This window comes from Ascaphus truei, chromosome 3 (genome assembly GCF_040206685.1).
Source record: "Ascaphus truei isolate aAscTru1 chromosome 3, aAscTru1.hap1, whole genome shotgun sequence".
NCBI lineage: Eukaryota > Metazoa > Chordata > Amphibia > Anura > Ascaphidae > Ascaphus > Ascaphus truei.
The window spans coordinates 213,919,555-213,991,643 of record NC_134485.1 but is presented as its reverse complement, the minus strand read 5'-3'; the positions used below and the strand labels follow the sequence as shown (position 1 = coordinate 213,991,643).

The window sequence follows — 72,089 nt, the reverse complement described above, 5'->3', positions numbered from 1 at the left end:
ACACACATCCACGCATACATACACACATACATACAAACACACATCCACGCATACATACACACATACATACTCATACATACATTTGAGCGCCGGTAGCGCCGCGAAAATATGATTCTCCCCATCTTCGCCGCTGTCTGTCGGCTCCCCTCTCCCTGCCATGCGCGCGGCGCTTGTGTAGAAGGGCTGACTCACGTCAGCCAACTAAAATTCCGCACGCACGGCGTAGTTCACGCCCGGCACTATAGAACGTTCCTAAGATTTTACACAGCCAATATAGACTGACTTAAATACTCTAAGAAAATCACATGACAATACAAATTAAGGGAGGGGTTGTACCTAATCAACTCAGACATATATACCACAGAGATGTTAATGTGATAATTCTGTTGCAGTTGGGGTTAAATTGATAGAAGGAAATTCAACTCAGACAGTCATACCTGTGTGAAGAATGAATCAGAATGTAAATTCAGATATTCAGTATGCATCCATGTTTAAAGATATAAAAACCATCCAGAGATGAGAACTCCATTTAACTCCACAGACACTTCATGTGTGACACTTATGATGTTACACTTAGATTGTAAGCTCTACAGGGCGGGAACGCCTTTTCCTATTGTTTTGTCTGAAGAACTTATTCTCATTGTGTTATAATATTATGTCACATGTATAGTAAAGCGCTATGTACCTGGGAGGTGCTATATAAATAAAGATATACATACAATGGCATTTACATTGAACAAAAAAACTCACTGTGATCTCTAAAGCCTAATGATGGTTCCGTAGTATATATATTTTTTGTTATACTCACGAGCAGCATCAAATATATTCATATATATTGTTGATGCAAGTAATTTCTTGTGGTCTTAAAAATCTTATATACAACTATTGCAGTCTGTGATTAACTTTTATGTTGATTTCACAAGAAGTATCAAAACCTGAAAGAAATCTAACACAGGTTTGAACTTTGTAGATTTGTTTTCAGCAGGTCTCATCAAGCACAGACTTTGTGTGCTGTCACTTATAGGTGCAGATCACACTACTAAACAAAATACATTTTGGGAAAGGACTGGTGACAGTTTTATCTGTGATAAACCCACCCTATCAAAATGTTTTAAATAACTTTGCAAGCTCTTTATCTTTAATAAAGAATGACTTCATGTTGATATCAATAGCACAAACACGCTGTATGCATACACTCAACTAACATAACTCTGTTTAAATAGTTTTTAATACTTTATACTCATGTACCCATATTTCTCTTTTAATCGTTATCTCCTACACATTAACCACTAATGTTTACAGTTCCACCAAACAATGCTCCGAGATGCATCTCAGGGTTTCTTATTGTTTCCCCTTTTAAACTAAACAAATATATTCATTCCTTAAAAATATCATGATTTACAACTTTTCTGGCTTTAACACAAGAACATTTAGAGCTATAATCATGAAATACATTAAGGTTAATAATGATCTAAACATAATATGTTGTGTTACAAAAATAATTAAGCTTGTGTTCATTGATAATCATGTTGAGCACTAAGGCTGAGATCCTCTTAACATTATTGCATGCTTGCTTATTCTATTGTGATGCCTACAATTTATGTGTATAGGAAGTAGGGTGCTCCAATGAATAGGAGATATAAACAATCTTGTTTCAATAGTCCTTAAGGTTGAGACTCTGGAATTAGACTCTATTATGGAGTGGGTGTGTGAGTGATAAGCCAGTAAGGCAAAGGCCCCGCTCCCTCAGTCAGCGCGCCCGCACTGCGGACAGGCGGGTCGCTGACAGACACAGACCGCGATATGCGGTCTGTAGGGAGCCGGGAGGGGGGCGGGAGTGGGAGGGATCTGATCTGGTTCCGTCCACCCCCCCACACACATACACACACACACACACACACACATATACACATACATACACACACACACTTTAACCTGCAGCTCCTTCCCTGCTCCCCACCCAAGGTGCTTCCCATCTAGCTCCTTCCCTCCCCTCTTCCCAATTGGCTGACTCGCGTACCATGTGACGCGTCGCCGCACATGAACACAATTCTCTGGTATCCCCTGCTTGCTGATGCGTCACAGTACGTAGTCAGTTGGCAGTGAGGAGGGACTGGGACCGGATCGTGAGGCTAAACAGCAATAGTGAGTTGCGCTCACGCGGCCGCCCGCACCATCGGGCGCAGCGGGTCCCAGCCCTAATGTAACCGCATAAAGTCTCCTGAAGATAACAGACAGGGTGATTAAAATCAGCCTGAAGTAAATCTCATTGGAGAAAAGCTAACTTTGTACTGAAGTATAATGCACTAGTAAATGCACTAGTAAAATAAATCATACCCACTCCTGAGTGTCCACGAGTCTGTAATGGCGTGTCCAGCCGCAAACGTAGAGAACCAGTAACGAGAGAAAAGAGAAAAGCAGCGCACTGCCAGGGAACCAGGTGGTAAAAATGCAAAATTCTTTATTCAAAAATAAACATCACCCCAGGGGGTAGTGCCACCTTCTTTGTGTCCGAAACGCGTAGGAAGTGATGCTACCCCCTGGGGTGATGTTTATTTTTGAATAAAGAATTTTGCATTTTTACCACCTGGTTCCCTGGCAGTGCGCTGCTTTTCTCTTTTTTCTGGTTACTGTATATGTGAAAGGAAAACTTTCATGCACACTACCTTGATAAACTCCATTGAATAATGTATTAGGTTATAGCAACAGGTTATTTTATTGTGCCAAAACAGAAAAAGCAAGCAATAACACAATGAAAATAGCGGTAATTTAAGTAACATTGCCCTGGGAATAGGGCATTAAATGGACATTAATGGCCTGGGTGGAGTTGAAGGCCTAATGAGTACAGTAGTTAGTCATTTAGCCCAGCTAGGACATTAATGGCCATTAAATGCCCTCTTCTAAGGGGATTTTACTGTTATGGGCTAAATTTAATTCCTGAGCATTAATACTCAGAATTGTAACCAATCAGAAAGCTTGTTTTTTAAGTTCTAACCCTGATAGATTAAATAGAAATATCTGTGCTAGTCCAGTTGCGAGTAAATGAGTTCTTGAGTATTCAGTGATATCTTTTTTTATTTAGACTAACAATTGATACTATAAGACAAGTTCTCCTCTCTTCCTCTGGGCAGCAATACTGATTTACAAAATATTCAATGAGTTTAACACAGATGTAGAAACCAAGATAACAATCTAAGGCAGATGAGGTAGAGAAGGTCTGGCAAAGGTAGTAGTAAATACACAGACAGGGCAATAAATGGATGAAAGGGACAGTGATAAATGTAGAGCACATGTATGACCATACATCCATCAGAAGTGTGAAGGGAGTTGGGGGTGCCATTATGTACAGTTTACCACACTCATAGAATACATCCTCACACACAACTACTTCAGCTTCAACAAGGAAACTTTCTTCATGAGTCTTAAGCTTCTTGTTCTGCCCTGTTTTTATCAAATTGACTGGTCAAGTTGCCCAATTTTATCCTCTCTTTAACGACTTTTCACATTTTAGCTACTGCCTCTATATCTAGAATATTCAAAGAAATAACATGCTCTGATGTCATGCCATCTCTTGGCTGCACGAGGAGTCGGTCGATAGAAGCGCCTGCCCCTGTGTGCGTGTGTACACATGCATGTCTCACAGCTTTGCGCATCAGCAAGGTACCATGCTCGAGCCAGTGTACCAAGATGAGGTGCCGTTCTCTGAATTGCCAAGTCCGGCAGTAGGAAATGCTGCATGTGGGCCTGATGGTGGGTCCTGTGACAAGGGAACACAGAGGACTACCATCAGTGGCTTCAGGAGGAGTAGAGGCTCAGAGACTACCCATGGACACAACAACTTCTGTGAAGGAGAAAATCAGGTAAGCTCCTAGATAACCCACTGTACTCTACAGCCAGTAGCACTGAAAAAAATTAACTGCAGGTAGAGGGAGGATCCTTATATACTGTAGATGGAGCTACCTACAAGAAGATTTTTTTTTCTGTCGCACATATCTGGGAGGTGTGGACGACTAACCTTTCCATGACCTCCGACTATGATGGATCAGAAAATCAGATGATCAACATTGATAACAAATCGGTTAACATCAATTTACGCACAACAACACAAAAGGTCAGTACAAATGCACTTATTATTTGTAGTACCCATTCTTAAAGTTTACTATGTTAATTTCCCCACAAAATATACCTATGTTATAGTTGATATTAAATATGTAATTGAAGAGCCTTTGTACTAGCCACACACTGCTGCAGTCGTTCTTGAGTGTGAATGTGCAAGTTAATAGCCGTACAGTCACTAGAAACGGTTTACTCTAAGATTACAATAAAAATTACCAAAATAATTTGGAAATATGTACTAGAGCTGGGGTGTACAAAACTTTTTTGTCTGCACCTCCCCTGCCTGGTCTCCCCGCCCTCCCCTTTTACCTGGCGCAATCGGAGGTCACAGCATCATGTGGCGTTGCGTTGCCATTTGACCCCGCGGCGTCATTTGACTCGGTGTCGCCAGAAGCCGCCGGAGACAAGGTAAGGGATATACATAGGCCTCCCGCGCTCCCCCGGCATTTAATGTAAATGTTGTGGGAAAGAGCGCAAGGCCCCAGTTTGCGCACCCCTGTGCTAGACATTGCTATTAATATTGGCAATAATGCCATTTCTAATCTTTGTTATGGTACTACATAACACCCCACAGTTGACACAAACAATGCGATAACCTTGCAAGTAATATTCTTCTAGTGGTTTTCTCAGCATGCTTGAAACATTTACCACACTCTTGAGCAACCACTTCTATAAGATAACCTATTCTTTATTGGCATCTTCAGACTGAAAGAAATATTGTATCCTGCAGTTCATATGTGGACGAGATAAAGACAAATGACGAGGTATAGTGTGGTAGGATGTTAAATAGAAGAATTTGCAGAAATTCTGAAAAAGATTTGAAAAACAAAAACTAAAATAATGTAAACTGTTCTTTCTAAGAACAGCTATTCTTACACTGACATACATATGAAGGATAATGCTATGTTTCTTTAGCATACAAACAATAAGGTGAAACACTTAGGCGCTCCTACACATACAAATAATGACGTGACGTATTCAAGTGACAATATTAATAAATTGTGAATATATTAATAATAAGTGACTTTATATAATAAATTGAGTGATAAGTGCACAGTGAAAATAAATATAATTGCTACTCCCTGCTCAAACCCACTGGTAAAGACTGTCCTTGAAGGTCCCTGCATATTCAAGATTGCTTCAAAAATCCAGGGGGAGCATTGGAGAAATGCAAATGACAAGAAAGAAGAAAAAACACAACTAAGTGTAGATGTTTTTCTAATAAGTGACTAGATATTCGTATATTGGCTCCTGTGTAATTCCTACTCACAATATAGTAATATAATTAGGGCATATCAAAAACGTGGCAGTCTTCGGAGTATCAGGAAGTTGGTACTGTACCTCAGTAAATAGGGAGAACAGGGACCTTTGTGCAGATCGAATGAAAGTATTTTTATAAATTAAAGCAGATAAGCAATGCACTTACTGTACATGGTGTGCATAATATAAAAGCGTGTCGCACAATGTGTATAAAATGCTTGGTGTAACGATAATCTCACCGTCACTACTCCTTCGTGGGTTGCCAATACCGGCGCTGGGTCTCCAGCTGTGCCGCTCGTTCTCCCCAGGGTCCCCAGCGTCTCTATAGGCGTCTCCTCCGTGCCACTCCAACTTGCCTAGCTGGTAGTAAATGTACATGCTGGTAGTAAATGTACTGCAGGTTCCTTTCTTTCAATTTTTTTGAATGCGGGCACAGTGAAGGTAAAATGATTTCCTGATGTGTGAAAGATGACACATTTAGCTGAAACTAAGGTATTGTCCTCAGCACTACTTTATCTTCACGAATTGCTATATAAGGCTCCTTTATTGAAAGGGCCGGTATCTCACTGACTCGTCTAGCAGACATCACTGCGATTAAGAACGCCATCTTTAAAGACAAGTTACTCATGTCTGCTTCCTGTAAGGGCTCAAACGGTGTGTCACAGAACTTTTAGTACCAGATCCAAATCCCATGCTGGAATTGGATCTCTAATTCTAGGTCTAATTTTCTGAATGGCTCGGACGAATCTCTTTTTCAGAGGACTATGTGCAATTGGTTGCATCTGGATTGCTCCTATCGCTGAGATCTGAGCCTTTAATGTGTTAGGTGTAAAACGGTTCTGGAAACCCTCCTGTAAATTTTTTAGGAACATGTTAATGGAGCACTGTTTCTTATCTGCTGCCTTTTGTCCTGCACCATTTACTCAACTTTTTCCAAACGTGTGTACATTTTGGAGGTCACCTTCATACGAGATTGTAACAAAGTCTCTATCACAGGTGAAGATAATCCTTGTTGCTTCATTATCCGCCTTTCAGCTTCCAGGCTGTATTGTATTGTATGTCTTTATTTATATAGCGCCATTAATGTACATAGCGCTTCACAGTAGTAATACATGTGGTAATCAAATAAATAACAGAGCATGGGAATAAGTGCTTTAGACATAAAAGTAACATTAAGGAAAAGGAGTCCCTGCCCCGAGGAGCTTACAGTCTAATTGGTAGGTAGGGAGAACATACAGAGACAGTAGGAGGGAGTTCTGGTAAGTGCGTCTGCAGGGGGCCAAGCTTTATGTATCATGTGTTCAGAATATCCACAGTGCTATTCATATGCTTCTTTAAGCAAGTGTGTCTTAAGGTGGGTCTTAAAGGTGGATAGAGAGGGTGCTAGTCGGGTACTGAGGTGTGGGGCAGTCAATGAAAAGGGTTTAAGGTGGGAGAGGGCTTTAGATACAAAGGGGGTAGAAAGAAGACATCCTTGAGAAGAACGGAAGAGCCTGGATGGTGCATAACGAGAAATTAGGGCTGAGATGTAAGGAGGGGCAGAAGAGTGTAAAGCTTTAAAAGTGAGAAGAATAATGGAGTGTGAGATGCGGGATTTGATCGGAAGCCAGGAGAGGGATTTCATGAGGGGAGATGCTGAGACAGATCTAGGAAAGAGTAGAGTGATTCTGGCAGCAGCGTTTAGGATAGATTGTAGGGGAGACAGGTGAGAGGCAGGAAGGCCAGACAGTAGGAGGTTACAGTAATCAAGACGGGAGAATGAGGGCCCTGAGTCAGAGTTTTAGCAGTCGAGCAACATAGGAAAGGGCGTATCTTTGGGATATTGCGGAGGAAAAAGCGACAGGTTTTATAAATGTTTTGAATGTGAGGGGCGAATGTGAGAGAGGAGTCGAGTGTGACCCCAAGGCAGCGTGCTTGGGCCACTGGGTGAATGATCGTAGTTCCAACAGTAATGTGGAAGGAGCTAGTAGGGCCAGGTTTGGGAGGAAGTATGAGGAGCTCTGTTTTAGCCATTTTGAGTTTAAGGCGGCGGAGGGCCATCCAGGATGATATAGCAGAGACACTCAGAAACTTTGGTTTGTACAGCAGGTGTAAGGTCCGGTGTTAAAGTATATTTGTGTGTCGTCAGCATAGAGGTGATAATTAAACCCAAAAGATGTTATTAGGTCACCTAGAGAGAGTGTGTACAGAGAAAAGAGAAGAGGTCCCAGGACAGAGCCCTGGGGTACCCCCACAGAGAGATCAATAGAGGAGGTGTTAGCAGAAGAGATACTGAAAGTACGATGGGAGAGATAGGATGAGATCCAGGATAGAGCTTTGTTCCGAATACCAAGAGTATGGAGAATGTGAAGGAGAAGAGGGTGGTCCACGGTGTCAAATGCTGCAGAGAGGTCGAGTAATATGACCAGAGTGTAATGACCTCTGTCTTTGGCAGCATGGAGGTCATCAGTTATTTTAGTGAGGGATGTTTCCGTGGAGTGAGCAGTGCGGAAGCCAGATTGTAGAGGGTCTAGGAGAGAATAGGTGTTGAGAAAATGGAGCAAGCGAGAGAATACAAGACGTTCAAGGAGTTTAGAGGCAAAAGGCAGGAGGGAGACAGGTCGATAGTTAGAAAGACAGGTAGGGTCAAGCTTGCTGTTTTTGAGTAATGGTATGACTGTTGCATGTTTGAAGGATGATGGAAAGGTTCCAGAGCAGAGGGAGGAGTTAAAAATGTGTGTGAGCGTAGGGATTATAGTAGGAGCAAGAGGTTTTAGGAGACGGGAGGCAATGGGGTCAAGAGGGCAAGTGGTAGAGAGAGAGGGAGAAGAGGCGATCAACAGCGACACATCCTTCTCTGAGATGGTGGAAAGAGAGTCAAGGAAGGCAGGAGGAGAGTTAGGAAGAGGTGTAGGATTGGAGGAAGAAACAGAGGGGATGTCCTGACGTATGGATTCCACCTTTTCCTTAAAATAGTCAGCAAAGTCCAGAGCGGAGATGGAGGAAGGAGAGGCAGCTGTGGTTTGAGTAGAGTATCAAAGACAGAGAACAGTCGGCGTGGGTTAGACTTGTGCATGTTGATTAGTGAAGAAAAGTAGGCTTGTTTAGCTTGCGAGAGGGCAGAGTTGAAAAAGGATAGCATAAATTTGTAGTGAAGGAAGTCTGCGAGAGTATGAGATTTCCTCCAGAGGCGTTCAGAGGAATGAGTGGAGGAACGCAGCATGCGCGTGTGGGAATTTAGCCAGTGTCTAGGGTTAGAAGGGCGAGGGCGGCAGAGAGAAAGTGGGGCATGTAGATCAAGAGGAGGACAAGGCAGAGTTGTAGATCCTGACCATGTTGTCAGGGTCTGTAGCAGAGCTGAGAGAGGAGAGGGAGGAGCGTAAAGTGGACTCAAAGTCAGGTAAGTGAATAGAGCGCAGGTTTCTGCAGAACCGGGGGGTAGATGGAGGTGGAGAAGGGGAGAAGCGAGATAGAGAGAATGAGATGAGGTGATGGTCAGAGAGAGGAAAAGGGGAAATGGAGAAATCGGAGAGAAGTTTTTAGTGAAAACCAGGTCTAAGTAGTGGCCATCCTTGTGGGTGCTGGCTGCAGTCCACTGTTGAAGGCCAAAAGAAGAGGTTAGAGAAAGAAAGCGGGAAGCCCAAAGGAGAGAGGGGTCATCAATGTGGCAATTGAAGTCCCCAATGAGAAGAACAGGGGAGTCTGAGGAGAATAAGAAAGAGAGCCAGGATTCAAAGTGAGAAAGGCAGAAGGGGGATGAGTAGAGGTAGGTGGGCAATAGATGACCGCCACATGGACAGGGAGAGGAGAGAAGATCTGGACAGTGTGAGCCTCAAAGGAGGGAAAAGCAAGAGATGGAGGAATAGGAAGGGTTCGGTAACGGCAGAGAGAGGAGAGCAGGAGCCCCACGCCTCCACCCCTGCCATCAGGGCGCGGAGTGTGGGAGAAGGAAAGGCCACCATAGGAGAAGGCAGCTTCCAGAGCAGAGTCAGACTGAGTGAGCCAGGTCTCAGTTATAGCAAATAGGAGCAGAGAGTGAGAGAGAAAAAAGTAATGTACAGAGAGGAACTTGTTAGAAAGGGAGCGAGCATTCCAAAGGGCACAGGAGAAAGGGAGAGAGGAGGGAGGGTGGCAAGTGATGGGTATGAGGTTGGAGGGGTTGACACCAGAAGGAGTAGAGGTCGTAATTGGCAGGCGAGGACGAGCGCATGTATGAATAAGGCAGGGACCAGGATTGGGAGAGATATCCCCAGAAGCAAGGAGGATAAGCATGGATAGAAAGAAAATGTGTGAGGATGATTTGTAGGGATGTGCTTTATTGCTGGGGATATAGTTGTGTGGCGTCAGAAGGCGCAGGAAAGAAAGGAGTTCATGTAAACTGAGAAGTGGTGAAGGAAGGAGAGATGGAGATATATAAATAGAGTTAGAGACATAATGAGGCTGGTAAAAAGAAGTGCATAATTTGAGAAGTGAAGTCACAGCAAATATAAATGGTAAAGGCAGTATCACAGCAGTAATGATGCAGTCTGGTATTGATGATATCCTCCTTTCCAGCGTAGTTCAAATGCAGGAATCAGGGCCAGATGGGGGTGTCCACTTCCTCACTTCTTTTGAACTTCCTTTTAAACTTCAGTTGTTCAGTAGTCCTGCCACTTATAATGGGCCACTTGGACATGGGCTGTAGGCAGCATTAGGCTGTTCTATCTGGGTTTATATGGGCCTAAGATTGTTTCAGTTGCATATACTAACATACACACAGCAAAGAGTTGAAGCAGACAGGATTCAGATATGGGATATTACCTGAGGAGAGAAGATTATTTTGTTATGGTAAGGTGTCCTTCCTTTTAAACTTCAGTTGTTCAGTAGTCCTGCCACTTATAATGGGCCACATGGACATGGGCTGTCAATCTCAAGTTTTTCTATGCTGGGGTAGCGTATTGGGCCATGAGACAGAAGGTCCTCCCAGTTTGGTAGTATCCAGCATGGCTCTACTGATAGATCTAACAGGTCTAACAAGTCTTTCTAGGCCAATATGGAATGATCGCCATCACCACATCCCGTATGTGCACTGTCCCTCTCAGACTTTGTTCCAGCTTTTTGAGCCTCATTGCCTTCCCGGGTGCTCTCCCTGCTCCCGCGCAGTGGTGTGACATCACCGGCACACCGCGCAACCTGGCGGTCTGTGTGTATGGTGCCGGTGATCTCTCCAACAGCGTGTAGCTCCGGTCCTCCCCTGTGGTACTCCCCACTCACTCCAAAGGTGTGTGTGATGCAGCAGTGGCCGTTCCGGCAGCGTGGATCCCTGGAGGTTAGTGTTTCTAATCCTTGCGTGGGCTCCGGTCTGACTTCAAAGACAGTTGTTCTACGGGCTTATACCATTCAGCATTGCTGTAAGTAGGATTCTAATTTTACTCCTACTGGATGTTACAGCCTTATTAGTGTCTCTAGCCCAACTTACATGTGTATGTCATTTTATTTATTTTACATTTGCATTAAATTTGTAATCATTTTCTTGCCAATCTTATCCGTGTTTTTGTTTGTATTTGAGTTGCACTATGATCTTTTTTCTTTTTGGCTTACACGTTTGTTTGTCCCTATATGAGACTCCATTGAAGATTCCTCCCAGGACTCATCTCCATTCATTACCAAGATACACCCTTTCCTCCGTTGCTTGACTGCAAAAACTCTGACAGACCCTCATTCTCTCCCGTCTCGACTACTGTAACCTGCTCTTTGATAAAGTCCTTCCGTCAGGACGAAACGCGTCAAGAGTTTGCTCACTCCTTGCTGATGTTAATTTTTGATTAAATACATTTTTTTCTATTTTTATCTACTTGCGCTTGGCTGATTATGGAGAGCTGTGACCGCCGAGATATCTTTTTTTCTTCTCCGTACTAATTACTGGCAGGAGCACGCAGATACAACAAGCAGCTTGGAACAACGCTGCCTTCCTATCAGCGTCACCCGGCAGTCTATCCATCATAATGTGAGTACTTGCCAGCTGATTTATTCATCGTGGGACACGGGTGTTGGTGAGGTTAGCAGTTACTGGATGTTGTGATTTACTCCTTGGCATGTCTTCTGATGTGCCTTCTTGTACTTTTACCAGTACGCCTGCTTCATAGACCGACCCCACCCCCCACCCTGAGTTAGTTAGTTCGGTTACGCGTGGAGGATTTACAGCTTATCAAGTTATTGTATCCTATGATGATGTTTTTACCTCTGTGTTCTATGGACTAAAAAGATTTGCCCTGGTTGCAGCATCAGGCTTTGGGTTTTATTCCCCGTTTTTCACATACTGTAACCTCTTGTCTGGCCTTCCTGCTTCTCACCTGTGTCCCCTGCAATCTATCCTAAATGCTGCTGCCACAATCACTCAACTATGTACAAAATAAGTCTCAGTGTCCCCCCTGCTGAAATCCCTCTCCTGGCTTCCTATCAAATCCTGTATCACACACTCAATTCTCCTCCTCACTTTTAAAGCTTCTGTTCCTCCTTACATCTCTGCTCTAATTTCTTGCTATGCACCATCCCAACTCTTGCGTTCTGTTCAAGGATGTCTTCTCTCTACCCGTTTGTATCTAAACCCTTCTCACTTACTGCCCCACACCTCTGGAATGCCCTTCCCCCCTCAATATCCTACTAGCACCCTCTCTATCCACATTTAATACCCACCTCAAAGCACACCTGCTTAAGGAAGCAAATGAGTAGTCCCATAGCGGATACTATACCTTATACAATAATCTTGCAGACGCACTTACCAGAACGCCCTACTACTGTCTCTGTACATTCTTCCTACCAACAAATTAGATTGTAAGCTCTTCGGAGCAGAGACTCCTTTTCCTAAATGTAACTTTTATGTCTGAAGCACTTCTACCCTTTATGTATTATTTATATGATTGTCACATATTACTGCTGTGAAGCGCTATGTACATTAATGGCGCTATATAACGACAGACAGACATACTGTACTGAAAAAAACAAACCCCCAAAAAAACGAAATAATGTGTAACCACTGATAGCTGTGTCCACGCTGCCGCTGAGCACTCTTGGCGCGTTTAATGCTGTGAATGTAAATCTGCACGGCCACGCTCATGCGGCGCGCACTCGTGCACGAACGCTCTCCCAAGCTCGGCGCTTGGGGAGACAATTAAAATTGATTTTGAAGCGCGCTCAGCACCAGTTAATGCACACAGCCACACACACTACACACACAGAAATAGCCCCGATACACCCATTAACACGCGCCCATTCCACACACGCACACCCCTACCCCCGCTTGCAAAATTATGCAGGACAGCCTGCGCACGCTTGGACAGTTGGTGACGTCAACACTCTCAAGCATGAGCGCACTGAGCGGCAGCATAGCCGCAGCCTAAAGATGCAGACTGATAGCTTGCAAAGATAATGGCTCGTCAGTTGTTAGAGTGGAGATTGCAGAGTCTCCACCCAAATCAATAGGACATATATAAGAGGATATTTTGAAATTGAACAAAAGTGCTCTTGACTATTTAAATACCCTATTTCCTCGATTCTAAAACGCCATCGATTCTAAGACGCACCCTTGATTTAATAAAACAAATTGGGGGAAAAAACCCCACTATATTAAATGTGCAGAATTTTTTTTCGGGGGGGAGAGAGAGGGGGGGGGGGGAGAGAAAGAGAGAGGGTGAGTTGGGGGGAAGAGAGAGAGAGGGAAGAGAGAGGGAGAGGGGGGAAGAGAGAGAGAGGGGTGGGGGGAGAGAGAGAGTGGGAGAGTTGGGGGGAAGAGAGGGAAGAGAGAGAGAGGGGGGGAGAGAGAGAGAGAGGGGGGAAGAGAGAGAGGGGGGGAAGAGAGAGAGAGGGGGGGAGTGAGAGAGAGGGGGAAGGGAGAGAGAGAGGGAGAGTTGGGGGGAAGAGAGAGGAGAGGGAGGGGGGAAGAGAGCGAGAGATGGGGGGAAGAGAGAGAGAGGGGCAGAGGGGAGGGAGAGAGAGGGGAGAGGGGGAGAGAGAGGAGGAGAGAGAGAGGGGGGAGAGAGGAGAGAGGGGGGAGAGAGAGGGGAGAGGGGGAGAGAGAGAGGGGGGAGAGAAAGAGAGGGGGGAGAGAGAGAGAGGGGGGAGAGAGAGAGAGGGGGAGAAAGAGGAGAGAGAGGGGGGAGAGGGGGAAAGGAGGGAGAGATGGGGAAAGTGGAGAGAGGGGAATGGGGGAGAGAAGGGAATGGGGGAGAGAAGGGGGAGGGGAGAGAATGGAGAAAGGAGAGAAGGGGGAGAGAGATTGGAGGGAAGGGGAGAGAATGAAAGGGCACACACATACAGAGACAGACACACATAGAGACAGACACATACACACACAGAGAGACAGACACACACACACAGAGAGACACATACACACACAGAGAGACACACACATACACAAAGAGAGAAAAACACACAGAGACAGAGACAGACACGGGTGGGGGTGGCTTGTGGTGCCGGCTGCACAGCTGTGAATAGCAGAGGCAGACAGGGGTGGCTTGTGGGGCATGCAGCAGCCACACACTGCTGAATGAATCTCTCATATGTGGGGGCGGCACTTCCAACAAGCAGAGCAGGGGAGGAGGGGGGCTTGTGGTGCATGCAGCGGCCGAACACACACTGCTCCTTTGGGGACCAGCACATGGAGCAAGGGGGAGGGGGGGCTTATGGTGCCGGCAGCACAGCTGTGAGTAGCAGAGGCAGACAGAGGGCTTTTGGGGCATGCAGCCACACACTGCCAAATCAATCTCTCCTGTGTGGGGGCGGTAATTCCAGCAAGGGGGTGGGGGACGCACGGGGCATGCAGCCGAACATACACTGCTCCTTTGGGGACCGGCACTTGGAGCAAGCTAGGGGGGAGCGCGGGGCATGCAGCCGAACATGCACTGCTCCTTTGGGGACCGGCACTTGGAGAGGGGGGGGGGGGGGGGTTTGGTGGCAGAGTCGCGGGGCATGAAGCGGGACACACTGCTCCTTTTGTGTGGGGGCGGGGCTGGCAGAAACACAGGGCAAACGCTGAAAGCTGCTGTGGCTTCTTCTGCAGCGCCCCCTGGCTGTTTTTTTTGTGTGTTTTTTTCAATACATCGATTCTAGGACGCAGTCCCTATTTCAGCCACGTGAAAAAGGGGAAAAAAAGTGCGTCTTAGAATCGAGGAAATACGGTAATACATTAAAAATGTCAGTTATTGTTTAAAAAAAATGCTTCAAATATTTTCTCATAGTACAGAACTGAGATATAGATATATAGATATATATATCCCGGGGGGAGCAAATGTATAGGTTTGTCGAACACTGTGTGTATATATATATATATATATATTTTGCTCCCCCCGGGCGAGTAAATATTGGCCCAAGCAGCACACGTTTGGTACTAGGTGGCGAGTAGATTTTTTGGTGATTTGTCAACCACTGTATATATATATGTATATATCCCGCATTAACGTACGCAATGGGACCGGAGCATGTATGTAAAGCGAAAATGTACTTAAAGTGAAGCACTACCTTTTTCCACTTATCGATGCATGTACTATACTGCAAAAGTCATACATAACTGATGTAAATAACACATGTGTAACAGGCTCTATAATCTCCCCGCTTGCGCACAGCTTCGGTACAGGTGGGGAGCCGGTATTGCTGTTCAGGACGTGCTGACAGGCGCATGCGCGAGCTGCCGTTTGCCTATTGGGCGATTCTGTCCTTACTCGTGAGTGTACTTAAAGTGAGTGTCCTTAAACCGGGGTATGCCTGTATATAATATATATGATATACTGTAGGATATTACCTGGTCTGCAGCTTTAAATAAATACATTCTACAGAAATAGTATACTTGTTATTTTAATGGTGCCAAAAATATATACAAAGCAAAAGAAAAAATGGCCACCGTCCTGGTAAATTTTCATGAAGGAGTTACTTGGAAACGTTTCCATGTGGATTTAAAAGGCTATATTCTCAGACAATATTTATATATGATAAATACACAAATGCATCTGTGTGCGCTATTACAGTACTCACACGTCCAGTTTATAAAATGCATTACTTTAGCACTATACACAAGACTGAATTAACGGGCCATTAATTTGATTTTCTCTCCTGTAAAGTAGAAACCATGAGCATGTACTGAAGCAGTTTAACAGTTTATGTCAAGTAGTATACAAAGATCCAAAAGGCTAGTGATAGCAGTTTATTTGCAAAGTGAACCGCATTAAACTACACAAACATAAGTAAATACATTAGGAATATTAGGAGCTAAAATTAATACTGCTAAAATTTAATTACAGTACTTTTTTTCTTCTAAAAAGTGCATCCAAAAGTTTAGTAAAGAAGGAGAGAATGTAAAAAGCTGGACATTTGTATTAATGATAAATCTCTTACTTTAAGAAGAATTTAGCATAATTTCAGAGTAATTCATATTAAGCTGAAAAATAAATTGTACACTATAAAAGTAATAACCATAAAGTTTGTTTATTCCACCCCTTGTATGCCACATTTATATTTTTTATTACTGCCTACAAACCTTTTCATCCCTCCCAACCCCATAATATGGTATGTTTGGAGATACTTTTTTTGTGGATAACAGCAAAGACACTATAGCAAAAAAGAATTCATTGTGGGCTTTTAAAAAAGTAAAAATTTGCTCTGTACATTAGTATCTCATTAAAAACACTCATCTATCATTGTCATGTGGCTCAGTTGTACACAAGCAGATGACAATAGCCTGACCAGGAAGTTTGCATCAAGAAAGCATACATTTCTACAGACTAAGGTTCACATTAGCTGTGTTCTGTTTACCACCACTCAAGCTGTGTATCATGGCAATCATGTGGGAGTGTTTGTTTAGTTCTTCCTGTTGGGATTTGACAACAGCTTCTTTTTCTTCCAAACGCGTTTCTAGTTGAGTCTTTTGAACTTCCAAGGAGGATGCCTGTGGGCACACAAATACAGATATTAATTTGCAATGTGTGTGTATGCGCGCGCGAGTGTACATATGTATGCGTATGCATCTACATCTTATAAAAACATCATACAAAAGTTGTCCACAATAGCGGTCATGAAGACAGGCTTCAAATACACATCGTGTTAATGGAATTTAAGTATTTAAAAAACAAACAAACTGATAGTTAAAGGGATACTGAAATCCAAACTCCTTCAGGGGAAGAATCATGAATAGCTGGGATGCAACTGCAGGAAAGTCATGTAGCAAGAGGACAAGCACTTTCTGAAAGGTCGGATACTCCACGGTGATAAAGGAGGGAGCATCAAACTGCTTACTTAAAACATATTTTTAAAGCTTTAAATGTCCTACCCGAATACTCAATTCCTTCCTCGCTTGTTCAGTTTTGCTCAATTCCTTACGAAGAATGTCAACAGTTTCTTCCATATTTTCTTTATCTTTCTGTCTTGATTTTAGCTTTTCTTCTAGCACCTTTATTTTCTGCTGAAAATCTGTTAAAAAAAAAAAAAAAAAAGAAGAATTCAGTTACATAATAATAAAAACATTAGCCCTCTAGATTTTTCTGTTTAAAAAAAAAATTGTGCTATAAGCACCCAATAAATTTATCATTAGCAGAAGTGCAAGACCGTGTGTGCTGTATGATTCCCATTGTTGGAACTAGGCTTCCAGGCACAGCTCTGTATTCAACGGTAACTGCTCGAGTAAAGATGCAGTTAAAAGACATGGTGCAGATTACAGGCATACCCCGCATTAACTTACGCAATGGGACCGGAGCATGTATGTAAAGCGAAAATGTACTTAAAGTGAAGCACTGCCTTTTTCCCACTTATTGATGCATGTACTGTACTGCAAACGTCATATACGTGCATAACTGATGTAGATAGCACATTTGTAACAGGCTCTATAGTCTGCCCGCTTGCGCACAGCTTCGGTACAGGTAGGGAGCCGGTATTGCTGTTCAGGATGTGCTGACAGGCGCATGCGTGAGCTTCCATTTGCATATCGGGTGATATGTCCTTACTTGTACTTAAAGTGAGTGTCCTTAAACCGGAATATGCCTGTACTACAAAGCTATTTTGAGTATTTAAAATGTGTGAATAATATATATTTACAGAAGAATATTTTCCAGACTTTCAGAGTCACGGATACATGAAAAATAAGAAAATGTAGGGTGCCTGCAACCAGCTAACTAACGTTACCATTACGCACACAGTAAAACATTTACAACAGTAAAAAGTTTTGGCATATCATAAGTTTAAAAAGGTAGCCAGTTTTACTATTGGATAGCATATCCCAAGGTTTTGGTACTACGCGGTACATGTATCAAGCATTGCACTCAGAGATAAATACCAGCGTCACATTGCAACGCCAGTATAACCATCCTCACACTGATAAGACCCAAAAGGTCAAAATAGCTGTCCGAGTAAGTTTACTGGCTATTCACTTCTTTGACCCAGACTGTGCTGAAAAGCTGTGTAATATGGCCGGCATAAGCTTATAGGGGTCAATGTTAAAATGGGCAAGAAGTAAAAAGTGACGCACTACGCTCATTTGCATGCCGTCATTACCCAGAATCGCTGGCTGCAGTATAAGCACTGTATGCCAAGAGATGATGGTGAAAAGCAGGGTTGCAGACCTGTTTAAGACAAAAAAAAAATATTTTCTGTACAAAACGGGATATCAATACCTAAAAAAGAGATGTGTAAACGCTGATGGAACCTAACACTTTCGGTACGTAGTTCCTTTTTTAAGCATTAGCCCAATATTGATTGGTTGGTATTCACCTCTAAGTAGAATATAGCCAGTCATTTCCTTAAAACATAAAATTCTAATACACTGGCCAAATTTACTATAAATTCTCGAAATGTTGACGCCATCTAAAAATAAACCCACGATTGCTTATAAAACGGGGTAAAAGTTTGAGTATACCCTGGTGAAGGTTAATCAATCTGATAAATAGGAGATTATACATTTTTTGAGTCAGAAAAAAATTGGGTGCTTTAAGTGCAGTGGATGTTCTGCGTGCACTGCCTTTATTGTTGTTTAATTTGGTTATTTGGATGGGAAAACCAATTACCAACAGCTCAGATGTGAAACCATCAATTTTACTTGTGCATGTTGTCTTTTTTGTGGGTAAGACCTCTCGTCAACTCAAAACATGCTTTAGTGAACATTGGAATCACATAATAAATTATTGAAAATAATCGCCATTTATTAAGACATTGCCATGAATTGCCAAGATTAGGATTATGGGACTGTCCCCGTCTGGAAGTGGGGTGAGGGAGTGATGTTAATTGTTTGTTACTACAACTTGAATGTTATTGGATATTGACCTTGAATACTATAAAATCTCAGAGTCTTAATGACAAGTTAGGTTATGCTTGTTTTCTGGATTATGCCAATTGGACTCCCTTTAGACATAGACATCTGATTTTTGATTCTGGTTTAATATTTGTGTGTGTCTGATTATTATTCTGTATTGTTTCCAATTCACTGGAGATTGTAAATGCTGCCGTTTCGCTGTTCTGGTGACAAGTCTCACCGTGTCGGTGGTGTCATGAAGGCTTGCATGTGTGCCATTTCCGAACGGAGACGTGAACCGGAAGTTATGTATTCCATCTACACATTACAAGGTCTGATATTTTAGGCATTTATATAGCGACATTTGCATTTATCTCTGTATGCAATCCTTGACAAAAAAGTATAAAAAAAAGTTGGTTCTTCGCTACGCAACTTTAAAGCTTTTTGGGTGTGCTTAGTCTTTTATACTCTTAGAACATATATATACAACATAATGATAAGCAAGGGAATGCAGGATTATTTTTTGTTCCCAGAAAACCTGACCAGTTGTACATTAAAAGTATGTACATTTTTTGAAGAAGAAGGAAAAATTAAATTGAAAAATAAACATTTTTTTTTAATGTAAATGTACCAGCTGTAAAGAAACCCTTACACAACAGCAGGGTCTGTATCTAGTATATATCTGTTTAGGGTTATGGTAACAGTGGATGTAAACTACAGGCAGTGAGCAGCTGATATGACATGATGGTTGCATGTTAAAGAGCAATCTACACAGAGGAGCCCTTTGTTTAAAATCTGGGCCATAAAGAATTGTAGCTTGGCAAATATTGCGGTTTTAAGTTTGGAAAATATGTTTGAAGGTCACATTCTTTCAGAGAAAACACAGACAAAAAATAAAAATAAAACTATTTCCAAGTTAAAACCACAGAAATGTTTTACTTCACAGAAACGACATCACTTACTCAGTATTTTACTGTCTCTATCCTGCAGCTGCTTGGCCAACTCTTTACGTTGGTTTTCAATTTCTTCTAGCTGTGCCACAGTTCTGAAACAGGACAACAAAAAGCATGTTAAATTGGTATTTTTCCTACTGAAGTCCTACTTTGTAGTAGCTTAGGAGGCTTCAGGGAAATTCACAAAGCCAAGTAGTGATTCCGCATTAACTGCCACTTCAAGTTACTTTCAAATACTCATATCCGGAGCTTAATGACTCTTGGCATTGGTGAACAAAAGACAAGTTTATTTTTTAGCAGGTTGATTTTCATGTTATCAGACGAAGAAACATGAAGTTGCTACAAGTCTTTGTTTTTGAAGCGTATGTAGAACACCTTTGGTTGCAATATAGATGCATCACACAGTCAATGGTACATTACATCATTTATAAACCTACAGACTCGTTTATAAAAGACTTTCTCTTTTCACTCATCACGACAATAGCCAAAATGCAAGTTGTCCCATGCTTGTTTCTGTAAGTAACATGTTCCATCGATCCTGTTCCAAAATCACTGGTTACTTTGGTATGTAAAGGTTGAACTGAAGTGCAGATTTGATAAACAAACAAGCACAAAATAAAGACAGATTTTACAATTAGTTAAGTGATATTCAGGGCATTCATTTTCTTAAGATCAATATTGCCATATATTTAACCAATAAGTACCTGGAAATTAAACTTACTTTTCGTTCTGCAATTTAAGTGAATCATTCAGCTTTTTCATTGTTTCAGCCTGTTTATTTAACACATTATATGATGTTTGTAATTCCTTGTATTGCTTTTCAGAGAGTTCATACCTGCAATGAAAGAATACATGAATAGTCTACAGCAATTATTGCACTAGCACTCACATGCACAACAAAGGCTTGAAGTTCAAAGGGATTTGGATGCCTGATGGGTGGGTATGACACGGGGCACACAAGAAGGGCATGGTTGGGATCAATAGCTTTATGGATGAATAAAATGAGATGGGTCAAGACATAACTGGCCAATTGAGGGTACTTGTATTTTAGACTGGTATCCCTCCAGATTAAATTTCTTTTTTTTCCAGCATTAAAATGTTTTGTTTTTTTGCTATGAAAGTCTTGCAGTACTAGAACGAGCTAGCAAAATATATAGGATCAAATAAATAAAAAAAATGTCCTTACTTCATAATATGGTCAGCATAGGACATTTTTAGTGCCTCATGTTCTTCAGCAACAACTTGTAGCTTCTTGCTGTGCTGAAACAGCTGTTCTATGTCACTCTTTGCTCGCTCCGACTCGACCTGTTGGGACCTCAGAAGTAAATTCAGCTCCTCGTTTTTTCTTTCTGCATCCTTCAGCATTGCAGCAAGCTTTCTAGCCTGAAATATAATAAATAGAAATCACAAATATATATATTTTCTACATGATTTAAAAAAACATAAATCTTATCAGTAGCAATGCTCAGTTTCCTTACGTCATATATACTAGAACAGGGCATGCTGTAATGTCTACACTATCAGATGTGGAAAAGCAGAAGTAAGGGTGCCAGGATTTTGTCTTCTTGTTTGCTAGAATTTCACTAGCAACAATTGTGAAGCTTTGTCTTCTCCTCCAAAAGGTCATTCTTCAATCAGCTCCTGTGTTTTGTTCTTTCATAGAGGTTTTCTGGGAAAAACTAATGCTACCTCCAGCACCAATGTGCAAATAGTGTCGCAAATGTTACCAAGGCTTGTTGAAGGGGGTTTAACCCAATCCAAAATTTATTATTTGCATTTGTTTCCATGCCATCATGCACAGGAGTTCAATTCAGTTTTCAAGAACATAATTTACTTGATATACCACAGACGTAAAGCTTTCCTTAAGAGTTGGACCAGTGATCCATTATAGGAATGTATTTGCGCTATAATAAAAAGCAGCTCTAGACTACAAACTTGGACCGTATGCACTTAGCAGCTACTCTCACAAACCCACAAGGCAGAGCAGAATTGCAATTTTATTATGATCCCTGATCCAGTCAGTGCCCAAAAGAAGAACCGTAACCCAATCCAGTGCTTATCCCTCTGACAAAGTAATCCGTTAAATGAGCACATTCATAGATTTAAAAAGGGTGTAAATTCAGTATCAGACTTGGACGAGCACTTTTGGGCCTATATTACGCTTACCTCTGCTTCAGCCTGGGCTCTCTGACAACGGTACTGAGCAATCAGCCTATCCGCCTGAGCAAGGGCCAATGCCTTCGCTTCCAAAAGATCCTGCAGGCGACTTTCTTTAGACTGCAAAGACACAGAACCATATACCCAGATCTCTTCAAAACATTCACTTTTTATTTAAAAATGGTAGATCGGTACAGCTAGGTACTCACAGCTAGTGCAGTTAATTTTTGCTCATAAACATCCATTATATCTGAAATCCTCATGTCATTCCCTTGTTCTTTCAGCTGCATAAAGACACACATGTGTTATTTATTCTGCCAGTCATTAACACCACACATTACATGGCAATATTCATAATACATATCGAATTTCTCTCAATAGAACTCAAAGTGCTTTACAAGTACAAATGTCGTGCATGGTACGCAGGGCTGTGCATGGTACGCAGGGCTGTGCATGGTACGCAGGGCTGTGCATGGTACGCAGGGCTGTGCATGGTACGCAGGGCTGTGCATGGTACGCAGGGCTGTGCATGGTGCGCAGGGCTGTGCATGGAATTTCACAAGCACAAGTTTTACCACGACGAGCTTACAATTTCTTTTTGGTGCAATTGCTCAATAGTTCCTGACCACATATCCCTAGAACAGGGAAACAAGATTACGTTACCTCCATCCCAGTCTGCAGCTTTAATATAAGGTCCTGAATGTTTGAGGATGAAATATCTATTACGTTCTGCACGTGTGAGGTCGGTGGTGTTCTACAGCTTTTTGGAAGATCTTGCACAGCAAATCTTTTTGATGCATGTTCTGCCTCTTGCTGCATGTACGCATTATTAGCAGCAATGCTCTCTCCGAGCCTGAAAGTAAACCACACGAACCAAAATTACATGCATACAATAAAAACAGGGCCATAGCCCTTACAGAAAATTAAATCGAAGAGGGTGGCATCACAAACCATGAACGTAATATTGTTTTGCATAAAGTTGATGCGGGTCCCTCCAGTCAAGTCCTGAAGCAGTAAATTGGCTGTGTTTTTTTGGATAAAACATGGTTTAAATACTTATTAACATTTCAGAGGATGAAAACTTAACGAAAAATACTTTGTAAAGGAAACTTGGGATAGCAAGGTATGTTAAAGGGAAAGTCATAAACCAAATCCCTTCTTCCTTTGCGTTGTTTTAAAAACTAACATTCCGGCAACATCACCGATTATGACAGAGACACATTCCAAAGGCAATAGATTTCCTGAGAATGCGTCACAAGCAGTTTCATGGAAACCAATACGTACACCAACAAAAACTGCCTCAGACGTCAGGGAACAGGCCAAAACAAAGATGCGCTATGGTTCCAGCAAAAACACCTTTGGAGGTAAAGAAATATGCACACATTTCACCTTATATTCAATATATAACTAACTAGCTGAGAGACCCGGCGTTGCCCGGGATGTGAACCGTGAATAAGTATGTGTAAATGTTGTATGATAATGTGTATAGCAAAGTTTTAATGTCATGTGAATGTTATGTAATATTTGTGAAAAGTGTGTTTCTAAACCAACAACAGTATGTGTCAAGTTGTATTTTTCAACTGATTCTGAAATAGGCTTATATATTTATTAACAGAAGATATTTTATTTTAACTTTGTTGTTTTTACGGTTGTGTGTTAAAGGTGTAATTGAAGACTAATTAGGCAAAACAGTAAGACACAGGTGACCGATTACCTTCGTACACTGTAAATGCAACAGAAATCTTAATTTTTTCAATTAGAATGACAAGTCATGTGACATGCCTGTGATGCTTTAAAATGTTAAGGGAGTCGTGATTATCCAACACCAATGCATACAAATGATGTTTTCCTTCTTCGTTTTGGAAAGCTTACTATTTAAGATAAGAGACAGCATTAGAAATACTTTTCAAGTTGTCTGTAACAGGCATTATTCACTTACACAACAGCTGGAAAGTCTGGCAAGGGTGAAGCTTCAAATAGTATTCTAAGTCCAGTTTGCACTCGCTCTCTGTGATCAGATGTTAATGCAAATGACAATGGTGTGATCAAGCGATGATCCTACAAATAGAAAATAAAAATCAATGCATGTAAAAAGCGTAAAAAACAATGAATGGCAGCGTTAATAGGAAAGTCTATATTAAAAGCCTTAAACCAAAATGTGATTTAGTTGTACACATCAGACATTTTAAAGATGCCTTTAGGGAAAAGGAAAGTGGAGATTCAAGCTCCTTAAACCATACTATATTTTTAACATCAGACGACAGAGAAGCCCAATGCTACATCCAACATGACAGAAATACACAGTAAAATACTTATATATTCTCTTGAAGTAGGGTCATTTAGTTTAACCCTACTGGCCAAAGGGTTAAACTAAATGACCCTACTTCAAGAGAATATATAAGTATTTACTGTGTATTTCTGTCATGTTGGATGTAGCATTGGGCTTCTCTGTCGTCTGTTGTATACATATGCCACGCTCAATAGCACTCCATTTTGACACATATACATATATATATTTTGTGGGGGCTCAGGGGTTCCCAAAAAGAGCTTGCTGGGGTTCTGTGTTATATTTTTAACATGCAAGAGAAAAATGTAGAAGTGTGTGTTCCTGAAGTTTCAGATGGTGGTAACATTTTTGCAGGTATAGGGTGGAGAGGTGTCCTTGCGGTGCAAAATGGGAATCATCGTGAAATAATACATTTCTGGATCAAAAACTGGATTTGAAGAACTAAATGAATTCAAAGCTCTGGGGTAGAAGCTGACAAAATTGTGCTTATTTCAGAACAAATATCCATTACACCTTCATAAATACTTAAAACAGCCCCCTAATTAACCTCCCTTCCGAAGCGTGCTTTTTTTCAGCTCTGGGGATCGATTCTCCTGGTTTACGACATACTGGTGAAGTTACCGATAGAAGTTTTTCAAAGAAGATTTAAATGGCCGTGCACCAGGAAGTCGCAACACGGTGATGGTGCGGGTTTTAATTGCCAAGAGATTTGGAGGTCAATATTTGTTTCCCCTGGAGGGAAATTTAAACCTGGTAATTCCACCGGTAAATATCTCGGAAACTGGTGAGTCCCTGTTGCAGAAAATGGTGTAGTTCAGCTCCGGGGGAAAGCCGTGGTCCTATCCTGTATTTACATTTTAATTTTTTTTTTTTTTTTTTTTTTTTTTTTTTTTTTAAATGGAGGTTTTAAAACTGAATTTCTACCGTAGGTTCCCCAATTTGGCAGACGTGGGCAAATCTGTTTGCCATGTGATGCTAATATTATTTAATTGTATATATGGCAATACATTTTTAATTACTGTACATCTTATATAATTTTTCTTGCTCATTTGGAATGGATTGTACATCGATTAACATTTTTTTTTTAAACATCACTTTGTAAAAAAAAAAAAACACCTTTCTATAGTAGGAATTCAGGGTAAAATAACTTTTTTTTTGACATTTGAAATACATAAAATAAGATGGAATATACTTCGTAAGTGTGAAGACACAGTAATCAAGTATAGGTGTTGAGACACACAGAACAGGATGTGAATAAACCATACAGTACCTGAAGAATTTTGTAGAAAGCGGCTTCCATATTTGTTACGTGCTGCTTTATTCTACTCATGAGATCCAGTGTTTTCAAAATGACATCTGCAGCAACTTTGCTTAAAACAACACCAATATTATTAGATCAACTGCACCACCACCTACAGTATGCCAAACTATTCTAGAAAATAAAGACAGTTTGATTTTAACAATCATGGTGAATGTACAGTGTATATAGCTTTGTTTATAACCCCATATTTCCGTCAGGGGGTAGTGTAAAATCTGCAAAGGACCTAGGCCTCCAGTGCAAAGATCTACGTCAACACTTTCCCACCCTAAAACTGCAAAAAATAGTAATCACGCTAAATTAAGCAGGCCTCTGAAAGTAACGGTTAACTGAAGTGGACTGTTGCACAGAATTTTCAGAAGGAGTCTGCTTTCCAACTATTAATCCAATATCTAGAAAGTTACTCAAAGACCAGTGAATGTTAATATGAAAGCTAGGCGTGAAAATGAGCACCATTCTTTACCTGGTGTAAATCGGCATTACAATTATAAAAACTGCAATCTAGAATGTTACACGAAACCACAATTAATGGGGACAGGGCAAAGGCAGTTTACATTTCAATGCTAACTGCACATTTCCCTTTCACTTAATACATTTGTATGAAGTTTGTAGGGCTGGTGAACACTATTTCCTATGTGTTAATAGCCACCGTACGACACAAAAGTTAGGTTCAACAAACCCAAGACTAACATCCCATAGTCGGAAAATAAAAAAATAAAACCCAGATTAAAATTACTAGTTACAAATATACTTACAAGTGTTCTGAATCTACCATTTTTGTTCTAAAGCCAGCATCACCACCACTGCACGTGAACTGATAATCTACTAGAGAAACACATCTGCAGACAGCGAGCTTTCTAGCAACGTGGGACTTTAATGCATCATCACCACAAAGCAGTGGACATGGTTAAGAAAAGTAACAGCAAGAATTTAAACCGCTAATATACATTACATGTACATTATATTACACACTTTGGACTCAGAAGTTTTATACACGTTTGGCATATCCGCTTAACTGGAAGGAACAAAAATGCCCCCTCCCACCAAAAAAAAGGAACAGCCCGAGGTAAATCACGTGAACTCTAAAAATCCCAACACTCAAAAACACTGATAAATTATATATATATATTAAATATTTTATGGGAAAAAAAATACTTAACCCATAAATTGATTTATAAAAGCCACAGCAGTGCCGATCTATAGTTCATACCACATTTTACATATCAATTTATAAATGTTGCATTACAGTATAAAGCATCCTCCACAGGAGGATGCACAATACCCACGTCGCTTACAGTATGTCATAATTGGTTCTGGTATTGTCTCTCCAGTTCCTACTTTCTCGCACCGGATGGTCCTTAGCGCGTGTAACTTCTCTGTGGGTACACCTAAGATCGATTAGTCTCTGCCTCCAATCAACTGGAAAAAAGCACACTGTCCTCTCAAAGTATGGCATGTTTTCTTCACTTGATTGGAGGTCGAACTTTTTCGATCATAGGTGTAGGAAGGAAAAGAAACATGTTGCGGGCCATCAGGTGAAGAAAAAGTAGGACCTGAAATACGATACCGGTACTATTTGAGCCACATGAAATGGCAAAGCCCAGCGCCTTGGATATAGCTTATGACTTAGAGTGTATTTTTTGGAATCGCCTAGTTTATTTTACATCTATGCTCAGTCTGTGTGCGCTTACATAAGGAACTTAAAAACTGATAAAAGGCAGCTAATTAGGCCTGTCCATAAAATGCTTGAGAGTGACTCCTCAATAGAAGTGTAAGTCCGTTACGGACGCTTCTAACCCTGGACATGTATGCTAGTATATGGCACATGCATTTTAAAAATAATATTGACGAATTAATGTGTATGGTTGTATGAAATAATTACCCTTGGCATTGCTGTGGTGTTCTATAAAACAACCTAAGTGTAAAGTCTTTTTAAATTCAATTATTTTTCAATAAATATAAGTTTATAGTTAATCAGTATTTGTTGATTTTGGGAGTTTTAGACTGGTCATGAAATACTTCTGGCTACATTTTTTCAGATGTGTTGCACCACCCAATTTGGTTTATCTTCACAAAAGATATAATCTTGGGGAAAATATATATATAATATATATATTTTATTATTATTTTTACATGGTAACTGGAAGGAACACAGTTTGCTCATATTAGACACCCACACAATATGAAACCCCACATTCCTAAGGCCTCAGATATAGTACATGCGCCCGCACGACAGAGCACATGACGTCACGTGCGCCTGTATGAGAAGCCATCCATGGCCTGTAGGACTGCACGACTGGAGGCATTGAGATAGCATGTCGTAGGTGTGCCCGTGACGTCACGTGAGCGGTTCGCCCTCATTGGCTGAACCGCACTTGTGACCCAGTCGTCAGGCGTCAAAATAAAAAAAATTGTCTCTCGCAAAAAAAAAAAAACGGCCTCCCCTACAGAGGTGCGGCTTTTAGTTTGCGGCGCGACATCGCTCGCACCATGATCACGGCCTTTTACCCAAATGACAAGCTTTTAGTAACTTACACCTGGCTGAGAAAAAAACAAAAACATAATTAATCCAGTCTAGCAATCCCATTTAGGTTCTATTTAGAATACACTTGGAGCAAAACCCCTTGCTTTATTGCAATGTTACAGAAAATCCCCAAGCGCAGTTCAACCCTGTCGCTGTTACAGCGGCTTGCAACATATTCCAGGGCAATGCATTGCAGGTCCGCAGGCAGCAAAAGGGCCAAGCAGTGAATGATGTAACCATTTGAGTAGCAGAGGTGCCTGAAATGCATAGCTTCGCCACTCTGGCCCTCAAAGGGTTAATATTTCTGACCGATTATATTGATATTTCACAAAATATTACCATTCACCATTTAAAACGTAAAAACATATTTGAAGGATATTTATTAGGACATCAATAGCTTTTGCTATTCTTTCACATCTCTTCTTCACCAATATTTCATCCAGCGTTTGATCTGGAATCTGTAGTTGTTCAAGTATAACGGGCAACAGTAGATTCACGAAGCGCTCTGCTGACTGACTGCTAGCTGTGTCAATGACATCCTGAGTCAAAAGAAATGTTTAATTTTTTTTTATAAACAATTAGCAAATTAACCACAAAGGTCTCTGTTCACTGTTCAACCCCGAATGTAACCTATTGGAGGAATAATATCAGACTGCCCTAGGAACCCTCGAGTGCAACGAATTACCATATCCCTAGCTCATACCAATTACTACTTTATATTTTGTTTTATTCTCCCTCTTGGCTCTGTTGAGCTTATATTTTTATTTACTTATTTCTATCCATTTTGCACCCTGGAATGCTATATATTAATTTGTCTTAACTTGTATAAGTTAACATACTTTCAAAACCAATGTAATGAATGTTCATTCGTTGCCAAAAGCAAAAACATGAGTAATTTGGACATGAAAATATTGTTATGAATTTGATCAAAATCAGCCACAGTTCTCAAACTATGGATATACCTCAAAGATTTCTTTAAAGAGCTCAAGGGCCAACACCGGACAGTTTTGCGGTGCTTCCAGTGGCTGACTTGACCAATGAACAAGTGCCACAGCTGGTTCTGAAGATTTTGTGCGGGGTCCCCGTCTCCCGTTTCCGGACACTGGAATGCCAGACTGGTCTAATATGGTTTGACGTAGGATACGACGTAAGTTTGTTACCGAACAGAAAGCAAGCAACAATTCTAAAACCTGAAAGATACAAAAGATACTAAGTAGATGCGTCTTTCCCATGGCACAAAACGCAAACTAACCAATTGCTAAAATGATTTAGGGTTTAAACAGCTCAATAAAGAATACATGCAGCTACAGTAATGAGATGTAAAATGCCTCAAGCAAATGGACCGCCCAGTTTTACTTTATACATTAATCATACATGTTCAAGATGATAGTGACCTTTCGCTGTAACAAAACATATAAAATAGAGAATTACAAAATAAAAATGGGTTACGTGAATATTCATCAACATTTTCCCACTTGGAGGGTTTCTTAACTATTTTACACACTGTACTGCACGGTTTCTCAAAGAATATGACCTGAAGTGAAATGCACAAAAAAGGAAAATAATTTGTTTAAAAAGGTAACAAAAACAAAAGAAAAAAAACCACTGAAGAGAAATACCTTGCAGGCGGAATCAGGATCTTTGCCATGGAGAAGGCCCAGCACTTGATTAAGACAAGAATTAAAATGTTCATATCTACAAAAGATAACATTTGTTTTTTAGGGTTGATGTGTAATATTCTGTAGGCTACAATTCAGCAATTCTGTTTTTGTCTTGAATTAATTATGATTGATAATTTACTCAAATACATGCAAACGATAAAGAACTATGGGGCTTATGCAGAGAGGTACGGAGCAGAAAGGCTTAAATTCGCCGCAGGTTTGGCATTTAATTGTGTCCTATGCAGGATACTCCGGTAGCGCGGTGTGCATGAAATTACTAATTAGGGGAGTTTCACTTGGCGTGAAACTCGCCATTCTGAGGCGCGCGGTATCTGGCCACAATACAGCCAACTTTTGTTGGCGGGCAAAATTTCCCCTGAACGCGCCATTTAGTAGCTCCAATTGGCGCGTTCATGCGCATCGGAGCTACTGGAATCGTGCGTGTTTCCGCATTGGCGAAATCACGCTTCTCGCCACACGTCTGGCGAATTTGAATTGGCCCGCCAAGTTCTCGCCAGTAACTGCCTACATGAGGAAATTTTTGCCTCTAACCTGGCAAAATTTAACTTTTTGTTCCTCTCTGCATAAGCCCCTATGAGTGATAAAAGGAGAAGACTATGCTCGAGATCTGTGAATGAATAGCATCTGCCACACTACGTACTCAGAGGAGAATAAACATGTAAATGCATTTCCCTTTGTGATTGAGGAACCATTTTCAGTTACAGACACTGGTTGTAATTATTTGGTAGCACGACTCAAAGCTTCGATTAGAAATAAATGAAGAAATAATACCATGAAAGCATTTCCACCCTCAGACTATTTTTTTTTTCCCAATTGGTTTTGAAATTCAGAATCTGTAATAATTTCCTAAACATAGGTTTTAAAGGCTCTCTCTCAAAAGAAATACATTGACATTATCAGGGAACATACATTCAACATGAATTTCATTATACTGTACTGCGCACACAGCAGATTCTGATCGCAGACCATTGCTCAGTTGACCGTTTACCAATATATTTGACATCAGCTTTCTTTTATATTACTCATTTCCAATATAGACTGACCAGGCAAAACAAATAAATATACGTAGGTATACATTTCTTACTGGTATTTATCTATCTTTCTCCGAGTCCTTCCATGACAGTACGTACACACAATGGGGTACATGCCCCTCTTCCTGCGTGGCAGGACAGCCTTTGCTAAAGCAGTTTGAAAGGGCTCCTCCCACCTAAGATCCTCAGTCATAAAGACTTTAATCAAACTGTATTACATTATGGAGCACGAATACGCTCTCCAAAAAAATAACTCTTTAGGACTGCAAAACCCCCCCCCCCCCCCAGAAAACTGTGCACTGTCATGGAAGGACTCAGAGAAAGATAACTAATGGTAAGAAATGTATACCTTTCACTATCGTCCCCCATGACAGTACACACAATGGGGATGTACCAAAACAGTCCAAATGAAGGGTGGGAAGAGTTTGTAATGATGGCTAACAAAACCTTTTCTGCCAAATCTAGCCTCAGAGGCCAACACATCGAACCTATAACGTCTAATGAACGTATTCTGTGAAGACCATGTAGCAGCCTTACATGTGTCTACTGAGGAGGCAAGGGCCTTATTGGCCCAGGATGTAGCTGTGGACCTTGTAGAATGGGCCTTAATTACTAATGGACAATCCAGGTAACCAAGTTTATAGACCTCATAGATGCATAACTTGATCCATCTACTGACAGAAGAGATCGAGACAGGTCAGTCTCTTCTGTTTCCAGAGAATTGTACAAATCGGTCTGATCTCCTATAAATCTGAGATTTAAGAATGTTGTGAGAAGGTTCTAACCACATCCAAGTAATGCATCTGCTCTTTTTTACCCCTGGCATCTGGAAAGAATGAAGGGACAACTACAGTATATCCCAGTTCATTTGGAAGGCTGAGACTACCCTAGGGCGGAACCAAGATACAGGTCGCATTACCATTTTATCCTGGTGAACCCTGGGAAAAGTGCTTTATAAGATAAGGCCTGCAATTTCCCAATTCTTCAAGCTGAAGTAATAGCTGTAAGGAATACTGCTTTGAGGGCAAGCCATCTATCCAAAATGTTTCGAAAGGAGAGCAAGATAATGCTTCCAAGACAATGTTTAGGTCCCAAGCCAAAACTAGGGTATGAAGCCGAAGCCTGAGTTTTTTGACTGCCTTGAGGAAACGAAAAGTGTCATCATTAGCTAAATCAGTATTGAAGAAAATCTAGAAGGTTGTAACTAGAACTTTAAAAGAAGTAAGGCAAAGGCCTTTGGCATATCCACTCTGCAAACAATCTAGTGCATGAGACTTGGCTTTTGCAGGATCTAAGCCGTGTGAGGCCCACCAGTTGGAAAAAAACATTCCATACTCTATGGTATGTTTTGGATGTAGATTGCTTTCTAGCGCAGAGCACAGTCTGGACTACTGTCGGAGAAGCCCTTGTTCTTTAAAGCTGCAGTTCAGTCTTTTTTATTTTTTATTTTTTTAATTCAATAGTTGGCAATCTCTAATTACCTAAAGAACTGTATAGCTGCCAGTCAATTCGTTCTCCATTTATTGATCGGCAAAATTTGGCGACATCTTTAGATATGGGATATGTTTTTCATCTGCTTCTGTCAGTCAGTGGAAGCTCATGAATATTCATGAGCACTCCTGCACTGACTTGTGGAAGAGGGAGGGCAGGGCTGACAAAGGGGTGTGCCAGGGCTTGTGACAGGACATGAAGGGGCAGTGCCTTAGCAAATGGCTGTTAAAATAGAATACAAGAAAATTGGTCTTTGAAAGTTGTTTTTTTTAAAATAGAAAATAGTAAAAGTATTTTTTCTTACTACAGAACTGATTTATTAAAAAAACCCACACATGCAGGATATTGACTGAACTGCAGCTTTAAATACTTCCTCTCAAATCGCCATGACGTCAAGGCAAGGAATGCTGAATTTGGATGCTTTATTGGGCCGTATGGGTAGGTAACATCCATGGAGCTTCAATGGACAACTTTATTAGGTCTGCATTAACTCTAGCCTTCTTGTCTAGAATGGGGCTATAATGACAGCCTCTATCTTCTCTTTCCCGATTTGTCAGAATCCTCTGAATCATGGGCAGATGTTAAATGTATACTAGTGGGAAGTTTCAATGCATCGACATTGATTTAGTGAAGGTTGTTTCTTGATCTAGAGTTCGAGAACAAAAGACTTTTAGATTAGCATTTTCTCCTGTAGCCATAAGGTCTATTGTCAGGATCCCTCAACTAGAGGTAACTTGATTGAACACCTCTGGCTTCAGAGACCACTCCGCTGGATGGATTGTGTGACTACTTAAGAAATCTGCATAGATTTTTCATTTAACAAAAAACAAAAATGCTCAAAGCTACTTCCAATATGACAAAAATACACAGTGTAATACCTATATATCTCTTGTAAAAGGGTCATTTAGTTTAACCCATTGGCCAAAGTGTCTTAAGCCTGCTGCCACTTACAAGGCATGACCATAGCAGGTCCTAACACTCACCTGGGTTAAGATTCTTATTTACCTGTATAATTACAGGAAGAATGATCGCATTGGATCTGTCGTAACCAGGCAAAATGAAACTGACCTGCCAACTTGGAAAGTGGAGTGGGGCAAGCTTAAACCTTGGGGGGAGGGGCCACTACCCTCCCATAAGCAGCTGAGACCAGCTGCACACAGTTAACAAAATACACAGATTCCCAACAAGCTCTGAAAAACCCCAACCATTACCACATAATATATACAAGTGTCAAAAGGAGTGCTAGTGGGCGAGGCTAAATGTACACAACAAAAAACAAAAATGCCCAAAGCTACTTCCAATGACAAAAACACCCAGTGCAATACATACATACATACATACATACCTCTTGTAAAAAGGGTCTTTTAGTTTAACCCTTTGGCCAAAGCGTCTTAAGCCCGCTTGTTGTATACATTTAGATACGCCCACTAGCTCTCCTTTTGACACTTATATGCATATATATATTATGTGGTAATGGTTGGGGTTTCTCAGAGCTTGTTGGGAATCTGTGTATTTAGATATTTAATTTCCCTGATTTATGCAGTGCCCTTATGTTTTGTACAATTTTCAGCCCAGGACAGAATCTTTGAAACTTATTTCACTCCCTGTGAACTCCTTGTGCTTCCCTGTATATGGTCAGGAAAGCCGTTGCAGTGGCATTGTCTATAATGACTCAGAGCCATGCCTTGGAGTGGAAAATTGCTCCAATCACGACATGGGGACTAAGCTCTCTACTGCCGACCATGTTCATTGGGAAACGGTGCTTCCCAGCAAGGCACCCAACCTCTTGAACTGGCATCGGTAGAGGGTATGCCAATGTGACGTAAGGGGTTTGCCAGCCTGCATTAATAAAGGTCACGCCTGGCTGGCTGCCCCTAGAAACCGTATGTCAAAGGCTGAAGTGTCACCTCTTGGGTCTAGCTGTGCACCCTAATGTATTCTCCTGTAATTCTGTTCCCATTTTATGGTCCCCTGCAGGAAAGTAAGCTAGGGATGCCAGGTATAGTTAGGATCCCGGTTAAGAAATAGCTGCAGGACAGGGACTTTGGGAGCAGGAGATTATGGGTGAATATTAGGGAGCAACTTGGGTTAAAAAGTGTATTAAGTGTTAACCTGGGTATCCGGTAGTACTGTTATGTTACCTGCAAATAGTGTAGGATTTGCGGGTACCCGTCTGTACATAAGGACGGGAAGGGTTAAGGAAGTCCCATGTAAAGTATAGCAAAAACCTGACGTGTTTCTGGGATTTACCTGTTCTCCTTGTCCCAGAATCATGAAACGTCGGGAGTTTTAGTTTCAGGTGGGAAATTTGGGTCAAAATTTATTCCTTTTGTTTAGAGGAGATCGGGGGACAAAGTTACCGGAGGTCCCATAATTCTCCCCGAAGTACAGACATGATAATTACGTGTTCGGGAGGTGAATTACACCGGGGCTCTTCGGTGTCACCCAGAATCCTGGTTTGAGCCCAGGTACCCCAGACCCATTTCTCTCACAGTTATAAGGTTCCCCAAGGTCTATACTTTATTAAAGTATGTATTATAATGTTTTATACTGTATGTATAATTGTCTATGCAGTCAGCCTGGGCATTTACATAGGTGCCAGGATGTCTGCATAGACCAGTGGTTTTCAACCTATTTTGGTTAGGGAATCCCAGAATTCGATTGTGAAATTCTGGGGGACCCCAACCCTCGGCCCCTGTCTCTTTCCCCCCCCCCAGTCTCTCACCCCCCTCACACGCATACACACCCCCCCACTTACACACACACACACACAGTCCGGACCCGTTCAGGAGTGAAGCACTTGGAGAGCGCACACTGACCAGAGCAGGCAGAGAGAAGAATAGCAATGAGCTGCCGGCTGCTGCTAAGCTCAGGAGTCGCCGGGTCACTGCTGCTTGGGGTGCCGCCGATCCTGGGACAGCTGGGACGCCAGCTCTCCCCCTCTGGCGACCGCGGAACCCCTGAGGGGTGCTTGCGGAACCGCGGTTGAAAACCACTGGCATATACATTGACGTTCAAAGGAGGTCCAGAGAACAGGGGGCACCCCACTGGGGGGGGAGGGGGTGTGAATCTCTCTCCTGTGTCTCACATGAGGCTTTCTACACAGCTCTCATTAGTCCAGGTGGGGACTAGTTAATTGAGTGACTGCAATCAACTCTCTCTCTCTTCTGGATTCTCAGAGCTCTGAGGCTGCTTTATTTAAACAGGGATAAGTCCCTGTTACAGGCACAATAAAAAGCTTGGAATAGATTTGCTTCCCGGTCCCGGGGAAGTATCTGAATAACTCCTTGCTGGCACATCGTGTGGAACGTTGCCATTAAGGCTAGTTGTTTATCCTGCTGTTTGGGAAATGTTGAGATAAGAAAACTGTGCTTTTGTGAAACCTTGTTGAATTGTAAGGCATAGTGTTTTTCACGATATATAATATCCATGAATCCGTTGTGATATAGGACCACTGATCCCTGAAGAGCAAGTGTCTTTCCCCTACTGGAGAAGATGTCAGGGACGGGACCTGCTGATTTTCAGAAAGTGGGGTTCTTCGGAAAGGACCAGCTGGTGCCGGGCTTGTTCCTTCCCCAACTATGAGATGATTATGCAGGATGAAAACTAGCCTGGGGTATGTTCTTCCAGGTCTGTAAGCTCTGGAGTCATGAAAGAAGCATCTATCCGGATGAGGACATTTGAAGCTTCTTCACCTCATCTTGAGGCAAAAAGCATCCTCTTTCCACTGAAGCTTTTTCCATCATGGTATTAAGTGTCTCCCCAAACAACGTACTGTATCACCTGAAAAAGGGGAGAGAAAGTATCCTGTTTTTAGAACAGGAATCAGCAGCCCAGGTCCATAGCCAGAGAGATCTTCTGGACAAAACTGCTAGAGTTAAGGACCTGGCCATAAGCTTAATGGCACTGAATGAGGCATTGCACATAAAATCCACTGCTTCTTTTACAGGAATACAATACTTCCAGATTCTTTGCCTGTTTGCAGCGGTTCCTCTATTTGGGCTATCCATAATTTCATGGTATGTGCCATGCATGCATGCCATGAATAACAAGGGTTTGAAAGCCATTACAATAGTGGAATAGAGTCTTTGAGTGCACTCTGCTTTTCTATCCATGGGTTTCTGGAAGGAGCCACCCTACATGGGAATAGTGGTTTGCCTTGTAATTCTGACCACAGCTGAATTCCCACTGGGGAGGACAATACCAGTGTTTAGTATCGTGGTCAGAGAAGGAAAACATATTTTCAAAAAGCTTTGCAATTGAAGAAGATCTAAAGCAAGAAATGTTTTGAGTCCATATAAACTCTCTCTCATACCTTTTATGAGTTTAGCTACAATCTCCACATTGACATTTACTGGAATTTCAACACATGACGATTCTCGCCAGTGTTTTGAATATCAGAATCGGCAGATGGAGACCTTGATCTTTTAGGAGTTATGGTATTCGCTTCCAATCTGGCAAGCATTAGAAAAGAGGGGATATGATAACTATATACAAATATATTCAGGAACAATTCAAATATAGTTTTATGGTCTGTATCCATAGCCAGATACAGTGAGATCCCTATTATAGCACACCGCAGACCTTTATGTTATACGTGGTCAGAGATAGCAAAAAAAGTTGCATCTAAAATCAATTTTATTCGCATTCATATGTTATGTTTAAAAATAGACATGTGTAAGTCTATGTGTTCTACTGTAGTCACCTAGTTGATCCTTATGGTTAGACAGTAGTAACTATGTTGATCGTATCGTTCTCGTTAGGTGTTGTTTGCCAAAGATGTAGTATTTGAGGCTCTTTGTCCTATATGTGTATCTTATTCTGGATATTAGGATTAGTGATTGTTCATGTTGCTCTAATAATTGCCTCTGGTGGAGATAATGCTACTCCAGAGGTATAGGTAGCTTGTGTGTATATAGTTATAAATACTTCAATAGTAGCTCTTGTTTTGGCCAGGTATTGCGTTTGGGTTTTGCAAGTACCTTATGTGTGTGCTTGGTTCATTTGGCTTGGGTACAGTGCAAGGTACATCCTTTTATCGTATGGGTGTTATTGTTTGGCTGCAGTTCCCTGTCCCGTACTATGATTCCTTACTCCTAGTCTCACTGCGCATGCGTCATTCTTATTTTGTGAGACTCCGTTCCTGGTAATGAGTGCGGTATGCGGAGGAGAGACAAGGTAAGTGAAACCTAGTTTGCGTGTCCCTGATCGCGCAACAGGGTTGATTGGAGGGGAATGGTGTTGTACCAATTTAAGAACTCATTGATGTACAGATATCTCAGTGTGTCTTTCGGTTGGGTTTACAATAACTTCTGTTCCTTCTAACCGCAATACACTTTCTGAATCTCAGTGCGCATGCGTCGCCGTCATCCAGTGTGTATATTGCTTTTCCGATCAAGGCAGTGTGCCAGGGGGAAAAAAACGGGACAGGTTTTTACTGTTGTGTCAGCGCAAGTCTATCTTTCAGAGAGGATATTGAATAAATGCCGTATATATAGTGATGCGGGTGTCGCTCATAGCTCGTAGCGTCTGTGGTATGTAAAAAGTAAACTGAAGGAAGCCTGCCCTTTTGGTACATAGCGAAGGGAGAAGGACTTAACTGATTAGTTGTTCCGAATGTAATTTCTATAGAGCGAGAGCACAGACAGCATTGCCCTGTGGCAGTGCATAAACACCTCTTTAAATGGGTGTATCAGAATAGAGATAAACGTGTCAAGATTCAGAGTGTTCACGCTAAGTATATATTTCAGTAAACTTGTGCTAGGCTGTCAGCACATTCGCAAACTCCACGATCATACTGAGTGAGACTACAAGTAGAAGCTGTCGGCGAAGACCCGACGTACAGTACGTTTCGACGCTGTCTGCGACTTCTTCCGGGGTACTTGCAAAACCCAAACGCAATACCTGGCCAAAAACAACAGCTACTATTGAAGTATTTATAACTATATACACACAAGCTAGCCCGGCCATTGTGATACCTCTTGCAAGGAACTATAGATTCAAAATACCTTTCCCTAACCAAGATCTACCAAAGTTATAACACCCATAACTATAATAACCTCAATATCCACTCTGGTAGACCTATACCTCTGGAGTGGCATTATCTCCACCAGAGGCAATTATTAGAGCAACATGAACAATCACTAATCCTAATATCCCGAATAAGATACACATATAGGACAAAGAGCCTCAAATACTACATCTTTGGCAAACAACACCTAACGAGAACGATACGATCAACATAGTTACTACTGTCTAACCATAAGGATCAACTAGGTGACTACAGTAGAACACAGACTTACACATGTCTATTTTTAAACATTGCATATGAATGCGAATAAAATTGATTTTAGATACAACTTTTTTTGCTATCTCTGACCACGTATAACATAAAGGTCTGCGGTGCGCTATAATAGGGATCTCACTGTATCTGGCTATGGATACAGACCATAAAACTGTCTAGCATCTATCTCCCTGGCAGCACGCGTATTTCAATAGGAGTTAAGAGCAAGGTCCTCTGTATCCATTCACAATTCAAATATATGTTAACTAATTAAAAAAATAAACTATTCTCGTCATCAATACATTAGGTATTGTTTGCTTTGTAAATAGTCACCATTATCGCCACCTATTAATTAAATCGTTGAGACGTTGAAAACATGCAGCATCAACCGCTACCTGCCTACATTTATCCTAGAATAGGAAACATTGATTTTTCTCATTGCCAGTATTGGATTCACACAACATCCTATTTTAACACTGCAGACATTATATACACTGGCGACACACTTTATTCGAGCTTGGCTAGTCCCACGAATTCGGGTATACCCGGGTATATTGAGGTTTGTGACTGTTTTCTGCCCGAGTGCATTGAGGTATTTTCTAGGCAGGGATTGAAGCATTTTATTCCCGCTGGCTGCAATACTGCACAGTATATATATATATACTGCATTACAATTCATGAATTTATGCCATCTGGTAGACACGCGAAGCATTGCAGCCTATTAAATCCTAATCATTAACATTTAACAGATCAGCCGCCCGTCAGCCAGGCATGAACCCAGGCTGGGAAGGCAAATGCAACGGGGCTTGTCAGAGGTGAGGAGCGGCGCATTCCAGGTATCTGCCAGGTACATACTGGGTATTTGCTCGAATAAAGTGTGTCGGTGCAGTATGTGCAAGAACATCATGAAAATATTTCCTACCTGGTGAGATTATCAGCAATTTTGGGATTCTTTAAGAGGTCCATAAGAAGATCAACAGAGTACTTTCTAGTTAATGTCCCATCTCCATTGACTAGAATGTTAAATATTAATTGAAAAGTCTGATGGATATTCCTGGAATGAAAGAGCTAGAAAAAAAAATTAAAAATTACATTTATTGTGTATTCACAATACTTGGACAAACTAAAACAGGTTTCCCCCGCAACACTGTACTAAAGAGAGCAGCAAATACACATGACCATACAGACATACATTGTGATAACACTGCCAACATAAACCTTTCCTTGAGCCTTCCACTAAAAGAACAGATACTCAACGATACAGCGCTGGTAAACAAATGTTACTTTCAACTGCAACTAGTATCAACTAAAGTCCAATCACCTTATTTTGAACTATGGATCTGTGTGCATTTATTAGTAAAGGGCAACATATTCTGACGAGTGGTACAATGGGGGTACAGAGATTTGATGATGTCAAAAAGCATTACATACAAATAAGTACAGACATGCACAAATAAAGAGGTAATGAGGACCCTGCTCGTGACAGTTTATAATCTAGAGTGGTTCCCAACTCCAGTCCTTACGGACCTCTTAACAGTCCAGGTTTAAGGCTATCCTCACATTAGCACAGGTGGTGTCATTATTTTGACCAAACCACCTGTGCTGAAGCAGGGTTATACTTATAACGTCAACTGTTAGGGGTCCTTCAGAACTGGAGTTGAGAACCACTGATCTAGATGACATGGAACACGCAAAATCTGGAAGGCGCCTCAACTGCCCATGTCAAAGAGCCTATTGATGGTCTGAGCAAAACTTGTGGAGACTGGTACCCTGGACCAATGTCATTATGGCGTTATCACTGCGTCAGAATATTAAAATCGGTGCATCATTTCTGCTCTACTGGGTGTAAACAAATAAAAAAAATAAAAAAGGCTGCAGTTAATCCCTTCGTATATGGACCTGTAAATGTACAATGCAGCCTGTGTTACTGGTGATGAATGGGGTTAATATCCAAAGGCTGAGAAAGAGCTAATGACTAGATGTCCCTGAGTGACCAAGAATGAACAATATTCAAAGTCCAGGAAAAAAGTTAAATTCAAGAATACCAGAGTCAGGAATAACCCGTAGTCAATATGGACAAAAACTGTCCAGTAAGCCATCTAAGCAACAGAAAGTGGGTGTGGAGATTTTGGATGTGTGAGAGATGTATGTATATTTGCTTTATAAGCATTAGGAGAGATGCTGTTAGAGAGATCTCGAAACAGCAGCAAAGCTATGAACACCAAGCTGCTGTAACACTGCCGATTCATGTAACCCAAGATAATAAAAAGAAGAAACTGGAGTTGTTCTTTCACCACCACTTTGAAATACTCTCTTATATTTCCCCGTAGGAAAATGACTGTCCTTGCCAGGCTGGACTCAAGAGTGCCTTAGTTTCCATTGAAAAGACATGGAATTTGTGATAAGAATGATGCCAAAAAACGATTACGATTTCACTAAACCGCATCAGAATGTGTGGATACCAAGGACACCAGCACAGTAAATGCAACAAGATGCTGGAGCCCTTTGATGAGAGCTGTCTACACAATAGTTGCACTTAAGATCACTCACTTTTCAGTACAATTTTAAAAACCACGTTCAAGATCAGGAGTGATCACATAGAATTTCTTCTTCTACGCGTATCATTGTACCAGCAGCTCACTTTCCACAATGATTGCATCCCATAGATTCCTTATTATGGAAACCTACGGTGCATTATTAAAAAAAAAAAAAAAAAACTTGAAAGTTTTTATTTTTGCTTAATTTTTATTTGCACACTAGTCCTACTTTGTTTATCAATTGAAACTCTTTTGCATTAAAAATAATAATAATAATTAGTGCTTTTCCTCAAGCACTTCTGCAGCGATACTGTATACCAGTTGAACCTGCAATAAAACAGCAAAAACTGCAATTGACCCAGCACTACCCATTGCACCCAAAAAAATTACCTCCTTTCAGACACAGATTCTGAATCATTTAATTATTCATATGGGAAGAAGAGAAAAGAATTGATGTACATATACATATATCCATATGTTTGTCTATATAACAAACAGAAAAAGATATTTTACCAGCCTAACCCTTAGGCTGCGGTCCCAGTAACCGCCTGTGCGCACGGCGCTGCGTGCACTGTGCGTGTAAGCACCGCCCCTCAATGGGGCTGGGCCCAGTACGCATCGTCACGCAGAAGGTGCAGCCGCGCGTGCTGCAAGGTTTTTCCCAAATCAATCAAATTGAGTTCAAACCTTGCGACGGGGGCGTGGCCACGCCCCCACCGGCGGTTCACCCAATGAGGGCGAACCAGCCGCGTGACGTAATGGCAACGCCCCGCAAATCCCCGACCACGCCCCCCTCCCGTCGCAAGCTCCCCTCTCCCTGTCAGACCGCAGATAGCGCTGTGCACGCGCCGCCCCCCCGCCGGGCGCACGTGTCACAGACATTACTGGGACCGCTGCCTTACACTACACTAGGTTCTTTATACTCTTGGCTGCAGCAGAGAAAACGGTCATATGCCTTCTTGCTGACTGCTTATTAATGGCTTCTAATATCTTTGCTTCTCTTTTTACTGATAGGCTAGAAGCCAGCCTTCTGCCTTATAACAGGAACACAGAGGTGCTTGAAAGCCTGGCCAGTTCAACTGAGGTCAATGCAGATAGTCCAGAAGCAGTGAACCATTCCATTCCCTTTAAAAGGTACATCAACTCTCGGAAACATGCTAAAAATAAGAACAGGTCATCACAATATAATGTACAATATTTTAATTCAAATGCATATGGACTACGCACCAACATCAAAAACCAGCACATACATATGTTGATTTAATTATTTTGCTATAAGTGTTATTTGTAAATAATTTCACCAGGAAAAAATATATTGAGTGTTACCTCTCGTTTTCAAGTACCATTAGTACAAATTACAGATACAAATTACAAAGTACAAATTATTAGGTGAATCCTTGATGGAGAAGGATATAGAAATGCGTCTAGACAGCAGGCTTGACAATAGTGCCCAAAGTCATGCAGTAGCTGCAAAGGCAAATAAGATCTGATCTTGCATTAAACTGGGAATGGATGGAAGGGAAGATAATTATGCCTTTCTATAAATCATTAGTAAGACCACACATTGAATAGAGCACAGTTTTTGGCACTACTCCATAAAAAATCATTATGGAACTAGAAAAAGTGCAAAAAGAGCCACCACATTAATAAAGGGGATGGATAATAGACTTATGAGGAGAGGCTAGCTAAACTAGATTTGTTTACATTAGAAAAGAGGCGTCTAAGAGGGGATATGATAACTATATATAAATATATTAGGGGACAATGCAAGCTTTCAAAAGAACTATTCTTCCCACGGGCAGTACAAACTACACAGGGTCATACCTTAAGGTTGGAGGAAAGGAGATTTCACCACCAACAAATGAAAGGGTTCTTTACAGTAAGGGCAGTTAAAATGTGGAATTCATTACCCATGGAGACTGTGATGGCAGATATAATAGATACCTTCAAAAACAGGGTTGACATCTTTTTTTTTAGAAAGGAATGGTATACAGGGATATACCAAATAAGTGAACATGGGAAGGATGATCCAGGGAGTAATGTGATTGCCATTATTTGGAGTCAGGAAGGAATTTATTTTTTTCCCCTTATGAGATATCAGATGATATTTCACTGGGGGCAGGGTAGTTGTGTGCCTTCCTCTGGATCAATATACTGTAATATGGGATAAGTATCTGTGTTCTAAATATAGCATAGGTTTTTTTTCCCAACCTCATCATCTATTATGTAACTATGCCAATGTTTGTTCCCTAATCATACAACACTTTATGAAGCATTTTACCAGGAAAACACATAGAAATGTAATTGCAAGATGTATGCTAAATAATTTACCAATGATGTATACATTCAGGAGATGTTACCGTAGCTCTTCTGTTAAAACATTCAATGAATACATTTGTTTTTCCCTTTTGATTTAGATTTTTCACAAGTCCTATATATGAACTTTCCAAACAGAGACAAACAATTAGTCATGTGTTGAACGGCCTACAACATTAAGGCATCTAATGATAGATAACACATCAGTGTATCTGCATGTCTTCAACAGGTCCAACAAACCAGCTTCATTCACATCATACAGTGGTTAAGCTACCGATAGTGGACCCACTGAACAATAGCTTTATCGTCCCTTTGGAGTCATCCATTGTGAAGCATGAAATGGGTTGCAATCCAGACACAGTGAGCTAGTTTAAATACAACAAATGAAAGACAAAAAAAACCTCACCTTCTCGCCAACTTCTTCATTTAATGTTAGACTCGCCAATGCTGAAAGTGCAAATACCACCACTGTTAAACTGCTGTGGGCCAAGAAGCTAATTAGTGTACGGTAAAATCCCTTCACATTATTCTGTGGAGGGGGGAAAAAAAACCAAGTCAGCACAAAGTTCAGATGTTTTTAGATTTTTTTTATAATATACACAGTTTTTAGATCTGGAATCAGAATCATTTCTCCATTTGGGTAATTACTGAGAAATCATTGAGACACTATAGCCACAGATGTGTATGGTAAAATGTTTGCACTTAAAGAAGCCATCCAACCTAAACGAACCTCAATTTTTTAAATTTTATTTACAGGATTGGAAGCGAGGGGTCTTCCAGAGCTGAACCTCGCTAATTTTAGTTCTGGGGACCCCTCTGTTCCCATAGTACTTACTGGTCAAGTTACCGACAATACTTTGTTTTAAAGGGGCCATCCAGTAGGGAGCCACAACTGATGGCATTGCTGCTTCCTATTGACCAAAGATTCGGCAGCTTCTTTGTTCCCCACCCCTCCCCCAAGGGAGAATTCAACCCATTAACTTCAATAGCAAGAATATTGGAACTGGAGCTGAAAACAGCAGTGAATGGCACAGGTGGGCCTTGGGTCCCATCTTGTTAAAAATAAAAAATATATATAGTGTACAAGACCTGCTACAAGGGATACATTTTTGGGGTGTTATTATAGTTCTCAACCCTGCACTAAAATTTGAATAATCCAGTCATATATAAAAGGAAGCTGAAGAACGATCTCCGCTGCCATCTCTTTTGCTGTTGCAGTATTACAGAAGACTAATAAAGTTAATAAAGGAAACCTGCCATTTTGAAAGGAACAGGAAAGAAAGAGTGCTTTACACTATATTCCATGCTAAAATATGTTCATATGATAAAATATTACTGTAACTTTTTCATTAATCTGCCAGTAGGATTTATGGTACATCATATGTAGCATTACAAGAGACGGCGAATAGCAATGAGAGGGTCCCAATGCTCGTAAATAGATGGTGAATAAGGACACAGGTGGAACACGTTGATGGGAAATAAGAAACAAGGCAAACATTTTTGTCTAAGAACTTCTAGCCTCCCAAGTAAAAATGTTGGTAGCCTAACCTTAAAGTAGGGTTACATCGGCACAATTTAAAACAGAGTTTATGGATTTAATTAATTCTTTGACTCATTAAGCAAGTGATAAAAGACAACGGGATTAAAAAATAAAATTAAAAAAAAGACATAGGTGTGAAGGTTGAAGCATTTCAAATATTGAGCATTAAGAGAATTGATTTTTTTTTTTTTCAAATGAAATTTGTAATGTCTCCATTAGAATTTTGCAATTCAACTTCAGAACAGAATAATTGTCTAGTAGAAGCCCTGCACATTGTTGGTTGCTGGCTGACAGGACCAGTAATGTATTCAGTTGGCAGTAGCTCTGTTCTGGTTTTTTGTCTTATTCTTCAAAAACAGCCATGGGATCAGAGGAGAAGCTATAATATTTTATATATTACACACATTTGCATTAACATCCCTGCCAGAGGGACCAACACTTTGCATGTCAATGTGGCAGAGAGTTATGTAGGTATTGTTGGCAAACATGGTACTCAAATATATATTAAAACAAAAAGTATGCTTGTGTTAAGAGAGAAAAACAGATTGGTTGCAATCTAAATCAGCTCCCTTCTTACCAAAGATTTCACGTGTGCCTGGACAGAAAGATTATGCCGGCAGATGTTTGCCATAAGCCCAAGACATGGCATTGTTAATTCATCTTCTGTAGACTGACTTAAAAGAAAATGAAAAAGCAATATTGTATTAACCGTTACACTGCATACATAAACAATTTTGCGATTTAAAAATGCACTTCCCCAAACAAGCTTGCAAAAGGGAAATTGTCACCATGTTGTTCTGCTCCCTCTATGCCAGCACAAGAGAATGGTTAATTAGACCCTGCCCAGCTTGTACAAATACAGATACGTTAGACACTTTCAAACATAAAAGGGATTCAAAGTACAGGAGGGAAGCATATTCCAAAGAAAGAGGAATGCTAGAACAAGATAATTCTCTGAAGCTGAAGGATGGCATTGCAAGGGGAAAATGAGGAAGAACTTTATGGAAAGAGTAGTACATTCATGGAATAGCCTCCCAACAGAGGTAGGGTTTAATATAGTAAGGGAATTCAAGCATGCTTGGGATAGACATGAAAGCCAAGGATCAAAATGGGGTCTGAGGTTTTACAGCAGACAGAATCTGATAGCAGATAAAAACCCTTTGGCCCACCGTATCGGTCCATTTTCCTATGTTTCCATGTTAAAACCCTCCAATTAAACAGTGAGGCTTTGTAGGATAGTCAATCATGTTCCCCTCATGAGTTAACCATCTACACAAGCAATGAAACCAAAGACTGTAGCACAGTAGACAAATACTAAATAAAAATCACTTGGGGGGTGGGGGAGAGGGGAGGCATGGCAGAAATAACTAGGCGTATGAACTTGTGCAGCACCCAGCTGGGTAGCATATTTATATGCAATGAAGTACTCTCTATATAAGCCACAGGAAGGAGGACATTTACCTTCAGATATTTCGGGTTCCTCAAGTCCTCTATGGCAGGCATTACTCAAGGGATTACTCCTCATTATAGCTGGCAAGACAAGTACTTCCTGTGATCACTATATGAGGGGTCGTTACCCTCCTTAGATCAGTTAACTTCTGTCAATGCTCTCTTAAAAAGGAAGCACAAAACATTAATATGCAAAACATAATATTCTAGGGAGGGAAGTACCCTGCCCAAGAAAACGAAATATCAGAAGGTAAATTTCCTCTTTTCTTCTACGTCCTCTATGGCAGCCATGACTCATGGGATGTACCAGATCAATTCTACGAGTGTTGGGAGGGTTCATTTCAGTTGGAACACCTGCTTGAAGCAGCAGTCTTCCCAATTTTGCATCCGCTGATGAATGAACATCCAGACGGTAATGCTTAGCAAGTGTGTGTAGAGGAGGAGGTATCAAAGACTTGCTTTTGTGCACCATTACACCATTTCAAGCAGAGATGTGTGCTTGGTAACAGGAGCCTGAATTCAGGAGTGAGATTTTGGTGTCCCCAAAACAGAGAAGTGTTTCTTTGAAGTAGTCAGAGATTAAATGTGGACCAAGACACTGACTGAATTGAGAAGTCCTATTACAGTATGTACATTAATTGTGCGGCTTCTATACAAATCTGACTTCCTTCGCAATATTGTGGACCTTGGTGGTCAGGAGTGACACTGGATTTTGAATAATGTGTTGAATAATGACTCCAAAAGATTGAAGAAGGAACTGAACTGGCACAAGTCTACTTTTCTTTAGGTTGATTATCTACCCGTGGTCTACTAAAGACATCATGCAAAAAAAGAAGAAAGCGCAGGACCTTTCATTGCGTAGTAGTTTGATGAAATGTATATTGGTAAAAAATGGTGAGATATGCACGCACAGAAATAAAATTAATATGAGCATTTTGGTATAATAACCAGAATTCCAAATGGCACGATATGCTTTAAATGTCTGTTAACTGAAGCCTGGGGGTCACAGTGGACGTTCTCTCAAAATGGCATTGGCGTCTGTCTCCGCACCTTTGTATCCCCAAAATCGGGGAAACCGCTCCAAAAGGAAGCCCTCTCGCCGCCGGCTCGTTGGAGAACACCCGTTGTTACCGGCGTACTCTGCCGCTCCCCGCCGTAGCAAGGGGGAGACCACTCAAGGGAAGGAAATCCCCACCAGCTGAATGGCTGCGATGTTGTTCTCACTGGGTGTGTCAATGTTCACAGCTGTTCAGTGCCGCAGCATCAGAGATCTCCGCTCAAACACAGGGGGACACAGCACAGTATAAGCGTGGTGTGCTACACACATGGTAGTATCAGAGTCTTTTCAGAAAACAGCAATATATAGGCAACAAATAACAGGCGTTGCCTCACAGAATAAGTCCAAAAATGAGTCTCAGTGAGAAGAGAATGAATGACCACAAAGAAATATAGTAGCATGCCAACATAAATCCAACGCGTTTCGTGACGTTAGGTCACTTCATAAGGGAATGGAGTCTGAACCTCCAAAAATGCTTTATATATCTCACCAGAATATCTGATTTATTTTCATCAAAATAGTGCAGACATAAACAATTAAAAAGAGACAATGACCCAAAATCTAAACGTATTTTTGCATCAAATTAAAAATAGATATTCCAAGCATATAAAAAGCAGCTCAAATCAGAGCAACTTAGCATAAAATATGCATAAAATTAATATCACTTAAGCTTAAAACATATATAAAATAATAACCATTTGGCTTATCACATTCTACACCGTGTCTCATTATTTGCTCGTTGGGCTACTTATTGCACCATCATATGCATTTTTCACATTTATCGTCACATTGGGTCAACAAAGTCCCAATAATAAATTAATTCTTTTATCACTACACCACTATATCCATTTACACATTTTGTGCGCGTCGGACTGTTTCTGCTGAATATCAGCACATGATATTTGGCAACTTGCTCTGACGAGGCTTTGATCAGCCAGTCGTCCAAACATGGGACAAAAAAAAAATGTATTCTTCCCTTAATGCTGTAATCACTGCCATGATCTTTGTGATGGTTCTGGGTGCTGTGGTCAGTCCAAAGGGAACGGTCATAAACCAATAGCGACGGTCATGTGGACAGAACCTCAGGAACCGGCAGTGCGATTCTTTTATTGGATTATAGAGATAAGCATCCTTTAAATCTAGAGATTAGAAATACTGCACTTTCCATTACAGCCCTAAGCGACTCCATGTTGAAGTGGCAGGTGTTGAGAAACGCATGGATTACTTTTAGATTCATAATTGCTCTGAATCCTCCTGATGCTTTCTGCACTTGAAGTATGACCGAATAAAAACCCCCGCCTTTCTGAGAAGGCTGAACCAACTGACCTACCATGTTGGCCAACAGATCGTGATCCTCCTACTTCAAAGGTCAGGTTCTTCTCTAGATTGTTTGAGAGATGCGATTTCTTGAATTAATTCCTGGCATTTTCAGGAACTCCCTGGGCTTTAATTTGCTGATCCCAGGAGTCTGTTGGGACCCAGCGAACCATTTCAGCTAGAGTAAAAAAAAAAGGTTACTTTTCCTCCCGCCATCTTGCAAATAGTACTATCCAGTGGTTCTCCGAAGAGAAAAGCACATTCATAAGGAAAAGACAGCAAGCAATTCTTGGACAGGACATCCTCCGCCCATTATTTAAGCCACAGTACTCTTCTCACAACTATAACATATGCTGAGGACCCAGCTGCCAGCTTGATAACGTCCATGGAAACATCCCACAAAAAGTCAATTGAATCCCTAAGATTCTCCTTTAACAGTTTTTGTCTTGATGTTCCTGTTGCAATTCCTATTTCTAGATTGGATATCCAAATTCTGACGGTTCTTGAGATACCAGCCATCACTGTTGCAGGTTTCAGCGTCAATTCGATAGTGGCGTATTATTTGCGTAAAACACCCTCCATTCTTCAGTCCATAGGATTTTTCAAAGATCTATACTCTAGGGAAATCGGCGTATTCCTTACCATCTTGGCGACAGCTGCGTCCACTTTGGCGGTCCAGTTACTGTAGCTCACTTAACTGAAGGGGTGCATCTTCACAAATGTTCTAGTCACTGCTGGTCTTCTACCCAGTGATGAAAATCTTCACGATGTCCTGAATAGAACTGTGAACAGGAAAGTTATAGACTATTTTTTAAACCCAAAAAAGGCCTGGCCCAGGACCAGTTTCTTTTCTGGTGTCCTCAATATTCAGTCACTCTCATATTTTTAATGAGCTTGTCTATAGCTGCAGTTTTTTTTTTTTTTTAATGCTACAAGTATTTTTTCATAGTACGGAACCGATTTATTAAAAAAACAACTAAAAAAATTAAATAAACACATGTAAGATATTGCTTGAACTGCAGCTTTAAAGGACCCTGTTTCCAATTGGGCCTCTTTATCCTCAGACAAGGGACCATCGCCAAGCTCCGAAAAACCTGCCTGTTCTGAATAGTCAATGAAACAGTCAGGCTGCAAATCCAATGAAGTCTGTTATCTGGGCCTCTTTAAAGACCCTGTGACTGATGTCAACAGACAGCAGGAGCGACGTTTTCATCAAATCAATTAAATTAACTTAACAGAGCAGAATTGTGTTCCTCAAACATCTTCTTAATGCAATCTGTGCAAAATCGTTTAAGGAAAGTAGCAGAAAGCTTAACATCACACTCTCTAGGACAAAATATTGTTCAAACAGCTTTTCTGGGCTGACAACTTGAGCCTCCTGCTGAGGCTGCTCTGTTGCAGGTTCCCTGAAACTGTAGAAGGAACAGACAAGCCGCTTGCTTTCTATTCAACAACTATGTAATAACGGAAAACAAATAAGCAGGGAAAACATATGTTTTTTTAAATAGCTGGCATCCAGAACCAGCTTCCTCCCTAGTTGGGAACCCCTGGAAGTGTACCGAAGGTTTAAACAGATCTTTTGAACCAAAAATGTGCTCTACATCATGTCATCTGCTGGTGCCGAAGCGCTGCGTCATGATGTCCACGCACCTCTGCTCCCCATAGTAGCGGCTCCCATGGCCTCAGGTGGAAGATGCCTTGAAGCAGGGCTGTATACGGTTGGCATTAGGATTACCACCGTGGCCAAAAACGTCCGTTCCTGAGGTAATCTTGGGGAAACAGTAGGAAGTCACCTCCTACTTCGTTTAGGGCGGCACGAGAGTGACCCTCAGACAAAATATGAAAAAACAAAAATGTGTCAGGGAACCTGCCTGCCATCCATCCTTCCGCCAAGGCAGGACAAGCATAACTGATTCAGGGTGGCCAATGCTCCATCATATAGTGGTTACAAGAAGTACTTTTCCTACCAGCTGTAAGGAGGAAGAGCTATCCTGCAAGTAATGGCTGCCATAGAGGACGTAGAAGCAGGCTTATGCATGCTGCCACTTCTGAAAAATAACAGCAACACCTCTTAAACCCAGATCATGAAGGTGGGTCATAACAAATGAACACCACTGTTGATGTCCAAAAAAAGAATCCAAAAGATAAAAACATCCAATAGCCTACTTTGTAAGTAGGACAAAGAAAATACAGGGACGAGAGATCCTACAATACAGGAAGAATGGGAGGAAAACGGGGCGCCTTTATAGACTGATGAATGCTGATTTATTAAAAGATTGTGCTGCTAACATCCCCAATGGTTTGTACTGGCATAGGAGATATTTAGAGAGAAAAGCATAGGGAAATAAAACCGTTTTCAAATTATGTAGCACTCCAGTGTTGTTCAGATATGTATGTATTTACATATATACAAAAGTTCAATCAGACCCCCAATGTCTCAAGCGACCACTTATTAGGTAAAACATCAATAGAAAAAAAATTGTAGCATTTTACTTCTATCTTGGTAAAACCACAGATCTCCCATTGTTCATCAACAGACAGGTAATGGTTCGGATGCTTTTCATGGGTTATTCCCACTCATTCGGAGACCTTTCTTACTAGTCTATGTGACTCACTTAAAAGTATGTATGGTTGCTTGCTTGCTAGCTACTCTCTTTCTATAGCACGAAAGGTTATTTAAAAAAAAATCTACACAAAATAATAAAACATTTAAGCAAGAGCAGAAACTGTGTTAATGGTATAAATCGGTCCCAAAAATTAAAAGTGCAAGTAGAACTCTGGTATGTTCTATTGAAAAAATAAAAATTAAGGGTTTTTGAAGGACCCCCCCCCCCCCCAAAAAAAGAAGGTTTTCCGACAAATGTATACTACATCCTATATTATCAAAAAGAATAACCAAGGAGCATCTTGCATATCATTTTTGTATTCATCATTAAAAAAGTTTAATAAAAAAAAAAATCTCTACACAAAAGGTACTTATTTAAAATATATATACTGTATATGTTTAGTAGGAGTGTTAAGTTAATGGAATTGTGACATTGTATCTATCAAACTTCTATTATGTATTTTTCCATTACTGTACATCTTATTGAAATTAATTACAAATGAGCCATCAACGTTCAATTTTAGGTCAATCACCATACAGATTTTCACATGAAATGTTTTCTTGAGAAAAAAGGGAAATTTCCAATTCACTTAATATATTCAATAAATAAAACACTTTACTCAAGACACATGAGCACATTTAACCCTCATACAACCCAAAGTATGAATAAAGCACTTCTACCATATGACGGTCTACTTACATACGGTTCATCAAGAATGCAATTAATTCCTCAATATTGACACTTGCGTGTAAGACCCTTACATTGTAAGTCAATCTTTGCAGCAGCTGAATGCTCTAATTGGGGGGGGGAAAAAACAAAACATTTATATACATTACACACACACGTGTTTCTGGTTATGCCTCAGAAAACAAATATATCACTGCAATAATTGTGAAAAGCGTCCAACTATTAGGCATGCTTAAATCCTTTGCAAGACCAGTATCCCTAAAAAGAACAATTCTTGTTTACCCCAGTTGTGTTCTGATTCAAGGTAAAAGTGCATTAAAAAAAAAAAAAGTAGAGTTGTGCAGGACCGCATACATTTTTTTTTTTTTTTAAATAAATCTATTAATCTTTTTGGACACTTTTTTTTATAACTTCAGTTTTTATTATGGTTTTCAACAGGTATGACAAGCATTTATACAATGTTTTAACAGCGTTTTTATGTTTACTCATCACATGTAAGTCTCTAGACAGACAAACACTTAAGACAACACCATGGGTGGGAAATATGGGGAAGGGGAAAGAGGAGAGAGCTGCTACCAGTTGCCCAACAAATCCCTTGTCTGGTCTTGCTTCTCACCCTCATCCAGTGGACACAATTTTTTAAAGGCTTTATCTTATTATATATTAGTGAAAGCACTGTATACCTGTCTGTATCTTCCTGTGTCCCTACGGACAATCTGATTGCACCTTTGGCCTGTCACTCCGCCTCAGGCCATGCCCGCCCCCGCACACCTCTCATTGGTCTGCGGTCTGCCCCCGCACAACTCTCATTGGTCTGCGGCCAACACCACTGCCACACTGTCCCACCCCTCACTGACCTACACCACTGACACACTCTCCCACCACTCACTCACTGAGCTTTGGGAACGCTTGCCAGCACCTAACCCTCACTGCTCTCAACCCAGAAAACCCTGACCGCCTGCTACCACGACAGAACTGCACAAGCAGGTACACAGTCTTATTGCTTTCAGCACTGCAACATTCCACACCCTCACACAACACCACACACACACCGCACGCTCACACTGCCTCTTACGGCCTACACTGCCAACACACCTCCCCTTCACCTCACCGCACTGTCTCATCCTCACCTCTCCAACGGACACCGCACCCCCCCCCCCCCCCGAGGCAACAGCGCTGTGTGATCCTCACATCACCAACGGACACCGCACGTGGCCGCAGCTCCTCCGGAGATCACACCACACAGAACCAACATTCCCCGTGTCTCCCTGTATCCCGCGCTTTCAACCCCCCCCCCCCGGCGCCGCTACAGTCAGCGGGGGAGCGAGCGCCCAGGATACCCCCCACGGCTCTCAAGCACGCGCCGCGCTCTCCTCCTCTCCCCATGTCAGCTCCCCCCCGGTGCTCCGCTCAGCTCTCCCCCCCGGAGCTCCGCTCAGCTCTCCCCCCCGGAGCTCCGCACAGCTCTCCCCCCCGGAGCTCCGCTCAGCTCTCCCCCCCGGAGCTCCGCTCAGCTCTCCCCCCCGGAGCTCCGCTCAGCTCTCCCCCCCGGAGCTCCGCTCAGCTCTCCCCCCCGGAGCTCCGCTCAGCTCTCCCCCCCGGAGCTCCGCTCAGCTCTCCCCCCCGGAGCTCCGCTCAGCTCTCCCCCCGGAGCTCCGCTCAGCTCTCCCCCCCGGTGCTCCCCTCACCTCCCCCCCGGTGCTCCCCTCACCTCCCCCCCGGTGCTCCCCTCACCTCCCCCCGATGCTCCGACAGGCAGTGGACACGCGGCGCCTAAGATGGCGGCGCACGGAAGGACCACCTCCCTCGCGGAGTAAGATGGCGGCGGACGGAAGGAGAGGTGACGTGTGTGTGTGTCACTGTGTGTGTGTGACACTGTGTGTGGGGGGGGGTACACTGTGTGTGGGGGGACGACACTGTGTGTGTGTGTGTGTGTGTGTGTGTGGGGGACACTGTGTGTGTGTGTGTTACACTGTGTGTGTGTGTGTGTGTTACACTGTGTGTGTGTGTCACTGTGTGTGTGTGTGTCAGACACTCTAGGGTGGGGACCGGAGCTACGCATGGGGGGTGGGGGGGAGCAGGAGCGGAGAGAGAGGGGGGAGCGGAGAAACATACAGGGGGAGTGGAGAGGGGGGAGCGGAGAAACATACAGGGGGAGTGGAGAGGAGGGACACGGAAATTGTAAGCAACCCACCCCCCCTCCTGTCCACTGTCCCTCCCCTCCCCCTCTCCTCCTCCTCTCCCCCCTCCTCCTCCCCCCCTCCCCTACTGCCCCCCTCCCCTACTGCCCCCCTCCTCCTCCTGCCCCCCTCCTCCTACTGCCCCCCTCCCCTACTCCCCTCCTCCTCCCCCCCCCTCCTCCTCCTCCCCCCCTCCTCCTCCTCCCCCCCCCTCCTCCTCCCCCCCTCCTCCTCCTCCCCCCCTCCTCCTCCTCCTCCCCTCCCACCCTCCTCCTCCCCCCCTCCTCCCTTCCTCCCCCCTCTCCTCCTCCCCCTGCCCTCCCCCCTCTCCTCCTCCCCCTGCCCTCCTCCTCCTCCTCCTCCCCTCCTCCTGTCCACTGTCCCTCCCCCCCTCCCCTCCCGTCCACTGTCCCTCCCCCCCCCCCTCTCCCGGGCAACGCCGGGTCTCTCAGCTAGTACAAAATAAAAATGATTTTGAACTGGCAAGAATCATATACGAGTTTAAATTATAATGTTAGTATCTTGCAACATGAGCAGTTACATATACACATTTGAATTCCTAATCTCTAGAGGTGGATAATGGGTTCAAGCGCAAGTACCGTTACAGTGAAAACCCCAGTGAACACACTAGTTATGAAAATAAATATATTACACATTGGAGTAGTGCAGCTCCAGAATTGGACTCAATCCAAGTCCAAACAGGTACAATGAAGCAGAAGATGTGAAAAACAAGAAAAAGAGAACATATAGTGCAATTTCGTCTGATCAATAGTAAAGTGAAGATGGGTAGGTATCTCACTCACAATTGTGCAGAATGTTGCAGGCGTTGCGGTTATTTAGAGTAAGCAGCTCACGGAAGTTATCTTCAGATACTCAGAAGGCTTCCCTCAGGAACAGGATGGAAGAGGTTGGTAGATAACCATATGTGAAGAACAGAGGACACACAGATAGTATAGATTGTTTTATATTCATTCAAAAATAAAAGGCAATACACTTACAAAAGTGCTGTAAATACAGGCATTTGGACCACCCTGGGTCAGACTGTTAGAGGAATGCAACACTCCTTCCTGATGGTACACCTGTTGTGGCCGTCCACAGGTGAAGATGTCCAGGGAGAGGAAAAGACCAAAAGCTTGGCCCAGGACCCTCAAAGTTGGTCACCACACACCTTGGGGGCCTCCAGATAGTCTGTACGCTCATCCTACATGTGTCACTCTATCTGGAGGCCCCCAAGGTGTGTGGTGACCAACTTTGAGGGTCCTGGGCCAAGCTTTTGGTCTTTTCCTCTCCCTGGACATCTTCACCTGTGGACGGCCACCACAGGTGTACCATCAGGAAGGAGTGTTGCATTCCTCTAAAGCAGTCTGACCCAGGGTGGTCCAAATGCCTGTATTTACAGCACTTTTGTAAGTGTATTGCCTTTTATTTTTGAATGAATATAAAACAATCTATACTATCTGTGTGTCCTCTGTTCTTCACATATGGTTATCTACCCACCTCTTCCATCCTGTTCCTGAGGGAAGCCTTCTGAGTATCTGAAGATAACTTCCGTGAGCTGCTTACTCTAAATAACCGCAACGCCTACAACATTCTGCACAATTGTGAGTGAGATACCTACCCATCTTCACTTTACTATTGATCAGACGAAATTGCACGATATGTTCTCTTTTCCTAATCCTAAGCATCTGAGGTTGCCATGGTAACCTTAGACTGCACTGGGCTCTGGGGGAGAACTCCATTTTCACTTCCCGGACACTTGATGAATTCCAACCGCTCATATTCCAAAGTATCAAAAATGTAAAAATATAAACATGACCTGAAATGGCAAAATTAGATCTTAAGTAGATATTCTTCAGATAAGGCTTAACAGCTCTACAGAAACCAAGTTTTTACAGTAAGCAACAGACATGACTACACGGTTTCTTGAACGCGGTTACAGCAAATCGTGTATTAAACGTACTTTCAATCGTGCCAGATCTACACCTAAACTTAACTACCGCTATTGGCAACCAACTAATGTGAAAAAATCATAACCGCAAAAGGTAAACACTCCTTTAAAATCCAAAAGGTAAAACAAAGTCAAAAGCTATGTATAATATGAAAAGTGTAAGCAGGGCAACATTTCAGGGGAATCCCCTTTCTGCAGGCCCGTTCCCACCAAGAAAATAGAAGTGGCACTTCCCTTCAGTTCGTGTGCACGGACCTACGATCTGTCTCATGCAGGGTCTCGAGCGTTCTCGTAGAAAGGGTGATTCTGTGTCATTTTGCAACAAACACAGCTTTTTACTTTGTTGTTTTGCCTTTTGAATTTTGAGTGTTTACCTTTTGTTGTTATGGTTTTTTCACATTAGTTGTTTACCAATAGTAGTAAAGTTTCCCCTTCACCTGTTTCTTACTGCAGTATGCTTTGTGATTAGTTGGTTTCATCCTGCATTGCCTTTTATCTTGTACAGATGTTTTCCGTGTGTTAGTAATTTCTTTGTACAGCTTATTTGGATTGACGGCTATTGTTATGTACACAGTCTAACACTGTATACTTTCTTACTCTAATATAAATTATTGCATTTGTCCAAAACTCTACTTGTATTTCTTTATATATTTCTTTAAATACTCGAGTGCGGGGACTGCCCTCTTGTTGTATGCTGCTTTAAATGGAAATGGAACCGTATGTTGATCAACAACGGTGGTACTTCAGGGATATAAACAATAGTCATGGTATTTCGTAACACACTTACAATTATGCTTCAAATACTGGTTCTGAACAACATACACACGAACTATATGCACTACATAACATACCAACTGTTTCTTCTTTACCAGTTTGAAATAGACAAAATCAACTAACTATACCTGTAATAAAACGGGGTCATTGAGGATGGAGCTGTATCGATGAACCACACCAGCCAACACGTTTGTGAGATTGTAGGTTGCATGAAGAGTTTCTTTTGTTTCTATGTCAGAAGCTATAAGAAATAAGAGAGATAAATATGGTGTGTGTGTGTCTATATATAATAATATAATATATCTCGATAGATAGATGTAGCCTAGTGCCCCTGGCTACAGCCTTCTACTGGCCTCAACACTATAAGTCCTGGTAGGAACAGGCAGTGTTGGGGTTAAACTCCGGCGCAGGGCCTAGCCTGCAGTTGCAGCCTGGATGAGTACTATGTTGTTTATCCAGGGGCAGGCCTAAACCGGCTGTTTGGAGTGTCATTCCTGGGGAGGGTACTGACTGGGTCACAAGTGTATGGTGTGATGACTGTCCGTATCTAGACCTGCCCTATTATGGGGCAGGGTTACAAGCTCTTTCCCCAGGTATAAAAGCTGACACTACCAAATTGTGTTGTATGATACCATTCTCCCTGCAAGAGGGTTAAGGAGATTAGGAGGGGCCCTGGGGGGCCTCAAGCTCTTGGGTTCTGCTCCAGGGCTGGGGGATAACCATGCTGTCATGCAATAAAGCTACCGTTGGACCCACCATGATGTGTAGTTATTGGAGAGTAGCACCCGTGAGGACAATCCTGCATCATCCTCATGGGATGGAGGTGATGCACAATAGAACCAAGAGAAAAGCCTGCCCTATTGCTGCTCCCAAATGACACCAGCAGAGCCCTCAAGCCTTCTGTACCACACAGGTGAGCTCAGAGCACCAGAGAAACACTTGTAGTGTCCAGATCTTCCTTGAGGAGGAGGAGGAGGAGGAGGGGGGAGAGAAGAAAGAGGTGCTACATATACAAACACACACAAAAAAAAAAAAACACAGACAGAATCCCACTAAAAGTACTCAATAAATAACCGCAATAATAAAAATATGTAGTCAAAATCAGACAAATGGAGTTTAATAGAACACTACTATAAGTAACTCAAACAATTTAAAAAACATACAGAGAACAAACAACGAGAAAACCTCCAAAATAAAGAGTAGGAATATAGGCTAAACTGTGAAAATTAGATAAATATAGAGTACGCTACTTATATCAAAGAAAACATGGGGAACAAAGTGCCCCATGCATTCATGACCAGCCAGTCAGAACCACTCAATGGTGGTGTGAGCAGTGTCTACAATGAAACACCCAGAGAAAAAATAAACCTCCACTATACGTATAAACCGTCAATACAGGTGAATTCTAGGCTGAGTCAGAAGCATAAAATGGTAATATAGCTAAATAAGCTTAAGTATATACAAAAATTGTACTTTGTATATGTCAGAGGGGGAGATGGGCAACTGATAAAATAATGTTGGCATGGACATATTATTGAAATGGACTGGGGGGGCGGGGTCTATGGAGATGAAATTGTTAGCCGTGTTTGGAATTCATCTTGTCTGTTTTGTGGTGTCGCATGCATTTTTTCATGCTGTGTTCCAGAACTCATTATCTGTGTGTGTGGGAAAATGTGCTTGTTGCAGTTTCGTTATCAGTACACCAGGTGTTTGGCTCAATGCCCAGAAGTACCAGTTTCCAATTATACAAAATAATTGGATAAAATTTATCTTTTCTATCTTATTATTTCTACTGAGCTGTGTTAACCCAATTTTTAATTAGTTTAGTGACCTCTCAGATGATAGGCTTTAGAATAGGGAGTAGCCATTTATATTCTACCTAGCAACTTATGTTAGACAAAGAAAATCAAATGTGTATAAAAAGCCTGCTTGCAGAGTCACTTGTTGACCCTCCTGTATGATCATTCAGTATACTATGCATTAAACTACTCATTATCTGCTACCCGTTTGTGAGTTTGCAAACGACAGTTTTTGGCGATGAGGCATGGGATTCCAACACCCTGGACACTTGGATTGAAGGAGACAGAAGACTAATGTCTTTAGTTTAAAAAAGTTGAGTGTTTCATGAGGCCATGATGTCTCTTCGATGTCTAGTCTGAGTGACGGAATTCTGATAATGAGTGAGTTATTGCAAGAATCAATTGATAAAAACTGTGCGGTAAAGAGGTTCTTAGTGAAAATAACGTCAATCTATAGTTATCTATAGGTATTTAAACTGTGTGGGGATTAATTTAAATCTGCATTAGTTATTAAAAGTCCTGTGTGTGGAGGAAAGTATAAGTCCTGTGTGTGGAGGAAAGTATAAGTCCTGTGTGTGGGGGAAAGTATAAGTCCTGTGTGTGGGGGAAAGTATAACTCCTGTGTGTGGGGGAAAGTATAAGTCCTGTTTGTGGGGGAAAGTATAAGTCCTGTTTGTGGGGGAAAGTATAAATCCTGTGTGTGGGGGAAAGTATAAGTCCTGTGTGTGGAGGAAAGTATAAGTCCTGTGTGTGGGGGAAAGTATAAGTCCTGTTTGTGGGGGAAAGTATAAGTCCTGTGTGTGGGGGAAAGTATAAGTCCTGTGTGTGGAGGAAAGTATAAGTCCTGTATGTGGGGGAAAGTATAAGTCCTGTGTGTGGGGGGGAAATTCCTCTGTGGAAAGAGATTTAAAAATAAAATAACAGAAGATGTCAGATTTAATGGTTGAGAGTAAGCATGAAAGTGAGGAGAAAGGTATCAGACCTTTTAAACATTCTAAATTTTCTAGGGACGTGTCAGATTTAATTTCCCAAATATCAGGACATATTGTTTCTGGGACAAGGCAAAGTAAAAGGTTTGTTAGAGAAGAAATTTGCCACAAAAAAAATAAAAAAATAAACTGTATGATACGCCTTTAAAAACTCATCCTAAGGAGAAAAGAAAAGACAAAATTCTTCCATTGCAAGAGATAGATGCGGTTACCGAGGATGGAGCACCTAGAAGTATATTCGATGTGTTTCAATGGTGTTATATTTGATTTGGTGTTCTTAAAACAGCAGTTCCTAAAAGTCTCTGAGGATCCTGTGGGCTTTAATGAGGCTTTAGTAGGTATCATGATAGCATACAATCCGACTGTGGGAGATGTAAGATATTTGTTTAGAGTACTTATGACATCTACTGACCGAACTAAATTTATCACTGCCTATAATGCTAGACATAGAAATAGGGGCACAAGCAGGTGGTACGCATCCATGGGAGACTGTAGAAGAAACAAGAGTTGTAGGGGGATTTGGAAACATGGTATGCTTATGTTAAAAATGTAATTATTGGGGCATTTACATTGACAATTGGCTGAATAAAAATGAACAGAACAAAACAAAAGAAGGAAGAAACAGTAAGTGAATTTGCCAATAGATTATTGAAAATGATCAAGGCGTATGGAAGGACTGAAGGAGAAGAAACAAGCACAAGACCGCTTATAGTGGCGGCTTTTTTTAAAAAGGATTATATACAGAAATTGGGACGCAAGTACAGACTGTGTGTATTGACATCAGATATGAAAGTATGGGGCAATGAAGCCTTGGAAAAAGTTATAGACAGAGGTAAAGAGGACACAAGAAGGGTGGGTATTAATGCAGCTGTTTTCCCACTCTATATGCCACTGCTTATGGACAGGCTGGTCCTTTAATCCATGGAGGCAAGAGAGCACCATTCCCACACCGCATAATATAGCCAGAACAACAAATTGTCAACATGCCGAGGTTATAAGCATAAAAGACCACCCAAGCTTACCTAAATTTGAGAGAAGGCTTATTGTCTTCAAGGCTATAGCAGGACTGGTGTTTGGATCTTCAATGAGTTCGACAAGACAGCTCAAACACTCACTCGGTAATATTTGGCTGGATGCAAATCTGCTCAGTTTTAGTCCAAATGTCACCTGGAAAAGATTTTAGGCAAACGCTTTTATACCTGTTGCAGATTAGTGAAAGTTCGCAAAGTTATCTGAAGTGAAATTCCCCATAAATACATTGCACAATGTTTACCTGCATTTAGTAAAAAACTTGCAAAGGAGGAATAATGTTCGTACAGTATAAACAAAAATGTTACATGTTTTGTTTTTTTGCTCAAGCTTTCAAAAAAAGTTTGACATTTCACCTAGCGCATGTTTTCTTTTTTTAAATATAAATACCAAATTTCAAAAATTGTAGTAAAAAAAAATAAAAAAATGTAAATAAATGTAAAAAAAAGTAATGTGTCATTGTTGAGCAAGTAACCAGAGTGCATCCGATCTTCTGGGATGGTGGCCATGTGAATGCTGCGGGTACCGATCACGTGGTCCAGGGCAGAGCACCCGATGACGTGAACAGAAGATAAGGGGACTCCGCTTCCATTTTGCTCAGGTTCACCTCTCCATCAATCTACCCCTAGCAAACCGGTTCAGCCAATGAGGGCGAACCACTCACGTGACACCTCTGCCACGCACGTCATAGGAATCGTACAAGCCACGGCTCGCTTCTCGTACAGGCACGGGCACCTACTATATCCACAGCCTAAGAAAGCAGATCTATGTGGTTTCCATCCTTTAAATAAAGTATGGTATAATTGCACTTTGTGAAAAGAGATGGGTCCTTTGTAAAGATTTAATTTTCCTAAAAACTTTTGGCTCCAACAATGTCAGCAACACATTGTGTAGCCACATGTCTATATGACGTGCACAGCATTACAGCACATTCTGCCATGATAAGTTTCCATTCTGAAAATTAAAAATAACGCGGTAAACGTTACTCAAAAAGCAGCATTCCCTCTTTTATTAGTAAACATTTCAGTCATATTGTAAATGTGTCACTTCTGGGGGTCATGTCACCTCTCAAGGATCTACAGGCAGCATGTATGTTACAGTACACACACAACAGCAGCCATCACCTTCAAATCCATGTTAAAATGGACATGAAGCAAAAAAAGGTGCAATTGTGCTCATTTGCCTGTCACTGCCCAGAATCCCTGGCTGCAGTGGAAGCATTGTATGCCAAGAGATAATGGGGAATGGCAGGGTTGAGGACCTGTCAGACATGCAAATGTGCTCACAGGTGAAATTTGTACATATACAGTATACACACACACTCATAGGGTGGGGAACTTCTGCTAGGGGAAGAATAATAAAGCATGTCCTCTGCTGCTTTTGCAAAGGGAGAGGGAGCAGAAAGAGATTAAAGTAACGTCTTAACCTCTTCGCTGCCAGAGGCGCTGCAAAAGCACTGCCCTGCAATGCTTTTCAAGCCCCTCTGGCATGGAAGGGGTTACACAACGCCGTTGACTGTGCACAGTAAGGGGGCAGAGTCCTAATCAGCCCGGTCACAGCGTGTCTTTGCGCCCCATGCTCTCCGGGTGTCGGTGCCTGGCTACCTCCAGCTGCCGGAGCAGCAGCCCCGAGTTGCTCTCGTTCTTGCAGCTCTTGTACTGCGCGGCCGCCAGCAGCAGGCTCTTCATGCACGAGGCCGCGTCCATGGCTGGCGGGGTATCCTCGGGGAGGTTAGGGGGAGAGGAACGAGGAGAAGGGAGATCAGCGGTTGGCAACTCGTATTTGGCGCCCAATAGTATTCATTGTGGTTGGCAGGCAGGATGTGACGTCAGGGCCCTAACGACGGTGGCCGGAAGAGGTCTGGAAGAGTAGAGAATCGCAACGTACTGAAGAGGGGGAATTGAGTTGGGAGCTGTAACAATTCACAGTGACTCGAGTAGGGCGCAATTATACACATACTCATAAAGTTACAGACAAAGAAAATACATTAAAGACAGTTAAGGAGTCATTCACTAAAATCTCACTTGCTGCTGCAATAGTGTTGAGAAAAAGTCACTGGTCGAAGTGGCTACAAAGAAAAAAATAAAGTGGTTATGTCTAAAACGCTATAAAAAAAATCTAAATGTATCAAATACTGGGTAATGCCTTGCCATTTTTTCCATCCATGACCATTAAATCTTTTTATGGATAAGGCACTTTCCAACTAATTATTTTTTGGATATTTCCGGTTGTGCTCTGCCATTTCTTCTTCCTATTGCATCCAAAGCTACTTGAAGCCTGGTTTAGAAAGATATAAATGCACATTGGGTAGATGCATCAAGCGCCGGTATGGGTTTAGTGAACCCGATCCGGCGTTAACTCCAACGGGTGTGTTAACCTATACCGGCGCTTAATGAATCTGCACCTATATAGACAAATATATTTTTTATATGTCGCGCACTTTCCAACACCCCCTTGGAGAATGTGTGGCTACGGTGTGTGGTGCAATACCTCTGGCTCACTGGTGGTCTGAGCCTGCGCTGCAGGGAGCCTGGGGTGTAAACTGGTACGGTGTTCTTCAGCGCCTCCACCTGTAACGGATTCTACTGTGTGGAATTACCCGTTACAGGACCTATATACATATGCTTATACAATAACCACACACACTGAGTAAAACATAAAATAACAGCTTTACTACAGAACGATAGTATGACTACTGGTTACAGCCTACACACCAGGCCTCGCACAGCCGTAACCACCCACCCAGTGTCCCACACACGTTCACAGTACCTGACGGGGCCCTCGGGCACCCAATCACTCTAGTGTCCACAAGGATATAACCTTTCATCCTTATATGTGGTCAGCGCTGCCACTATAATGTATGTTGGTGCACTTATGCGTGGGGTACCTGCATCCTGGGTACGCTGCATCCTACTTATACCTGGGTACGCTGCATCCTGCAATGGGGTCCACGGACCCAATGATGATCCGCGACTCCGGTGCTTCCGTGTGGGGTGGTCCCCGCGTAGGATATCCACCTCAAGGATAGTCTCTTCCGTGGGGTGGTCTGGTCCCAGACCACCAAGAGCCAGGATACCGCTTTGTCCTGGCTGTGTCCCTCACTACCAGCTACAGGAGCAGTTTCCTTATCTATGGGCCTGTCCCTGTAGCAGCCACAAACTGGGGTGAATTGGGCCTAGCTGAGGCCTACCAGGGGTCTCTGGCCTAGTGCAGAAGACACAGGCACCTGCACACACATCCTACCCCTTCGGTATCCAGCTTCCACTAACATGGCTGTCTCGCGCAAAATATCTATATCCCCTTGCAGGGGAAGCTGCAGCCCTATTGTCTGATTAGCGCCATGTGTACTATACCCCAAAGGCTGCTGGGGGTTGTAGTTACCATTGGAACCCTTCTTCTATTGGCTGCCACTCATGGGGTCCTGCTGCGCATGCTTAAAGTGTCCCTCGCACTGGCGCCAACCCCAACATGGCTGCCTCAACTCTTGGAGTCACTGCGCATGCGCGAGGCTCCCTAACGTGGCGGCGCCGACATCAACCTCCCTGCACCGGAGGTAAGAGGGGGGGACCAGAGGGAACCTGGTTACATCCTCCCCCTGGTGAAAAGACCAACGTCTCCGCTTGGGAACAGCGTAACACATAACCATAACATATGTACTTAAATTATATAATGAAAATGCAGTCACATGTATAACTTATCACATATCAACGCCTTTATACAAGATTGTGCAGTGCCATGAACATGGTGATCACGGACAGTATGTTATCCTGAGACCACTGCTGAGCCTCATTGTAGGCCCCAATTTGATCATAGGCCATCCGATTTGATGGACGCCTAACTCTTTGGCTCCTCCGGAGCAATTCTTCTGTTATTCCCTCTGGGGAGTAAGGTACAAAGTCATGAGGCTCAGCCTCTCCCATTTCGGGTACAAATGTCCCTGGAAAGTCTCTTTGGGGCACGAAGCACAGACTTCGGGCATCCAGTGGTTGGCTCCACCCTAGAAGGTGTCGTTTGTCTGTGCCCTTTACCCGTGGCTCCTCCGGGAGGTGCTCCAGGACTTTGAGGTCCCCTTTGAGAGGGTCCCTCTACGGTCTCATTTATGGTTTCTTGGCTATCATTTACGTGCTTCGGCTCAACGTCCAGGGGTGTAGCCGGTATTTCTGGTTCATCGTCTCCTACTTGTGGAATGGGAAGAAGATGGTTACGAAGCCAGACGTTCACCCGGCCACCCGTGTCTTTTATCCCGTAGACCGGGAGGCCTGGCATCTGTGGTTCAACCTCATAGACACCGTCACGCCAATAGTCAGCGAGTTTGTGCTTCACGAGAATCTCTAGGTTGTGGAGAAGCACGGCATCTCCAGGACGGATTTCCCGGTGCCTGACCTTATGGTCATAACGCCTCTTGTTATTGGCGTTGAGTTTAGCCGCAGACTTCTCGGCTTGCTGGTGGGCCTGTTGCAGGTTCTCCTGAAGCCTTTGCACGTATTTGAAGTGTGTTGCGTTGTGTATTCCATCGGATGATACTCGTAACTGTACATCTACGGGCAGCCTGGCTTCTCGCCCTAACATAAGGAAGTATGGAGAGAATCCCGTGGAATCATGTCGGGTACAGTTATACGCATGTACCAGGGTCTCCACATGTCAGTTCCACTCCATCTTCTGAGCGCCTTTCAACATGCCGAGAATGTCCAGTAACGTCCTGTTGAATCGCTCCGGCAGAGCGTCACCCTCCGGATGGTATGGAGTGGTCCGAGACTTGGTGATGTCCAGGATTTTGAGTAGCTCCCGGATTAGTTTGCTTTCAAAGTCCCGGCCTTGATCGGAATGGAGGCGGTTGGGTAGGCCATAATGCACGAAGTACCTTTCCCATAGAATCTTCGCCACCGTGATGGCCTTCTGATCTTTGGTCTGGAAGGCTTCTTCATATCACGTGTAATGGTCCGTGATGACCATCACGTTACAGATACCTCTGGCATCCGGCTCGATGCACAGGAAATCCATGCACACCAAGTCCATGGGACCCAAGCTCTTCCGGTGAGCCATTGGGACAGCTCGGGTAGGCAGCGTCTTGCGTTGAATACACCTGGAACACCGCCAACTGTGTCATTTTACCGCTTCACGCATTTTTGACTAGAAGAAACGGTCTCTGACGAGTCCAAAAGTCTTTTCCACTCCGAGCTGCCCATGCTCATCGTGCAAGGCTTTCAGGACCATATGTTGTAGGTTCCTGGGGAGAACCAGTTGTCGTCTATCCGGGTGGTTGTGGTATTGCACCACCCGGTAGAGTAGCCCATTGTCGATTTCGAACTTATCGGCTTCTCACATGAGAATGGCGACCATGTCGCTAGGAGCACGTTTCAGGATTGCAGGCTTGTTTCTCTGGACATGAGAATAAACAAATGGGGTGCTCCACCCAGTGACACTTAATCACATAAGTATGAATCCATGAGTATTCCAATATTGGATAAGGAGTGGGCATATATGTATAATGACCTGTGAGTCACTGTGGGAATAAAGTCCTCCAAGTACTCAACAATAAGAGTCAAAATAAAGTCTCTTACCCACTCCTGTAACATCCAAGGTATGAAGCAGTGGCGTGCCAGCCATGAAGATACATCCAGGAACAGCAAAACAGCAGCAAATGGCGCACAGCCAGGGAGCCAGGTGGTAAAATTTGAATTTTACCACCTGGCTCCCTGGCTGTGCGCCCTTTGCTGCTGATTTGCTGTTCCTGGTTGTTTCTTTGGACAGCTTGACGGATGAGGCCCGCTATGGAGTCCCGGATCTGGTATTGGACCATATCCATCCACGCTATGATTTTATCGTGGGTGATATTCATCCCTTCTGGATCACAGTAAGCGTCAGGAATGGCCCTAGATTGACATCCTAAGGAGTCCGTGTCACGATGGACACCAACTTTATCAATACATTTATATTTCTGGGTACTTGATTGAACAGAACAAGTTGCTAAATAAATTGTGATTTATTTCCTTAATAGACAAACATACGACATCTGCAGAATACACTTAAAACAACACTTACTGGGATAAGGGAATGAAAGAAATTGTCCTTGGAACAAAAGGAATTGTCCTTTGCTTGCAAGCACCAGAAATGCAACCTTGGTTTTAAAAGTCCTGTGGTTATGTTGTTATTAACCCTTTCACTCCTGGACCAGTTGCCGCTGTGCTGGAACAAAGTCTTGCATCTTTACATCATGGATCAAAATTCAGGAATCACACTGGGGATACCTGGGAGCCACAGTTATAGATTGCCCAAAGCTATCTTTAACATGTGGATCCAATCCTCTCGTGGGAACAAAAAAAACCACGAATAGCCAAGTTACCCACAGTTCATAAGACTGGTCAAAAGGGCTGTCCGGTGGGCAGGGCACATGGGTCAGGTTGATGCCCATGCCACTTAGCATACCTGGGCTACACCCATACCTTGGCACCACTGAGTCTGATTTTTGACCCAGAGGTGTCACTAGCCTGACATCTGTTGTGCATCAGTATGTCAGTTTTGTATACATTATGGGTCTTCTGGGTCTTTTCATAACTGACACTCTTTTAGACAGGGAGATGCTAATCAGCTAGATCCCTTTAAGGCTCCATCATAAAAATACCGCAGCTCATTCACCCATCTCACAGCTGTATGTCCACGGAATTCCTGCTTGGACTTACAAAAATACCTCCTGCCTTACATTTAAGATCTGCAGTTTTTACACACTTTATTAAAACAACAAGTTACGTTTGTGTTATAACTGTAAAAATGATATGTATGTGCATGTCTTGTCTTACTGTACTTGCACCTCAAAAATCAGGTGTCTGGGTGCTTTCGTTCTAGAATTAGTATTTCTCAATGAAATGCCAGCTGCTAGACTGCCATCATGTGTCGGTTAGAGGGTATGGCAAGCAATACATCCTGTCTTTTAACCTCGCAGGCAGGGAATGGCCTGCGAATGGGGAATAAAAATGGCCGGTACAGGGCAAACACAGTAATGCATAGCAAATAAGATTAACCCCTTCCTTCACCGTCACAGTCCGCGACCCTTAATTATGAGAAGGCTACCCTATCTGCTATGACAGCAACCGTGCTGCACATGGCTCTCATCCCTGGTCCCAGGATCTCTTTCCAGCTGTCATCGTCAGGATTAGGGCTCAGCCCTGGTCTTTGGGATAGGGCATCTGCTCCTATATTCAGAGGCCCTGGTTTATACTTCAGCGTGAACTGGTAATTTGATAACGCTGCCAGCCATCGATGCCGGTAGCATCTAATTTGGCTGATGTTAGTATGTAGGTGAGGGAATTGTTATCTGTCCTCACTTCGAAGGATATGCCATACAAATAATAATGGAGTTTTTCTACGATGGCCCACTTGAGGGCGAGGAACTCCAACTTGTGTACCGGGTAATTTTGCTCGCTAGGAGTCAAACGGTGGTTGATGTAGGCTACTGGTCGTAGCCCCTCCGGGTGCTTCTGGTACAAGACTGCACCTAAGCTGTTAAGACTCGCGTCTACATGGAGGACATAGAGCTGTTCCGGATCGGCATAAGCAAGAACAGGTGCCTTGGTTAAACTCCTCTTCAGGACCAAGATGGCCCGTTCGCATTCAGTCATCCATTTGTCACCAAACGGCTGTCTAACAGAGGTGGCCTTTCGCCCAGTATCTTCGGGGTATATCTTGAGGAGATTATTTAGAAGCTTGGCCTTACTGGAATACCCTTCCACAAAGTGACGATAGTAGCCACAGAAGCCGAGGACATTCTCAGGTCGCGGCCAATTCACCACAGCCTCGACTTTGGTCGGATCAGTGGCGATTCTATTGGCAGACACGTGTCCCACATAGGTCACCGAGGTACGACATGTGTCGAGTGACAGTTTCAGGCCCTCTCGTCCCAGATGGTCCAGCACTTTAATCAGCCGTTCTTCATGTTCTTCCAGGGTCTTACCGAAGACAATAATATCGTCCAGGTAAATCAAACATTCCCGAGGATTCTGTAACACTGTGCTCACCACAAACAAGCGGGACCCCGGTACTGAGGTGGGAATGGGAATAAACTCCACCCACAGCCACGGGGGCACGTCTGGAATGCAGATGGTCAGGCAGCCAGGTCAGGATTGGAGAGAGTAGAAGGGTTAGGTACTTGCCGAGGTCTGAGGTAGGAGCCGGTGGAATGGTCAGTGTCCATTTAGCCGTGGTATGGGGTTGGAGCCAGTAGGAGTGTAGAGGTCCATAAGCCGTAGTCAGGATTGGAGAGATGCGGAAGGGCAGAGGTAAGCCGGGTCGGTGAGCCAGCAGTGCAGAGTCCAAAGTAATAGCCGGGTCGGTACACAGGAGGTCAATCTGAAACAAGGAGCTTTTAGACAAAGCAAGGCAGGACAAGGAACCAGGAAGTGGGAGAACAATGCTAACTGGAACTATGCTCAGCCGAAGTGCAAGTGGCACAGCAAAGCATATATGGGAGAACATGACCAATGAGAGAGGGGGGGGGCAGAGTGGAAGCACGGCCTCCGCAGAGGCATGGATAGGAGGAGAGACACAGGAAACAGGTGGGTATGATTGAGAAAGTTGACACGCCTTCAACGGAGAGATATGGAAGACGGATGGTATGCTCATAGAAGAGGGAAGTTGAAGGCGGTATGCAACCGGATTAATATTCTCCAGGACGGTGTATGGATCCAAAAACCTTGGGGCCAATTTGAGAGTGGGTGTCTTGAGCCTGATGTTCCTCAAGGAAAGCCACACCCTGTCTCCTGGTTTGAACTCCGGTACCATGCGCCGATGACAATCTGCCTGAGATTTTTGCCTGCGAGTTGCCTCTCCAAGAGTATTTTGTATTCTCCTCCAGGATTCTTGTAGAGAATTGATTCTGTCGCTGGGACCCCGGAAGAAGAGGAAGAGATGGGAAGGCGTGCAGGATGGAATCCGTAGTTAACGAAAAATGGGGATTACCAAGTTGACTCATTCCTTAGGGATTTGTGGGCGAATTCAGCCCTGGGAAGAAGATCCACCCAGTTGTCTTGGGCGTTGGAAAAAAAAATCTCAAGTATTGCTACAGAGTTTGATTTGCCCTCTCGGTCTGACCGTTGGTCTGAGGGTGGTACCCGGATGAAAAATTTAGAGATGACCATCCTCTGGGAAAAAGATTGCCAAAACTTGGAAACGAATTGTGAGCCTCGATCAGAAACTATGTTAGAGGGCACTACATGGATGCTAAAGATTTCCTTGTTGAAAATATCAGCCAGGCTGGCCGAGTTGGGAAAACCTTTTAAAGGGATGAAATTAGATTGTTTAGAGAAACGGTCGACAACAACGAGGATAGTAGTCAACCTTTTGCAGGGAGGTAATTCAACAATAAAGTCCATGGACAAGTGACTCCAAGGTCCGGTATGGGCAGAGGGCGTAAGAGTCCAGGTGGTTTATTGAGAGAGCTCTTGTAACGAGCACATATGGAACAAGACTTGACAAACAGTTCGGTGTCCTTCTGCATGGTGCATTTCTGCACAAAGTAAGTCCTTCGGGTGCCGGGATGGCCTGCAGATTTAGATGAATGGCTCCATTCAAAAATCTTTTTGCGAAAACGTGGCACCGCATACAGACATCCATCTGGAACCTCTAGACCTTCCGGAATATGTGATTGGTTCGCCAATATATCATCCAGGACGTCGAAAGAATTGGCGGACAGGATGTATTTGGATGGAAGAATAGTCTCGGATTGACACTCAGTTTTGTCTTCGGCTATGAACTGGCGGAATAAGGAATCTGCTTTTAGATTTTTTGACCCTGGAATAAAAAAGATAATGTAATTAAAACGTGGGGAAAAAGTGACCAATGGGCCTGACGGGCTCCAAGATGACGGGCGCTCTCAATGTGCAGCAAGTTTTTATGGTCTGTAAGACTGGTGATAGGTTGTTCCGTACCTTCCAGGAGGTGTCTCCATTCCTGTAGAGCGAGTTTTATGGCTAATAATTCCCGATTACCGACGTCATAGTTCTGTTCTGCTGACAAAAATTTTTTGGGAAAAAAAGCACATGGATGTACACTACCGACCAACTTTATTCTTACTTGGCTAGCTCCGCGAATTTCGGAGTATCCCGGTTATCTGCGGTTTTGTGACGTTTTCTCCCGGGGTATATAGCGTTATATCGCGCCCGTGATTTAAGCATTTTATTCCCGCTGGCTGCAATACTGCAATGCCGTGTAAAAACGCATGGGGGCGTTTGCGAGCTGTTGTCTTTGAAGCCGAGAAATTCATGAATTGTAATGCAGTATATACTGTATATATACAGTATATACTGTATAACAACAACCCCTATAACCCCTAACATACACATACAGTACTGTATATGCACATCAATGATACTATAGGCCGTCCCCTGGCGAGATGTGTTTGCAGCAGAGAGAGAACCGCTGCTCTCTCTGCGCAAACATCGGCACATTAAAAATTATTTAAAATACATTTTTATTCATAGTGTAGATGTGCAGGGGGTCTCCGGAGCTGAACCGCATTGGTTTCAGGTCCGGGGACCCCCTGCTCCCCGAGATACAGCCCCCTTTATGAGGTGCCAGTATCCCTCTGCATTTAAAGGTCCCGATCACGTGACCGCGACATGTAAACAAAGCAGAGGGATACCGGTACCCCCTAAAGGGGCCTGTATCTCGGGGAGCAGGGGGTCCCCGGACTTAAAACAAAAACGTTTCTGCTCCAGAGACCCTCTGCACATGTACAGTATAAATAAAACACATACTGTATATAAATAAACACTCGTTCCTTACCTTTGCGGCTATGTGCTATGGTAACGAAGCAACATTTTTGTATTTTTAATAATATTGTACAGTGAGCAGGGGGTTCCCTGAGCCAGAAATTAATGCTCAGGGGACCCCCTGCTCCTGCACAATATTATTAAAAATACACAAATGCTGCTTCATTACCATAGCTGATAGCCGCTAAGGCAATGAAGGGTTAAGGCAGAATAAACAATAAATACATTAAATACATATTTTTAATGTGTGTGTTAAACCTCCCTGCCTTGACTGTAACCTGTGTAAGACCCCTCCCCCTATTTTGTGTGTTAAACTTCCCTGCCTTGACTAATCTATGTAAAAAAACCCTCCCCCTATTGTGTGTGTTAAACTTCCCTGCCTTGACTGTAATCTATGTAAAAAACCCTCCCCCTATTGTGTCTGCTAAGATTCCCTGCTTTGACTAATCTGTTTAAGCCCCCCTCCCCCTATTGTGTCGGTTAAATCTCCCTGCCTGTGTTTCTGAGTGCAGTGTACTGTATGTAAATGTGGGGAGGGGGATCCCGTGTAAATAACCACACCCACACCCACTACCCACTACCCACTACCCACTACCCAAAAAATTCACACACAGCAGCAGCACAATAAATAAATAAATCTAAATAAATAAATACATGAAGATAAACAAATATATACAATATATGTATATATATATATATATATATATATATATATATATATATATATATATATACATACATATATACAGTATATACACACACATGATGAAC

At 42.5% G+C, this 72,089-nt stretch overlaps 1 protein-coding gene across 1 annotated transcript; it reads right to left on the bottom strand.

Annotated features, from left to right (window-relative positions):
• Positions 1 to 15,205: 15,205 nt before the first annotated feature.
• On the bottom strand, positions 15,206 to 62,390 carry CIP2A (cellular inhibitor of PP2A). The gene is made up of 21 exons (XM_075590069.1): positions 62,160 to 62,390; positions 60,549 to 60,693; positions 56,867 to 56,979; positions 51,849 to 51,943; positions 45,298 to 45,394; positions 43,587 to 43,709; positions 39,250 to 39,395; positions 29,460 to 29,535; positions 28,803 to 29,030; positions 28,220 to 28,379; positions 26,072 to 26,213; positions 25,269 to 25,368; positions 23,651 to 23,769; positions 22,375 to 22,564; positions 21,921 to 21,995; positions 21,721 to 21,831; positions 20,741 to 20,937; positions 20,276 to 20,389; positions 19,564 to 19,646; positions 16,652 to 16,791; positions 15,206 to 16,270 (listed from the first exon to the last, which is right to left on the bottom strand). Exons 1-21 carry the CDS (start codon positions 62,259 to 62,261, stop codon positions 16,100 to 16,102), a joined length of 2,727 nt encoding a protein of 908 aa, XP_075446184.1. The 5' UTR covers positions 62,262 to 62,390; the 3' UTR covers positions 15,206 to 16,099.
• Positions 62,391 to 72,089: the final 9,699 nt, after the last annotated feature.

What these genes read in the sequence shown, in the direction of transcription:
- CIP2A (XM_075590069.1), bottom strand. Translation starts at nt 62,261, where the DNA reads ATGGACGCGGCCTCGTGCATGAAGAGCCTGCTGCTGGCGGCCGCGCAG. An exon ending in CCAGACTTTCCAGCTGTTGT is followed by an intron (nt 22,565 to 23,650) that starts GTAAGTGAATAA and finishes GTTTACTTTCAG; the next exon opens with GCTCGGAGAGAGCATTGCTG. An exon ending in TAGAGACAGTAAAATACTGA is followed by an intron (nt 16,792 to 19,563) that starts GTAAGTGATGTC and finishes TTTTTTTAACAG; the next exon opens with ATTTTCAGCAGAAAATAAAG.